Source organism: Physella acuta, unplaced genomic scaffold (genome assembly GCF_028476545.2).
Source record: "Physella acuta isolate Inbredline_101_S28 unplaced genomic scaffold, ASM2847654v3 ptg000419l, whole genome shotgun sequence".
In the NCBI taxonomy this organism is placed as follows: domain Eukaryota; kingdom Metazoa; phylum Mollusca; class Gastropoda; family Physidae; genus Physella; species Physella acuta.
In genome coordinates this window covers 1-55626 of record NW_026731938.1, presented here as the reverse complement: position 1 = coordinate 55626, position 55626 = coordinate 1, and the positions used below count along the sequence as shown (strand labels likewise).

General features: G+C 40.2%; 3 protein-coding genes across 5 annotated transcripts; 1 reads left to right on the top strand and 2 right to left on the bottom strand.

Moving 5' to 3' along the window:
• The first annotated feature begins 310 nt into the window (after window positions 1-310).
• On the top strand, window positions 311-18763 carry LOC131942691 (calexcitin-2). Its single transcript, XM_059302595.1, has 6 exons — window positions 311-503; window positions 15068-15120; window positions 16602-16712; window positions 17144-17276; window positions 17574-17671; window positions 17974-18763. The coding sequence occupies exons 1-6, from the start codon at window positions 443-445 to the stop codon at window positions 18088-18090; spliced, it is 573 nt and encodes a 190-aa protein (XP_059158578.1). The 5' UTR covers window positions 311-442; the 3' UTR covers window positions 18091-18763.
• A 2370-nt stretch (window positions 18764-21133) lies between these two features.
• LOC131942685 (uncharacterized) lies at window positions 21134-26911 on the bottom strand. Its single transcript, XM_059302588.1, has 5 exons — window positions 26645-26911; window positions 25594-25832; window positions 24340-24476; window positions 22388-22476; window positions 21134-21706 (listed from the first exon to the last, which is right to left on the bottom strand). Exons 1-5 carry the CDS (start codon window positions 26852-26854, stop codon window positions 21134-21136), a joined length of 1248 nt encoding a protein of 415 aa, XP_059158571.1. The 5' UTR covers window positions 26855-26911.
• A 13592-nt stretch (window positions 26912-40503) lies between these two features.
• LOC131942688 (dymeclin) lies at window positions 40504-55186 on the bottom strand. 3 transcript variants are annotated; one of them, XM_059302593.1, is made up of 16 exons: window positions 55032-55186; window positions 51009-51187; window positions 50696-50842; window positions 50154-50281; window positions 49691-49781; window positions 49275-49400; window positions 48919-49052; window positions 48283-48471; window positions 46398-46579; window positions 45607-45732; window positions 45372-45485; window positions 44402-44496; window positions 43803-43923; window positions 43001-43177; window positions 42052-42165; window positions 40504-41906 (listed from the first exon to the last, which is right to left on the bottom strand). In XM_059302593.1, exons 2-16 carry the CDS (start codon window positions 51146-51148, stop codon window positions 41742-41744), a joined length of 2049 nt encoding a protein of 682 aa, XP_059158576.1. In that variant the 5' UTR covers window positions 51149-51187; window positions 55032-55186; the 3' UTR covers window positions 40504-41741. The 3 variants fall into 3 exon arrangements, with proteins under 3 accessions (XP_059158576.1, XP_059158574.1, XP_059158575.1); XM_059302591.1 differs by having other exon boundaries at window positions 40505-41906; window positions 43001-43183; XM_059302592.1 differs by having other exon boundaries at window positions 40505-41906; window positions 43001-43183; window positions 51009-51169.
• Between the last annotated feature and the right edge of the window lie 440 nt (window positions 55187-55626).

The following is a 55626-nucleotide window of genomic DNA, read 5'->3' as shown; positions in this document are numbered from 1 at the left end:
GGAAGTGAGGTGGGAGTGAGGTGGGAGTGAGGTGGGAGTGAGGCGGGAGTGAGGTGGGAGTGAGGCGGGAGTGAGGTGGGAGTGAGGTGGGAGTGAGGTGGGAGTGAGGTGGGAGTGAGGCGGGAGTGAGGTGGGAGTGAGGCGGGAGTGAGGTTAGAGTGAGATAGAGGCGCCACGACCGAGGCAAAAAAGGTATGAAGTCAGGTGAACCACCACCACGTGATTAGCTGGCTTATTGCAGTTTTTTTTATAAACAAGCAGGGAATGAGGGAGCGGACGGTCATCACGTGACGAGCAGTGAGAGACATTGTCTGTGGCACCAGTCACAGACCGCGAGAAGAACGAGTGCCATCCCAGCCGCCTCGTGCCAGCTCGCTCAGGACAAAATCAATTGACATCAACAACTGAGCCCAGACCCGTTCCTGTTCCACTGACGAGCACCATGGCTTCACTTACAGAGTTCCAGAGGAAGAAGATCTTAAACTTGTTTGAGAACCTTTATGGTAAGTCTGTGTGTGCTTGCTCAATCTTAAACTTGTTTGAGAACCTTTATGGTAAGTCTGTGTGTGCTTGCTCAATCTTAAACTTGTTTGAGAACCTTTATGGTAAGTCTGTGTGTGCTTGCTAGTCTGTCTCTTCAAGTCTTCTCCACGCAGGTCTTTTTCTAGTAATGTCTGTCTAAAGGCAAGTAATTGTCTTTCTATTTAAAGTCTGTCTGCAAGAACAAAATTCTGTCTACTGAGACTCTGATTTGTGTATACAATTTCCAATCCTCCGGTATGGAAGTTTTAAAGCATGTTTAGTTTTCTATTTAGTTCTAACTAAACGAACTAAAAATGTTTTAGTTTTCTCTTCAGTTCTAACAAAAAGAACTAAAATGTTTTAGTTTTCTATTTAATTCTAACTAAAAGAACTAAAATGTTTTAGTTTTCTATTTAGTACTAACTAAACACAGCAGTCTGATAAAAAGATCCTCACAACTTAATTTCCTACTGTAGACGGTGGTCAAATCAATTGGTTTAATCCTACTTTAATTGTGCCAGTCTGGCCTTTAGTGATGCTGTATTTTGTTTCAATGGTCAACAAAACTCCTGGCCAATTTGTTTTTGTCAAACAGACGTTTTTTTTTTTACTAATCTCTCAATTGAAAGATTTTATAAGATTACACATGTAGGTAAATGTCATGACATATATGCACTATGCAGGTAAAAATTGCCCCTGCCTGTTCCTACATGACCTTGAGGTTGACCTTAGCTTGAACATCACAGTTTTATAAAGTGTCATTTCATGACAGAATGTCATTTCTCAATAGAATATCATGCCTCATTGAATGGCATTTCTTAATAGAATGCGATAGATTGCAAGTCCCTATTAAATTACAATAGCGAACTAACTTAAAATATATTTAATTATCTCATGTGTTCATCTTGCGTTGTATTTAATCCGAATATTTTATACATGTTTTTTGTATGCTTGATTATACCATGTTTGTATGAACGACACGACCCCATCAATTAGGAAGTTCCCTGGAACAGGGGCTGGATCCCGGTTTGGGGTCATTTATACTCGCCCATCAGTAATATTTGATATAACACACTATACATCACATCATTTGATGTATAGTGTAGCCCATCATTAAGTTATAATATTGTACATCAGTGTCCTTGATATATAACACATTACATCATTACATCATTTGACAAGTGAAGAACAGTTCTGATATAATACCACAGTATTTGTTTTATAACACAACAGGCAATAGTAGACTTATAACATCGTATATCACAGTATTTGTTATATAACACAACAGACCATATTAGCCTTATAACATCGTATATCACAGTATTTGTTATATGACACAACAGACCATATTAGCCTTATAACATCGTATATCACAGTATTTGTTGTATCGCACATCACATCATTACATCAACTGATGTAAAAAAATGGTTTGATATTTGAATGTAGACATGTGCTTATCCGTACAATTCCCGTAGGTTGCTAGGCAACAGCGTAGCGTCGAGAACGTCTCCGCTAGTAGAGAATCAAGTGACAAATGACAACCCTGAGGCACGGTGGGTGGGTATGGGGAGTTGGGGGGCATTCAGATTTTAATTCGTCCACTAAATCCATCCTGTCTCATACAACAATTTTATCATGGATTTAATTTATCTAATTTGCTAGCTGACATATACAACTTTGGATTCAATATTGGCAAGATCATTAACAGAGACAATAAATAAATAAATAAATATATATATAAACGTGTAAATAATAAAGAAAAAAAATTAAAAATAAAATTAAAAAAAAAATAAATTTAAAAAAATATTTAAAAAAAAAAATAAATAAATAAATAAATAAATAAATAAATAAATAAATAAATAAATAAATAAATAAATAAATAAATAAATAAATAAATAAATAAATAAATAAATAAATAAATAAATAAATAAATAAATAAATAAATAAATAAATAAATAAATAAATAAATAAATAAATAAAAATAATTTTAAAAAATGAATGAATGAATAAATAAATAAATAAATAAATAAATAAATAAATAAATAAATATATATATATATATATATATATATATATATATATATATATATATATATATATATATATATATATATATACTCTATGCAAACTATAAATTTTATATTGAATAAAATATATTTACAAACTACAAACTCTATATTAAAATGTCCCCTCACTACACAATAATTTGTGACCGGTCAAAGTGTATTAGATCAAATAAAAACAACGTATTGTTCTATTGTGGAAGACGAGACCAAAACTGCATCGAGTAGACCTTGTATAACCTACACCATAGTGTTAGCACAGCCCCACCCCCACCCCGCCCTACAGAACGCCACTAAGAATTTGTAGTCTCAGCTTACGATAGATCCTGTTGTCTCTCCCCCCCCCCCCCCCCCACTCCCCCCACCTCGAGTCTGAGGACAACTACGTTGTTTAGAGAGCAGTAGTGCCATTGATTTTTGAAAACTAAAACTGTTATTGCGCCATCTTCATGCCATCAGTCCGGTCCTTGCATCAAGATTTCAATTTCAATTGACATGGTTTTTTTTTGCCATAGCACAACTCGTTTGTTGGTCTGTTTGTTTAAGGCGGACAGACGAGGTGGGCTTTTGTCTTAGTTTTCTCCACTGGTTTTCTAATAACCGGCAAGGGGAGTTATCTTGGTGGTGTTTTGTCTTAGTTTTCTCCCCTGGTTTTCTAATAACATCACTGTGGGTTTTCTAAAAACCATCTAGTGGAGTTATCTTGGTGGTGTTTTGTCTCAGTTCTCCCCCCTCATTGTGGGTTTTCTAAAAACCATCAAGTAGAGTTATCTTGGTGGTGTTTTGTCTTAGTTCTCTCCCTTGGTTTTCTAAAAACCATCAAGTGGAGTTATCTTGGTGGTGTTTTGTCTCAGTTCTCTCCCCTCACTGTGGGTTTTCTAAAAACCATCTAGTGGAGTTATCTTGGTGGTGTTTTGTCTTAATTCTCTCCCCTGGTTTTCTAAAAACATCTAGTGGAGTTATCTTGGTGGTATTTTGTCTTAGTTCTCTCCCCTACTGTGGGTTTTCTAAAACCATCCGGTGGAGTTATCTTGGTGGTGTTTTGTGTCAGTTCTCTCCCCTCATTGTGGGTTTTCTAAAAACCATCCGGTGGAGTTATCTTGGTGGTGTTTTGTCTCAGTTCTCTCCCCTACTGTGGGTTTTCTAAAACCATCTAGTGGAGTTATCTTGGTGGTGTTTTGTCTCAGTTCTCTCCCCTACTGTGGGTTTTCTAAAACCATCTAGTGGAGTTATCTTGGTGGTGTTTTGTCTTAGTTCTCTCCCCTTACTATGTGGGTTTTCTCCCTTTGGTCTGGTAACGAACTTGTCCTTAGGTCCCCAGGTCTCCAGGGTGTGTCACGTGATCTTGTTACTCCATCAAGCTGATGACGTGGCTGTCATCCCGGCCCCCGAGGTCCGAGTTTAAAAGTTAACAGCAGACCCTCAACTGTGTCATATGACATATGGTACCTCCTCCTTGCTGTCATATGACATTTGGAGGTTGTTGGAATCTGAGGGTTGAAGGCCGGGGTAGACGGTACCAGAGAAATGTTTTAGTGTCTGACAGTGTGACGGCGTCTTGGTTGGACGTTTTATGTTACTGTGTGTTTGTGTGTGTATGGGGGGGGGGGGTATTTATCGGTTGGTGTTTGTGTATGTGCGCACGTGTGGATGTGTGAGTTTGTCCTCTGTATGTGCGAATGATTCTGTCTATCTCAATGTATATTTGCGAGTGAGTGTGTATAAGAGTGATTATGTGAGAGTGGGTGTTTCAATTGATATTTGTGTGTGTGTGTGTGTGTGTGTGTGTAAAAGTGTGTGTGAGAGAGAGAGAGAGAGAGAGAGATTGTGTGTGTGTCTATGTTTGACATTGACAATCATTCACATAAAGAATGTAACCCTTGAATTCCATCGGATCAGAAGGACATGTAACACAAATGTTGATTTTCTAGTCAAGTCAGCCATTTTGTGTTCTTGCAAATCATGGTCGTTCTCAGAAGAAACAATCTTTAACTGACCACAAGACCACATGCCCAAACCAAACAATCTTTAACTGACCACAAGACCACAGGACCACATCCCCAAACCAAACAATCTTTAACTGACCACTTGACCACAGACCACATCCCCAAACTAAACAATCTTTAACTGACCACAAGACTACTACATCTACTGCCTCCGTTAACCTTACACTTTTGTAGACTTTTCCCTGTATGTAAGACCGCGTGTGGACATTATACATGCATATCCTGTTTCCATAAAGTATCCTTCATAAGCCGCCATTGTTGTCTATATGCGATCTATTCAGCGTGTTGTGGAAATGTTCGATCTTTTGGTTATAAAACCAAACGTCCCAAACCGTTTTCCGTCCGTCTGATCTTTGTGATCATCTTTAGACATGCGCAGACGTCATGCTGTCTAGAGTAGCGCGTTTTTTAAAGGTTTAATGGTGTCGAGATTTTCATGTCTTTAACCGTCCATGCATTTTACTGTCCCTATCTTTGATCGCCCATGCATTTTACTGTCCATATCTTTAACCGTCCATGCATTTTACTGTCCATATCTTTGACCGTCCATGCATTTTACTGTCCATATATTGACCGTCTATGCCTTTTACCGTCCATGTCCTAAAATATCCACGTCAGAAACCGCTAATGGTGTCCTCCATACCCAAACCGTCCATGTCTTTTACCGTCTGTTTATCGTATCAGAATGTGTCTCAGACAAAAATGGCGGCCATGTTATGAGGGGGTGGGATTTGGCGGGGAGGGACGTATTTCAGACATTTTATGTCGAGACATTTAAACCTGAGTCCATTATAGATTTCGATGTCTCTCGCCTTTAGTCAATGTGGCATGACAATCTGGCCTGTTTGATGTCGAGACATTTAAACCTGAGTCCATTATAGATTTCGATGTCTCTCGCCTTTAGTCAAGGTGGCATGACAATCTGGCCTGTTTGATGAGAAAAATCTGGCAATGTGGCGGCTAGACGCCGTAGTGCAGGCTGTAGACGTCTGTTAATGGAACCTGTCAGTGTGTGAGTTTAGTGGAGCTGAGATTAAGGAACAACAGCAGGCCAGACTTTAAGGCGGGAACATTTTCATGTCTGGTGTAGGTCTATGGGGACAATTTGAATGACGTCTGTGTGTTTGTGTCTAGGTTTGTGAAGAAGTGGGGTTGGGGGAAGCTGTTGTAATGTTTATGTGTGTGTTTGTATGTCACAAGGGAAATTGTCATTAAGGGAACTATTTTCATGTGTGTGTGTGTGTGTGTGTGCGTGTGCAAATACATTACAACCATCTTCTATATGGCCAACGTATTCTATATGTCCAACATATCCTATATGGCCAACATCTTCTAAATGGCCAACATCTTCTATATGGCCAACATCTTCTATATGGCCAAAGTATTCTAAATGGACAACATTTTCTATATGGCCAACATCTTCTATATGGCCAACATCTTCTATATGGCCAACATCTTCTATATGGCCAACATCTTCTATATGGCCAACATCTTCTATATGGCCAACATCTTCTATATGGCCAACATCTTCTATATGGCCAACATCTTCTATATGGCCAACAACATACAGGGATAACATACTTTATTGTCAACATTAACAAATAACTAAAAAAAAACTTTTAGTTAACACATCTAACATATACGTACACAAATCAATCATATACCCCCCCCCCCCACACACACACACGAAGGTAAACCCTGCCCCCTAATCTAATGTTAGTATTGACCCAAGCCTCAGGTGATAAACTAGCTTGATTAATACGCGTACAGTCTGTGTGGCATTGCAAGGTTATGCCAGTGTCAGGTTATGTCAGTGTCAATGCCAGTGTCCGACTATACCAGTGTCAGGTTATGTATTTTTTTTATTCCAACACAATCACGTACACGTACTAAACAATCATGTGTATTCATCACACAATCTCATACGTACTAGAAAAAGTACTCACACACTTTCTTTACTCAAGTACCCACACATTTCCTCACCAAAGTACCCACACTAAAGTACCTACACGTATTAAAACATTCCCCCACACATGCACACACAATTACCCACCTAACTTACACACACATTACTGCAAGGCTTCAGAACGTCCTTAACAGGAAAAAAAAAGCTAATGTCAACTCAATCTCTCAAATGATTGGCTGTCACCAAGCCACGTGGCTCTCTATTAAAATATACAGCAACAATCTACAACGCCACTTAACATTCGATCTGGCTCGCTAGATACTCCCTCCACCAACAATCCACCAACAACCCTCCACCAACAATCCACCAGCAACTCTCCACCAACAATTCACCAACAACCCTCAACCAACAATCCACCAGCTACCCTCCACCAACAATTCACCAGCTACCCTCCACCAACAATTCACCAACAACCCTCAACCAACAATCCACCACCAACCCTCCACCAACAATTCACCAACAACCCTCCACCAACAATCCACCAGCTACCCTCCACCAACAATCCACCACCAACCCTCCACCAACGATCCACCAACGATCCACCACCAACCCTCCACCAACAATTCACCAACAACCCTCCACCAACAATCCACCACCAACCCTCCACCAACAATCCACCACCAACCCTCCACCAACAATCCACCACCAACCCTCCACCAACAATTCACCAACAACCCTCAACCAACAATCCACCAGCTACCCTCCACCAACAATTCACCAACAACCCTCTATCAACAATCCACCACCAACCCTTCACCAACAATCCACCACCAACCCTCCACCAACGATCCACCAACGATCTACCAGCAACCCTCCACCAACAATCCACCACCAACCCTCCACCAACAATCCACCACCAACCCTCCACCAACGATCCACCAACGATCCACCACCAATCCTCCACTGCTGTCAATCACAGTCCTGGACTGTCTCCCCCCACCCCGCCCTAACATGCTGGTATACTTTCGAATGAAAAGGAGGCGGCCAATCGATATCATCCATTATTAAACTTCCATTAGATTCCAAAGAAACACGAGTTTAGGTCAAGGTTAAAAGCCAGAGAATTTTTTTTTTATTAATGAGGCGACGTTCAGAACTTATTATCGTTAAACTGATGGTTTATGTGAGGTGGGGGCAGGAGGTGGAGAATGGAGGGAGGTTTATGTGAGGTGGGGGGATGGAGGGAGGTGCCTGTCACGTGACTTGGCCTTATGATGGCATGAAATGAGAGGGATCGTGTCATAGAATGAAGGGGAATAAAACACAGAGCCCGGGTATTAAACTCCAGCAATTGGACCGTTTTACGCTGATATGAGGGTGGGCCACAGCAAGGGAGGCTAGACATACTGGTTAGGGGAGACAATTGAAAGTTGGTAGCAGCGGAGTTTAGTCAGTAGCGGGCCTTTATTTACAGTAGTTGGGATAGGGTTGCTGCTTTTTATGATCATTCTAGTAGAGCTATTTTTATGACTCTTACAGTACTCTTTTGACTGATCGTTGTAATGTGAACATATACCGTCAAGAGTAGAAAGTTTAAATTAATTGTGCGATATCATTAGCTAACTTGCTGTGGTATCATTTGGTTGTGTCATGGTTTGATGTCTAACACAAAAATGTATGTGTCTGCGTAAGAAAAAAGCAAAACAAAGTCCCCTACCCCATTCAAAAATATATTCAACATATTTCACTGAACAACACACTATCGACAAAATCACGACCACAACATCCACACATCACAAGAACACAAACACAACACCACAACATTCACACAACACCACAACTTTCACACATCACCACAACATCCACACATCAAAACAACATCCACACATCACCACAACATCCACACATCACCACAACATCCACACATCACCACACATCCACATATCACAAGAACACCCACACATCCCCACAACATTCACACAACACCACAACATTCACACAACACCACAACATTCACAAAACACCACAGCATTCACACAACACTATAACATTCACACAACACCACAACTTCCACACATCACCACAACATCCACACATCAAAACAACATACATACATCACCACAATATCCACACATCACCACACATCCACACATCACAAGAACACCCACACATCCCCACAATATTCACACAACACCACAACATTCAGACAACACCACAACATTCACAAAACACCACAGCATTCACACAACACTACAACACTCACACAACACCACAACATTCACACAACATCCACACACCAACACACCATCCTTCTACAAACAAAACCTCACCACGGAACCACAACATCCACAGACTATCAATAGACAACAGCACACATATACTGCAGATGTAGAGTCTTACCTGCAACATTCAGATATAGTCTTACCTGCAACATTCAGGTGTAGAGTCTTACCTGCAACATTCAGGTGTAGAGTCTTACCTGCAACATTCAGGTGTAGTCTTACCTGCAACATTCAGGTGTAGAGTCTTACCTGCAACATTCAGGTGTAGAGTCTTACCTGCAACATTCAGGTGTAGAGTCTTACCTGCAACATTCAGGTGTAGAGTCTTACCTGCAACATTCAGGTGTAGAGTCTTACCTGCAACATTCAGGTGTAGAGTCTTACATGCAACATTCAGGTGTAGAGTCTTACCTGCAACATTCAGGTGTAGAGTCTTACCTGCAACATTCAGGTGTAGAGTCTTACCTGCAACATTCAGGTGTAGAGTCTTACCTGCAACATTCAGGTGTAGAGTCTTACCTGCAACATTCAGGTGTAGAGTCTTACCTGCAACATTCAGGTGTAGTCATACATGGCAACATCGCGAGTCAGCGAACAATTAGCGTGTTGTTCTACATAAGTGGATCGGTAACCTCGGCATGTTTCGTCTTAAGACTGTAGATGGGGTTGGATGGGATGGTGAGGGTGCACATCGTTCGCTGGGGGTGGGGGGGGGGGGGGAAAGGGGTGGATGAGGTGCAATATAACATTGGTGTGGGGTAGGGGTAAAAGGTAGGGGTGTGGGCACATGGAATAATGGAATTAATGTTGCTGAAGATGTGGTTATAGCGAAGGAAAAAAAACCGTGTATAGAATCTATTGTAATTAAAAATGGCGGATGGAAAGACATAACTAACGGTAGTGAAGTGGTTGTGTAGTTTATTGACGGTGCGTGGATGATTGTTGGTGTATATACCTGATGGCAGTGTTGTTGTGTAGGCAACGATAGGCAAGTAGACAACTCAAGGAGGCGATACCACAGAACAATGTAGGATTTGTAGACGTGTCATTTTTATAGAGAATGTATTCTCCTGTGTAGGGGTGGTGGTGCTCCTGTGTAGGGGTGGGTGTGCTCCTGTGTAGGGGTGGGTGTGCTCCAGTGTAGGGGTGGGTGTGCTCCTGTGTAGGGGTGGGTGTGCTCCAGTGTAGGGTTGGGGGTGCTCCTGTGTAGGGGTGTGTGTGCTCCTGTGTAGGGGTGGGGGTGCTCCTGTGTAGGGGTGGGGGTGCTCCTGTGTAGGGGTGGTGGTGCTCCTGTGTAGGGGTGGGTGTGCTCCAGTGTAGGGTTGGGTGTGCTCCTGTGTAGGGGTGGTGGTGCTCCAGTGTAGGGTTGGTGGTGCTCCAGTGTAGGGGTGGTGGTGCTCCTGTATAGGGGTGGGGGTGCTCCTGTATAGGGGTGGGGGTGCTCCTGTATAGGGGTGGGGGTGCTCCTGTATAGGGGTGGTGGTGCTCCTGTATAGGGGTGGGGGTGCTCCTGTATAGGGGTGGGGGTGCTCCTGTATAGGGGTGGGGGTGCTCCTGTGTAGGGGTGGGTGTGCTCCAGTGTAGGGTTGGGGGTGTTTCTGTGTAGGGGTGTGTGTGCTCCAGTGTAGGGGTGGGTGTGCTCCAGTGTAGGGTTGGGGGTGTTTCTGTGTAGGGGTGTGTGTGCTCCAGTGTAGGGGTGGGTGTGCTCCTGTGTAGGGGTGGGTGTGCTCCAGTGTAGGGTTGGGGGTGTTTCTGTGTAGGGGTGTGTGTGCTCCAGTGTAGGGGTGGGTGTGCTCCTGTGTAGGGGTGGGTGTGCTCCAGTGTAGGGTTGGGGGTGTTTCTGTGTAGGGGTGTGTGTGCTCCAGTGTAGGGGTGGGTGTGCTCCAGTGTAGGGTTGGGGGTGCTCCTGTGTAGGGGTGGGTGTGCTCCAGTGTAGGGGTGGGTGTGCTCCTGTGTAGGGGTGTGTGTGCTCCAGTGTAGGGGTGGGTGTGCTCCTGTGTAGGGGTGGGTGTGCTCCAGTGTAGGGTTGGGGGTGTTTCTGTGTAGGGGTGTGTGTGCTCCTGTGTAGGGGTGGGTGTGCTCCAGTGTAGGGTTGGGGGTGCTCCAGTGTAGGGTTGGGGGTGCTCCTGTGTAGGGTTGGGGGTGCTCCTGTGTAGGGGTGTGTGTGCTCCAGTGTAGGGGTGGGTGTGCTCCAGTGTAGGGTTGGGTGTGCTCCTGTGTAGGGTTGGGGGTGCTCCTGTGTAGGGGTGTGTGTGCTCCAGTGTAGGGGTGTGTGTGTTCCAGTGTAGGGTTGGGTGTGCTCCTGTGTAGGGTTGGGGGTGCTCCTGTGTAGGGGTGTGTGTGTTCCAGTGTAGGGGTGGGTGTGCTCCAGTGTAGGGGTGGGTGTGCTCCAGTGTAGGGTTGGGTGTGCTCCTGTGTAGGGTTGGGGGTGCTCCTGTGTAGGGGTGTGTGTGCTCCAGTGTAGGGGTGGGTGTGCTCCTGTGTAGGGTTGGGGGTGCTCCTGTGTAGGGGTGTGTGTGTTCCAGTGTAGGGGTGGGGGTAATACTAAAGTGCACCAACCAGATTGACTCCACAAGTCGGTTAATTAGCGCTTTAATAGTGCTGGGCTTGCCAGGTTACGCTACTCTCATCGGTTGTCTCTGTTGTAATCCTGTTGCCATGGTAACAATGTATAGGCTAATCTACACATTGAAACTGTGGTTATATCATTTTAACGGTCTGTATAGTTTGGTGGGTCACAAAGCTGATTGAAGAGATCAATACTCGATCATCTATCGCGGAGATCACGCTGAGTTCATCCGTCCTGGGGAGCGAGCTGTGACGTCACGACTCTCGTGCGCTAATTGGTAAAACACTTAATGATAACAGGTAACGATGGCGGTGTGAATTAATGAGGGAATCTGTGGGGTGAGCCAAGTCTTCAGGCAGGTGAGGGCACTTTCACACGCTCCATTTGGGGCGAACACGTTTTCTCTTGGTACTGGCGGCGGGGGGGGGGGGGGGGGGGGGGGGGGGGGGGTAACAAGTCTTGGATCATCCACGTCACATACATCATGGGTGGGGGTGAGTTGTGGGGGGGGGGGGGGGTAGGCCTGCAACCAGATACCTATCAAATATTGTTGTACCATGCCTGGCCAGGTACACGAACTATTGTTACACGATTAGCAAGCTGGCAACATACTTGCTTGTGCTGACGTATCACGATTTACCTCGAATATTTAGATTCATGTCGTGCATGCGTTGCATATGTTGGTTCTGCTGCACCAACCTCTGTTTGATGGATGTCGTGCATGCTATCTCACATATGTTGGTTCTGCTGCACCAACCTCTGTTTGATGGATGTCGTGCATGCTATCTCACATATGTTGGTTCTGCTGCACCAACCTCTGTTTGATGGATGTCGTGCATGCTATCTCACATATGTTGGTTCTGCTGCACCAACCTTTGCTTGATGGTTAGCGTACATGGCGGATCATAGCTCATGATTGTTTTTTTTTTTTTATACCCATATGTAATTCGCACGAGTCGTACAAGTAGGTTGACTTGTTTACAGATTAGTTTCAGATATCTGATGTAACATCTCGCTCTACTTTAAAGGAAATTTAAGGATATATGTAAATAGCGAAGTAGGTTGGTGATACAAGATTCGAATAGCTCTGTAATATAAACAAAATATAAACAAAATATAAACAAAATGTAAACAAACTATAAACAAAATATAGACAGTCATTACAAAAATGTCTCGCTGTTGACAACAGAAAACAAAAGCTACAATGTATTGTAGTCATTGATTGTTGCATGCATAATATAAGCATCACATCCACTTGATAGTCCCAGCGGCTATGTAAGTAGGCGGGGCTTTTAGATTCCCTGCCATCTACATATATGGGACGTAACTCAACCATTTAGTTAAGTCTCTACATATATGGGAAGTAACTCAACCCTTTAGTTAAGTCTCTACATAGACTATATGGGACGTATTTCAACCATCTAGATGAGCAGAGTTTCTTCCAGGCATCTGTTCGGGGGGGGGGGCAAAGCCCCCCCCCCCCCCGAAATTTTTTTTACCGCCCACCCCCCCCCCCCCAAACGAAATGAAATTTAAATAATTTATTTAGAAAATATATACTTTTAACAGTGTCCACCTCCCCCCCCCCCCCCCCGAAGAAAGTCTACCACCACCCCCCCCCCCCACGAAATTTCAAATTTCGAAATTACAATCTATAAATAGATTTAGCTATTTGTTATTTAATCTCCTTAATTTAAACAAAATAGCCCAGCTATTTGGTGTATTTAAGATCCACTGTAATCTTTACAAAAATAACCCAGCTATCTCTTGTAATTGAGAACCGCTGTAATCTATACAAAATAACCCAGCTATCTATTGTAATTGAGAACCGCTGTAGGTAAAAGTGTGTCAGCCTGCAGGTATACCTATGACAGCCGCTGATCCGGGTAATCCCCACAGAAAACAATGCCACCTATTCGCTGCTGAGAGCCACTCTGACTCTCTGATGCTGCGGAATTTTCCTACGCTTTTATGGCTAGAGATTTACACGGTAATAAGCAGAGCATTTTTATCTGTGATTTATATCTGCTGATTCACCGTGTTTAGACATACATCTCTATCCCCTTCATTCTCTTTCTTATTCTACAACATCTACTCCCCAGTGCATATGTTGGCCTCTAAAGTTGGCTTATATATGTAGGCCGTTAAATATTATAATATATATATATATATATATATATATATATATATATATATATATATATATATATATATATATATATATGTATATCTGTGCCCGAGTATAATTGATATAGATCTATGTGCTGTAAAATGTCGTTCTTTGAATAATGAAGCGCGTCTTGTATGAAAATATTAAAATTTTTGTTGACAACAGTTCCTGACATTTGTCATCTTCGTATGTGTGTGTGTGTGTTTGGTGTGTGTGGGTGTGTGTTCAGATTTTTCTAAAAATTTTCTTTCGCAATCCTTGTGTCTTGTGAAATAGGCTGGTTTTTCTCAAGAAAGGGAGTGGGTGGGGGGGGGGGTAGAGTAAGGAAATATTTAAGTCGAGGATGGAGAGTGGTGAAGAAATATGAGAGATAATGTGGGGAGGGGCGGTGAGGGAATGTGTGTGTGTATGTGTGGGGGGGGGGTGGAGGTGTAACTATGAAAGTGTGATGGAATGCGATGCTGACGTAAAAATATTTCTGCCTTCAAGTTGCAGCGATCATCTAAGTTAGAATTAAACGTTCGTTAAACTGTAACAAAACCCAGCACTGAACTGGGGATGCTTTGATCTACACGACTTGACTGCTTGCCGTATAATGTGCTGGCGTAAAACTCTTGACATGACATGATTTTAAAACGATTGGTTAAAGGGAGAAAATGCCAGGATACATAAAAGATAATTACAATCTTTATAGTAGGTTAACTCCCCTACTTGGGTCGACTGAGAAGTGTTGTATGTTTAGTGCAGATGGTGACATCTTAGTACAGGTCCATAGTGGTGTATGGATACAACTCAATAATCTGTAGGCACTAGTCGATAATGTTATACAACACACCTGTAGGCACAAGTCGATAATGTTATACAACACATCTTTAGGCACAACTACATAAAGTTATACAGCACACCTGTAGGCACAAGTCGATAATGTTATACAACACACCTGTAAGAGTCGAGGCACAAGTCGATAATGTTATACAACACACCTGTAGGCACAAGTCGATAATGTTATACAACACACCTGTACGAGTCGAGGCACAAGTCGATAATGTTATACAACACACCTGTAGGCACAAGTCGATAATGTTATACAACACACCTGTACGAGTCGAGGCACAAGTCGATAATGTTATACAACACACCTGTAGGCACAAGTCGATAATGTTATACAACACACCTGTACGAGTCGAGGCACAAGTCGATAATGTTATACAACACACCTGTAGGCACAAGTCGATAATGTTATACAACACACCTGTACGAGTCGAGGCACAAGTCGATAATCTCAAGACAATGTTTCTAGAACAACAGCTGCCTGGCGATCTATTGACATTTCTCGGGTCATTCGAGATGTAGGGCAACCGTTATATCTTATACAGGCGAGGTTGTTCGGATCATGGCCAGTAGTAATTGTTGCCCACGATACTAAAGTTGTACTAATGTCGTACTAATGTTGTACTAATGTTGTACTAATGTCGTACTAATGTTGTACTAATGTTGTACTAATGTTGTACTAATGTTGAATTAATATTGCTTTTTCTTTTAACCACAGACACCAACAAAGACGGAGTCATAGAGAAATGTGACTTTGATGCTGCACTTGAGGTGAGATTCACAGACACACACACTGACACACACACACAACCCGTCTCACACAGACACACAGACACACCGACACTCACAGACACCGACACACAGACAGACACATACGCACACACAGACAACGCAAACACAGACACACACACTGACACACACATACACACAGACACAGACATACACAGAGACACCGACATACAGACATTTAGCGCTGAGATTTACACTATAGGCTACCATCTGAGTGCTGACATTTAAATCCATAAACATGGTGTAGTCAGACTTACAAGCCTGATGGCCATTGGTCGAATTTCTGCCAATGACAACCAACCTTGCTCGCCTCTTTATTGACAATTTTTACATTAAAACATGGAAGAAATGGGGATTCCCCCTAATTAATGCATTCTTCCTTAATTAATTAACCACTGTGTTGGTGACTACAAAGACTGGAGCGAAGGTCACTTTTACTTTAAGCCCAACAATGGGCCGCTGGTTGAATGGATAATGTTTATGTTGACTAAGATCGCACACATTAGGCGGGTTTCGTTCTTAGCTTTGCACTTAGCAAGTTCTCTTTAAATAGTAAGCCAGTAATTTTATTTTTGGAAACCACGTGATGTTTTCGATCAACAAAGTACTTTAAGTTGTGAGTGCAGGCACAGCACGTTACAGTAACAAATCCCCCAACAAGTAGACTATACAAATCTCATAACAAATAGACTCAACAAATCCCACAAAAATGAGACTATACAAATCCCACAACAAGTAGACTAAACAAATCCCCCAATAAGTTGAATAAACAAATCCTTAAAAAAATTGGCTAAACAAATCCGCCAACAAATTGACTAAACAAATCCCACAAGTAGATTAAACAAATCCCCCACCAAGTAGAATACACAAATCCCCCAACAAGTAGACTAAACAAATCTCCCAACAAGTAGACTGGACAAATCTCCCAACAAGTAGACTGAACAAATCCCGCAACAATAAGACTAATCAAATGCCATAATAAGTAAACTAAACAAATCTCCTCAACAAGTTGACGATACAAATCCCCCAACAAGTAGACTAAACAATCCCACAACAAGTAGACTAAACAAATCCCCCTACAAGTAGACTAAACAAATCCCACAACAAGTAGACTAAACAAATCCCCCAACAATTAGACTAAACAAATCCCCCAACAAGTAGACTAAACAAATCCCCCAACAAGTTGACTAAACAAATCCCCCAATAAGTAGACTAAACAAATCCCCCAACAAGTAGACTAAACAAATCCCCCAACAAGTAGACTAAACAAATCCCACAACAAGTAGACTAAACAAATCCCACAACAAGTAGACTAAACAAATCCCACAACAAGTAGACTAAACAAATCCCACAACAAGTAGACTAAACAAATCCCCCAACAAGTAGACTAAACAAATTCCCCAACAAGTAGACTAAACAAATCCCCCAACAAGTAGACTAAACAAATCCCATATGTTGCACAGAAAATCTCCACCCTCCACCACTGGAAGACAAACGACGAGGCCTTCAAGAAAGCTCAGGACACAGTCAGCGCAATATGGGAGGGTCTCAGGAAGAGGGCGGATAAAAATAAGGTAGGTCTCATGCTCTGAATAGCTCAATTTTGTGCTGGCAGGAGGCTGTCAATGTCTGAATAGCTGACTTTATGTGCTGCCAGGAGTCGGTCCATCTCCGAGTAGCTGACCTTCTGAGCTAGAGTGTCAGTCGATCTCTGATTAGCTGTTTTTCGCTCTACCAGGAGTCAGTCGATCGCTGAGTAGCTCACCTTTTGTGAGAAATTCATCCTTAGCGTCTCATGCTAAAACTACAGAAATACAGAAAAATTGATATCACAAATAGGAGAAGTTATTTTGTTCGAATCTTACAAGTTACATGTAACAATTCATTTCACAAAGTTCTACATACTAGTAACTGTCTGCTAACTACATAGGAATTGTAAAGTTTTGAGGTAAATCTAACAAAAATTTGACGCGAAGAAGCGTACAATCTGCTTGTGTTATTTTAGGATGGTAGGATAACCAAAGAGGAGTGGACAAAGATGTGGGAGGAGTGTATCAAAGATGTGGTCGAGGGTCGCTCATTCCCTGAGTGGCAGCAGGAGTACATGGAGTTTATGTTTTACGCTAACGACACATCAGGTGGGTTATAGGGGTGGGGCGTTTGGTACAGGGGGTGGGGCGTTTGCTGCAGGGGGTGGGGCGTTTGGTACAGTGAAGGAACATTAGGTATAGTGGGGGGTATTTGGTACAGGTGGTGGGTCATTTAGTTACAGGGATGGGTCATTTTGTACAGGGGTTGGCTAATTAGATACATTAGTTGAGTCATTAGGAAAACTGGGAGGGTCAATTAGTACATAGAATGGGTCATTTAGTGCAGTGTTTAATTGTCCTTGTATCGGTCAAGCTGACCCTCACGTCCAACCCATCCTACTGCAGGTGACGGCTTTATTGACAGGGGAGAGTACACAGCCATCTACGAGCTCTTCGGCTTTTCAAATGATGACGTCAACAAATGTTTTGACAAAATTTCAGAGGTGAGGCGTGTTTGTTTCACTACAGGGTGGTACGAGGGGTTAAATACAGCACCTAGCTAAACAATCGTTGAAAAACGCTTTAGATCCATATAATTTTAAACCAAATTTAAGCTCAAGTTGTATATACCATTATTCTCAAGCTATTTTTTACCCTATTTAAGCTCATGTTAAAGCTTATCACCTACTTTAGCTCAAGAAATGTGTTACCCTAATTAAACACAAGCCAAACTTTGTACAAAATTTAAACGTATCCAGTCTACTGTTGCCCCCACTAACGCCCGTCCCCTGCCTTGTGTCCCCAGGGTCTACCCAACAACATGCTTTCAAAGAGCGACTTTGAAGCCTTATGGCGGGACTACTTTGTTGCTGAAAACGACGATGCAAAGGGCAACTTTTTGTTCGGTCAACAAAAACATTAACTGACTTACTTCCCTTTATTTTTATTTATTTTTATTATTCTTACAAAATGTGAACAGAACTCACGTCATCTAATTAACCAGTGTACAGACCGTGCGACAGTAGGGCTAGATCACATCTCAGCCAAAGCAACTCATTTTATCCAGTTTTTCTCTGCGGAGACCTGACCGGCGTACCATCGCTGCCGGATGTGACGTTCAAGGTCATGAGGTCACTACCAAAGAAAGATCCGACCAGGGGGTAGGTGACGGGATCACTCCAACCCCTCGGGTGTGTTTGAGCCCTCAGCGCTATCTGTAACTCTCGGTTAAATGGTATCGCATGTCAACATTTGTTAACACGACTGCCAGCAACAGCTAACCATGTCAGCCATTGTTGGCATAAATGTCAACAACTGCTAACTGTTCTGTCATTTCCTCTCCTCGTCTGTCAGAAGTCCCGTGAAAATGTCAATACATTCATTCGATGTTTTTTAAAATATATTTTTGTAAAAATTTCCTGTCAGCCATCCCATAATTTTACCAGTCTAAAACAAATCCAGCGAGACCAGTAAGAGTGAATTGTGTGACGTCATACTCCCAGACTTCTCATGTTTTGTGTACGCACGTCGTACACATGTTGTACGCGTGTTGTACACAGCAAAGAGCGCGACAAAATAAAAGAAATAAAACAAAATTTCGTGGCGTTTCTTTTTCTTTACACTCACTAGTATTATTTTAATTTGGTATCGTTTATTTGTATTTTTTTTTCTATTTTGTCCGGAGAAAGGTGGGGTGGGGGGGGGCGTGCCCCGGAGAGATGAGTTGCTACACTCTAGATTTTTCTGTCCTTATGCTGATAATGTATCACACTTTATCCTATCTTTGTGTAAGGGGAGCATAAGCCCCTTCAGCACACCCTAGTTACGCCTTTGAACCCCAACCTACACTATGGCCGTGTAGTTTAATGACACATTTATCGCTGGAAATTATTTATTTTTTAACAATAACAAATGAAGAAAAAAACAGCTAGATAAAGTAAAACTTTAATCATCAATTAATTAAAACATGTGTAATTAAACTTGAAGTAAACTGCAGCAACCACATTGAGCATTTGATTGAGAAGAAAACTAAGTACACCAGACGTGGACCAAAATGTTGACAGCACGCCAGGCTAGTGACGTAGGCCAGTTGTTGACTGGGCTTTTAGCGCCAGTACTCAGTCACGTGACCTGAGCTGACCAATGGGGCCAGCTGAGCATCAAATGTCGTCTGAAAGCCGCGCTATTTTCGTCCTTTTTTTTTCGTTTTGTTCCCTTGTGTGCGTCACTTCGAACTGTTGTCTAATGCAGAAATAATCCAGCCAATCAAACAAAAGATGACAACAGGAGTTAGGCCTGTCATTGTAGACAGGAGTGAGAGCATCAATCAGACTTGTGGGAGCGCCGAACTCGTGAAAGACATTTCTAAATACCGAAACGTTACCATAGAGCATCTCTAAAGAAATGTACCGCATACACTCCACAAGATATACAATCGAGACATTTTTTTTTTTTTACAAGCGAGCAAAATGAAATAAATACAATCGGGCAAAATGGTTTTGGATTTGTGAAAACAACTTCAACAAGAATGAAAATATGAAAATAGCGTCAACAGTAATAAGAAAAATTTGTGGAAACTTCATTAAGATATGTGAACACAATTTCATTAAAAATATGCTGAAGTGACTTCATTAGTAAATAATTGGAGAACAGCTTCAGTAATAAATATGGGAAAACAAATACATAAAAATATGCGAAAACAAATTCATTAAAAATATTACAAAACAAATTCATAAAAAAAACATTTGGAACAACTTCATTAATAAATATGAGAAAACAAATTAATAAAAAAAAACATTTGGAACAACTTCATTAATAAATATGAGAAAACAAATTATTAAAAAAAAAACACATTTGGAAACAACTTCATTAATAAATATGAGAAAACAAATTCATTAAAAAAATATGTGAAAACAAATTCAACAATAAGGTTTGGGTTACAATTGAGCACACTCAGCAGTTATAAGTCCTGTAATAAACTGTAGTCATACTGTCATATTCTATTACCCAGCCAATAAACACATCAATTAGTTAAATACGGAACTACTTAACCCAAACCAATTTTACAAACAGCACTTGCTGCTAATAAGTTAAAGAGACAGATATACTTATAAATACGACAACATCAGGTGTAACATTTTCAATAAATAGATCAACAATTACACGTTAATAAATTAATTTCAAATTGAACTGGGATGGTCATTTGAGAATAAATATATCATAGGCTTTAATGTTATTACACATTCATAAAGAGATCAAAATATTATTGTGTATAAACTTAACGAATATATGATACAAATTTACTGACTGCAGCTGTTATTGTATAATTGCTGCAGCTGTTGGGATAATATCGCTACAGCTGCCGAGACCAGCTCCACTGAAGCCGTGAACACGTGACCACTGCTTCCAACTTTCTTCACAAAACTTGATCTTCTGTTAAAATTTCAAACTTATTCCCAGAACACATGTAGCCTACATCTTGTAAGTAAAATATGACATTCTTTAAAATTGTATTTTCCATTATACATAGCAAAAAAATGATCACATTTGATTGGCACATGAGAAAAATTATCAGATGATTGCCAAATGAGAAAAATGATCACTTTTGTTTTCCGAATGAGAAAAATGATCGCATGATTGCCGCATGATACAAATGATCACATTTGAATGCCGTACGAAAAAAAAAACTATCACATTTAAATGTCACATGAGAAAAATGATCACACTTGAATGTCACGTGAGAAAAATGATCACATTTGAATGTCACATGAGAAAAATGATGACACTTGAATGTCACGTGGGAAAAATGATCACATTTGAATGTCACGTGAGAAAAATGATCACATTTGTATGCCTACAAAAATAAGCGTATTTGAACATCATATCCAAGAAAAACATGGATTGAGCAGTGGATTGGGTTGTGGATTGAAAGGATAATGTCAAGGTTATGTGAAGCTGTAGAGATCTCAAGGACAAACTTGTAGTGAGCACATGTCCTCACACCACTCACTGGGACAGTTGTAAGAGCACCAGCCGTTCAGCCCGGGGGTTTTACTCCACAGGGGCGTGGCCTTGTAGCACAAGTGTTTGCTGGACATGGGGGTCATGCTGGGTACTGCCGCGGCTGAGGACGGATGTTTGAGCGAGGCGATGTAGTCGAAGGCCGCTGGCTCGATGTAAATCTTGTAGGTCGGGTACTTGCAGTAGCAGGAGCAGAAGTCGGCCCGGCACCGTCCGGACTGGCAGGTTCTCAGGCACCAGGTGTCCATCTCTGCGATCAGTTTGTGGATGCCGCGGGGCTCGCAGACGACGTGGGGCGCCATGGGGCTGCACGACGCGGGGCTGTCTGGCGCCCGGGTGGTTGTCTTGGGGGTGGAGGCTGGTCGGGTCAGCTGTGAGGTCGTTGACCTGGGAGTTGTGGTGCTGGCTGCAGGCCGTCTGGTGGTGCTGATGGTGGTGGTGGTGGTGGTCGTGATGATGGGGCGAGCTGGGGGCACACTCTCTGGGTCAGTGACTGATGTGGCGCCCTCACGGAGGATCTGGGAGAAGAAGAACAGAGTCATCAGCAACACAATCATCAGCAACACAATCATCAGCTGCACAATCATCAGCAACACAATCATCAACAACACAATCATCAACAACACAATCATCAACAACACAATCATCAGCAACACAATCATCAATAACACAATCATCAACAACACAATCATCAACAACACAATAATCGACAACACAATCATCAACAACACAATCATCAACAACAACACCATCATCAACAACACAATCATCAGCAGCACAATCATCAGCAACACAATCATCAACAAAACATTAATCAACAACACAATCATCAAGAACACAATCATCAACAGCACAATCATCAGCAACACAATTATCAACAGCACAATCATCAACAACACAATCATCAGCAACACAATCATCAACAACACAATCATCAACAACACAATCATCAATAACACAATCATCAACAACACAATCATCAACAACACGATCATCAACAACACACTCCTCATCAACAATATAATCATTAACATTCCACCGTCAACCATCTACTGATCTTCAAATGAATAAAACAATACGTTTTGTTTGCAATAAGAGGCATTTAAAAAAAACGTATTAGCCCAAATCAAAAGAAGACATGAGAAGAGTTTAAACGATGCCGTAATGGCTGAAGAGCAGATGTTAAAAGATGGACTGACCGATATATCAGCACAGTTGACGTAGGTCTCCTGGGGCCCACAGCCTAGACACGCCTCACAGTTGGGCTTGGGGCTGTGTTCTCTGTACCCTGGGGAAGAGGACAGTCTTACATTTATGCCTACAGATGATTGGTTAAAATTATGCACGTGAGGGGAGGTGATTTGTTAAAAATAGCTAGAGCGCGTGAGAACAGGTAATTGGTTAAAACTGTGCACGTGAGGACGACTGGTTTAAATTGTTGTATCTTGATTTTTGCCAATTAGTGGTCCTCCTGTTCACTTGCCCAGATTTTGAAGAAAATAAATAAATAACTGACGACTTAATTTTAAATAAATAACTGACGACTAAATGTAAGGCGATGAGTTGAACTTAACCTGGGCGTATATTTTGTTTTCTAACACTAGTGTTGATGCTTGTACGAGGCTAATCGACATGTACCTACATGTAGCTATTCGCCGTGTACCTAAATCTGGCTAATCGCCATGGACCTAGACCTGGACTAATCTAATGAACTCAAGGCCACGGTGTTGTTGACCATGCACTGTTGCGTCATTGTTTCCCCACGAGCCAGCACTTTACCAGCAGGGTAATGAGACAACCGGATCACGTGACCGCCGATTTGTAACGACGACACATGGAACCTGGTCTAGCGGGGAAACCGTTTGTCCTGGATCTGTGTCACACTCGGCCACTCGACACAGTTGTATTGTTTACATCAACTTTACATCAACTTTACATCAACTTTACATCAACTTTACATCAACTTTACATCAACTTTACATCAACTTTACATCAACTTTACATCAACTTTACATCAACTTTACATCAACTTTACACCAGTCAGTTGTATTGTTTCATCAACTTTACATCAACTTTACACCAACTTTACACCAACTTTACACCAGTCAGTTGTATTGTTTCATCAACTTTACATCAACTTTACACCAGTCAGTCGTATTGTTTACATCAACTTTACATCAACTTTACATCAACTTTACATCAACTTTACATCAACTTTACATCAACTTTACATCAACTTTACATCAACTTTACATCAACTTTACATCAACTTTACATCAACTTTACATCAACTTTACATCAACTTTACATCAACTTTACATCAGTTTTACATCAACTTTACATCAACTTTACACCAGTCAGTTGTATTGTTTACATCAACTTTACATCAACTTTACACCAGTCAGTTGTATTGTTTACATCAACTTTACATCAACTTTACATCAACTTTACATCAACTTTACACCAGTTTTAGACACGTATTCTACCGGCTCACCAGATGATATACATCAACTTTACATCAACTTTACATTAACTTTACATAAACTTTACATCAACTTTACATCAACTTTACACCAGTCAGTTGTATTGTTTACATCAACTTTACATCAACTTTACACCAGTTTTAGACACGTATTCTACCGGCTCACCAGATGATATACATCAACTTTACCATCAGTCACATGATCATAGAATATTAGTATCGGCACAATTGATGAAAGACAGAGTGGAATAAGGAAAATAAAAACTATCTTTAAATGTGAACATCCGATGCAGGTGATAGTGAGAAGGGAGGGGTTGGGGGTGGGGGCGGAGGGTCGAGGGTCGAGGGACTTAGATAGGCCTATTTAAATGTAAACAAAATCAAGTAGTTTGTCAAGTTTATGTGCTATTAGAGTATAAACAAGTAAGTCGAACACAATCTAATTAAAAATAGCTGTCTCATCTACAAACGTAGGGATTGTGTACAGTACACTTAATGTTTCTCATCTAGAAACATAGAGATTGTGTACAGTACACTTTGTGTTTGATGTTGTCATTGTTTTTTTTAATAATCTATGGACTGTCAAAGCACGATATTGAGATGAGAATAAGCCAGGAGTTAGCGATATTTGACTCAACCATAAACATAGGTCCGTGTATGTGAGCCTACCTGTGACGTATGTCCACTGTAGTATACACTGGTCACAGTCTGTCTTGGGTAGGATGACGTGGAGGTCGTGGAAACCTTTCTTACTTCCTGGGTAGTATCTGTCTGTCTTTGTTTCTTTGATAATCAGTGGGTTCATTCTGCTCAATGGCAAGTAGATATATCAATATATATATATATATATATATATATATATATATATATATATATATATATATATATATATATATAATTAAAGTACACATTTTATTTACATAGATATTTCTTTCCTCTATGATATGAAAATATACACAGGTATAAAACATTGGACAACTCTAGAACGTGCCTAACAGGTTAGACAACTCATGACCTACCCAATTAAACAATCAGAATAGACAACTCTACTTAGTAAAACTATCAGGTTAGACAATCTATGACCTACCTAATTAAACTATAAGGTTAGACAACTCATAACGTACCTAGTGAAACTATAAAGGTTAGACAATCTATGACCTACCTAATTAAACTATAAGGTTAGACAACTCTGTAACGTACCTAGTGAAACTATAAAGTTAGACAACTCATGACCTACCCAATTAAACTATAAGGTTAGACAACTCATAACGTACCTTGTGAAACTATCAGGTTAGACAACTCTACCTAGTAAAACTATAAAGTTAGACAACTCATAACGTACCTAGTGAAACTATCAGGTTAGACAACTCTACCTAGTAAAACTATAAAGTTAGACAACTCATAACGTACCTAGTGAAACTATCAGGTTAGGTTAGACAACTCTATAACGTACCAAGTGAAACTATCAGGTTAGACAACTCTACCTAGTGAAACTATAAAGTTAGACAACTCATAACGTACCTAGTGAAACTAACAAGTTAGGTTAGACAACTCTATAACCTACCTAGTGAAACCATCAAGTTAGACAACTCTATAACCTACCTGGTGAAACTAACAAGTTAGGTTAGACAACTCATAACCTACCTAGTAAAACTATCAAGCTAGACAACTCATGACGTACCCAGTGAAACTATCAGGTTAGACAACTCTATGGCCTACCTAATGAAACTATCAAGTTAGACAACTCAATACGTATCTAGTAGACAACTCATAACGTACCTAGTGAAACTATCAGGTTAGACAACTCTATAACGTACCTAGTAAAACATTCAAGTTAGACTACTCTACCTAAAGAAACTATCAGGTTAGACAACTCATAACGTACCTAGTGAAACTATCAGGTTAGACAACTCTATAACGTACCTAGTGAAACATTCGTTGAGGTCGAGCAGATGTGGCCCGTCCCTGCTTGTACACAGACGAAAGACGAAGTAGCCCAGCATGTTGGCGTTGGTGTAGACGGTGACGTTCATCTCGCCGCCGCTGGTGTAGACCCTCTGGGGCGGCACCATCGAGTACTTGCCCGGGTACTCGTTCTCCAGGAACCCGTCAAAGCGGTCCCCACAGGCCCCACACTTGCCCTTTCCCCGGGTCCACTGGTACTGTAGGTACACAAGATTGATGAATTAAAGCTAGGCACCACAGATACAAAAAAAAAATATAATTAGCATATTTTATGATTTTTAAGAAATAGTCAATAGATTATATTTCAAGTTGTCATAAGCAGTTCTGGTTGCCATGGGGAACCACGAAAAAGATGTAAAAATTAGCACATTTTCAAATGTCGTGTTCATGGACTATAGCTGGGATAGTTGTGTTTGGGGACTATAGCTGGGATAGTCGTGTTTTTGGACTGTCTATAACTAGTTTGTCGTTGATGGGCTATCTATAGCTAGGTTAGTCATTTTCATAGACTGTCTATAGCTGGGATAGTCGTATACATAGACTGCCTACATTTCGCATAGAAATGACCATTGTTTAGCGTGTGTTCAGAGAGTCAGCCTCCACTTTTCTGTACCGAGATCTTTCCGTCAGGACAGTAGGCTATAGCCTTACAGGCTGCAGGTAATTTACCGGAAACTTCGTGCCGGTCTGGTCCCAAAATAGTCTTCTGCAAGACCCAGCTAGTGACGTCACATTCCAAAACTCACGGGATCATAAATCTAACAGTTATTTTACCAAGTACTTTTAGCACCTGCTTAGCACATTTTTAGCACCTTCTTAGCACAGTTTTAACTGTTTTTTGACACTACCTGCCGCAGGTACAAGAGAAAGAATGTGCATATAGCTGTTACTATTAGATAGTGGCTTTTGAAACCAGCTAATATATGTCACAAAAAGTACACCAATCGTGAGAATAGCAGGTGATTCTCGAGCTGGTATAGACAATAAAAATGTGAAGCTAGCAACTGACCTCATACCCGCCACAGTTGAGCAGTTCGTCGTGTGAGTTGACGGCAGCCTCCGGCACGCCCTCCCGCCAGTAGCTGGATCTCATTGGCGGCTCGATCAGCCTGGCTCGCGCTGTGACGTCATGGAGGAGCAGGGACGCGGTCAGCGCCAGTGCCAGACACGCGTTGCTATAGAAACGTGTGGAGCTTTTCTTCAGGAAGAGAAACTTCATGTCTGTTGTGTCGGGGAGATGATCAAGTTCCAGCTAATCCTAATCCTAATCCTAATGTTAATCCTGACTTGGTTTGGGAGATTAGTTTTTTGTTTTTGTTTTTTTTTTGTCAGGCTATCTGCAACAACACAACAATAAAAAGTTCACAAAAACCTTACAGAATGTTCATGTTCATTTCAATAAAATAAATTCCTGACGACAATGTAAATAAAAATAAACAAGAAATTCGTCATTACTGAAACAATCCGTTACAGAATACGTTCCTAAGGAAACTATCCCATGGATTCACTCGGCCGTAACTGTAACAGATTCAGTCAGCCGTTAATTTAACCAACCGCCACACGACCTAGTAAGTAGGTAAGTGTGACGTTGTTCTAATGAATCTATAAATAGCTACTTACTTTAAAAAAATATACACACGTTTTAATTTTATTTTTAAACACCGCGCTTGCAGATTCCGCATTGTAAGTTTGCTACGTGAAATGGTAGGGTAAAAAATCTGATCTTTTAAACTGATTTAGTATCAAGATGGTTATCATGTGGTATCAGGATGGGGTGATGTGGTTTGAGGATGGGGTGATGTGGTTTGAGGATGGTATGATGTGGTTTCAGGATGGTATGAGGTGGTTTCATGATGGTGTGATGTAGAATAGCCCGCTATTTTTTTTTTAATTTGTTGTTTTGCCAAGTTTCGACTCCATTTTTACCGTTTACTTACATCTTACGCATATTATTTGATTAGCTGTTTAATTACAGTAACATGCATAACTTCATTAGCTATTCAATTACACTTGGCGTGTGATATTTAAGTAGCCATGTCTTTATTTACATTGTTTACTTGTCATTTAAATAATTTCTTTAATTATATCTCACATGAATGATCTAATTAGCTATCTATTATTCGTTGTAGTCAATAAGTCAGAATTAAATAAAAGCCGACTTTTTAAGCAGATAGCAGGTACACTTGAAGACCCATAATAAGATTAATTAGATTCAATAAAGTGCACATCATTGTTTACTGATATATTTTAAGTAATACATGCACGAGTTTAGTCTGGTACAGCGATGCTACTGTATACAATAATTAATATGACAGCATAGTGTAGCAGGTTGACATGTATTCTAGAGAGGTGTTATCTACACAACGGAGGTGGGGTGAATTTTTTAATGCTAGAACCTAAGGATGGGGACAATGTCACTCTATACGGCTGTATTGTAGAGGGTTATATGCTTGAACAGTGACCTTGACACAAAAGGTTAATGATCGTGTAGAGTGTAGACGTTAAAGGTTAATTAGTTCATTGAAGTAGATGCATATTTTACAGTAAACATTAGCATCCCTAGGCTTGTGGTATGAAATTCAAATTGATATGAACAACACGTGTTTGAAGCCACGTTGTAAATAAACGCTCTACTTTCTTGAAACCAGTCATTTTGAATATTGTAAATAATTTTTTTTCGATAACATTTCAAGATTTTAACTCAAAGTAAATTATGTGTAAGGTTTTAAGCTATAGTCGATAAATTCAACAACAAAGATCATAATTTTGTTCCAAAATATTTTTTCTATGATTTTTCACACTTGATAAAAATAATGTTAATTGATTACTAAGCTTAAGTTTATAAAATACCCTAAAATGATCAGTAAATCTTTAAACAAGAAAAAATAATGATAAAGTATTACCTTTAAAGTTATGACCGAACCAATCGCACAATGGTCGAGTGTATCCCTAACGACGTGCTAAACGGTCGAATCATCTATCCCTAACGACAGTCAGACAAGCTTTGGTATCCACGTTTCCAGCCCCCTTATTTTGTACACAAAGTCCGGTAACTCTTCCGCTACTACTAATCAAAATGCCATCTTAGGGGAGACGAGCCGCGAGATAAAAATAAGTAGGAAACTCGCGAGGAAAACAGGTCGTATCTCTTTCACCTGTCAGGTGCCATTAGGGAAATCTATAAAAGTTGCACTGAACAAATTGACAGCTACGTTTATTATCTGACACTTCTCTACTGCTGACAACTCTTCGAAATTCTGGGGAGATGTTGTCTTTCTGATATGGTAATACAGGGAGGTGACTTGTGACAGTGTAATGTAAGGGGGAGGGTGACTTGTGACAGTGTAATGTAAGGGGGAGGGTGACTTGTGACAGTGTAAAGTAAGGGGGTGGGAGAAGTATCACAACATCAGCTTAGAGATGCCGTGGTTCATTTATCGTAATGTGTTATATTGCATTGGTGTGGTATAGAGAAGTGTTATGTAACACTTCCGATATTTTATTACTATTTCGTTTTCTTAATTTCTCTTATATTATCCTATATTTTATTTACCATTTGGTTTCCTCTATTTCTCTTATATTATCCTATATATTATTAACCATTTGGTTTTCTATATTTCTCTTATATTATCCTATATTTTTTTACCATTTGGTTTTCTATATTATATTATCTTATATTTTATTTACCATTTGGGTTTCTATATTTCTCTTATATTATCTTATATTTTATTTACCATTTGGTTTTCTATATTTCTCTTATATTATCCTATATTTTATTTACCATTTGGTTTTCTATATTTCTCTTATATTATCCTATATTTTATTTACCATTTGGTTTTCTATATTTCTCTTATATTATCCTATATTTTATTTACCATTTGGTTTTCTATATTTCTCTTATATTATCCTATATTTTATTTACCATTTGGTTTTCTATATTTCTCTTATATTATACTATATTTTGTTTACCAGTTACTTTTCTATATTTCTGGTATTTAGAAACGTTTGTTCAAATAGGATTGCAGAAGTGGTCTACACATTCATGGAGTCAACCGAAAGTGTAACAACGTTTTCTTACGAGACTCTTACATGCGACTTTCTCTTGAATGATGTGATTTTAAAATGTATGAATTTTTGTGTTGGTGAGTGTGTACGTGTGTGTTCATGCGCCCACGCGTGTGTGTATGTGTATGTGTTGTGTGTGTGTGCATGCGTGCGTGCGTGCTCGCGTATGCTTGCGTGTATAATTTCTATTACAAAATCCTAGCTATGACACTGTAGCAAGGCACGTGATTTATAAAAAAAAAATGTTTCCTAAGTTTCAAATGAATTCATAAATAAAGCAATCTAGTATTAAATAATTTGTGTTTATAAATTTATAATCACGGCACACGGCGTCAAATGACGTCAATTGTGAAATTAATTATTTGACAAGAAAAACTGACATATTGATTGTTGTGTTGGCTAGCAGGAAATGCTCTACATTTGTTTAGGTCACGTGATGTCCCAATGACCTACAAACCTAGAACTTTCACAAGTTTTTACCAATGTTTACTTTTGCCTAGTTGACGTGTACCTACAGACGTGTGGGCAGTGGTGAAGATTTGCTTGCTGACCCATTACGTCACCAGATGACCAACAAACGTCTGCTACCTGCTCAGATATCATGTCTAGTAATGTCCGTTAAATGTTTATACCCCTACTGTACCAAGAGTCAACTGTCTTTCTATTGGCGTGTGAAAAATGTAAGCCCAGATTGAGTTGACCTCCCCGCTTTACACAAGTCGTCAGTTATTTATTATTTGCTTCAAAATCTGGGGAAGTCGACATGAGTTTTAGTTCTTTATTGCGCCACTGTGCGCACAGTTGTACTATACGTACCAGTTGGAGATATGGCTTGTTTCATAATGTTAGAGAATTCGGCTAATTTTATACTGCTAGGTCCTACAGATTATTTATACTATTAGAACCTACAGATTATTTTATACTGTAAGGTCCTACAGATTATTTTATATTGCTAGAGCCTACAGATTATTTTATATTGCTAGAGCCTACAGATTATTTTATACTGCAAGGTCGAACAGATTATTTTATACTGCTAAAACCTACAGATTATTTTATACTGCTAGAACCTACAGATTATTTTTATACTGCTAGAACCTACAGATTATTTTATACTGCTAGGTTCTACTACTTGTTTTATACTGCTAGAACCTACAGCTTATTTTATACTGCTAGAACCTAAAGATTATTTTATACTGCTAGGTTCTACTACTTGTTTTATACTGTTAGAAAATAGAGCTTATTTTATACTGCTAAGCCCTACAGCTTATTTTATACTGCTAGAACCTACAGATTATTTTATTCTTTTAGAAACCATTGATGGTTGGTTATTTTTTAAAACAAATTGTATCACAAATTGAACATTGTTTTATGTGTTACTATTTGTTTGCAAAATGTTGAACACGTCTTTAACTCTAGAGAGATTTTGTTTTTGTAAAGAAAACTTCCATTATCTTCCTGTGTAATTTTTACGGGTATTGTTTGTCTGCTGTATGTTGTTTTAACCAGTTGGTTAGGCGTCTACTGAAGAAGGTTGACATCAGGGGTCAAAGGTTAATGAGTACAGTGCAATAGTTAGGTGGGGAATAGGGTGGTAGACAACATCATAGCGCAACACATTTATTGCTTAAGCTAGGACATTGATGATGGTGTAATGTCCTGTAGTGTAGGACATTACAACAACATCTACAAAGTGTTGTATCATTCACAGCCATAAAGTACTTCAAAGGTGACATGGCTAAACAATGTCAAGGTTAAGGTCGGTGCCTAAAAAGTATACATAAATTTTGCTTACAAGTTTTACATTTTTTTCCCAAGTTACTGCATAAGCAAATTTTTGTTAGGAACCAAGTTCTTTTTTTTCCAGTGTATTTAAAAGCTTACTATTATAATAATTATACATGTTTTTATATTTGATTTATCTTAATTTAATGCATATAAAAGTTTGTTATTATATACTGTTTTACACTTCTTTTATTGCCTTTATTATTTACATGTGTAGTCTTGTAATTGTACTTCTACAAAATTCCCCCCCCCCCCCCCCCCCGCGCCGGTTGGCAGTCCCCGCGCCACGAGTTGTCTCCCAGTAAAACCGCCAGAGTTGTCAACGTCGTTTGGTCACCCGTCCATCACTTTGACGCGGCAACCAATGAAAGATTGCTCTCCGGCACATACGAGCACATTTGTTCGCAACTTTCCTTCTCTACTAAACAATTATCGTCTTTTCCCGATCTATTTTAAACATGTTTGATAACATCTTTTTTCCGTAAATAAACGAAACGCATCTGATTTATGCTAATGAGCCGGAAGCATCTTAAAAACTAACCTTTTAGCGAAACTAAATTTAGCAACGGAGATTTCAAGTTGATAAAACCTAATCACGCAGGTCTGAATGGAAAGTTGTAAAGGTTAAAAATAGATTTAAGGACGAAACGGCAGTGATAGAGACTGGACAAGTAACACGGTTGAATGAGTTGGTCGGGTCACTGAGTGGGGAGTAGAACTGACATTTGTGGCGACTTGAGTTCAAAGGTCGTAGTTTAGGGAGATGACGACTTCATGAACTCGGACAGGAGCGGTCACATAGGCAGGAAAGTACATGATATTTGAAAACCAAAAATTGAAAAGTGGCTATCTGAAAAATGCTGAAATAACGGGATTACTTTGCTGCTAGACTCTTGTATTTAAAAAAATAGAAAAAATATATACACATCATGTAAATAGTCTGGCGCTGAGGACAAACTAAATGTGTAGCTTACATGATTCTGGTCTTTAAACATAATTAATGAGCTAGTGATTACTTGACAGATGAGAGGTCTAAACTTGTTACCTTTAACTTTCTCGTATACGTAGTCTATTACTTTCTCTAATACTTAGTATAGAGAAAGCATTGTAATCGTGCAAAAAAATAAATAAAGATTTTCTAAGATCTCGACATTTTACACCTCCCTGCGTCGGAAAAAGATAGTTTTGCAACTTTGTCCGTATGTCTGTGTGTGTGTGTGTGTGTGTGTGTGTGTACGTGTATCTGTGAACACGATAACTTGAGTACCGTTACAGCTAGGCTGATGAAATTTCATATTTATATATTATATCAGATATGTGGCTCTGTATCAAAGTTTGAGCAATTTCCGTTGACCGGAAGTAGTAATTTCCGATTCCTCAAAAAAAAAACGCTATAAATTTATAAAATACTAGTAATATTCCGCACTATTATACACTTTTGTTTGGCGTTACCTCGGTGCGCGATTTTTTTTTCTACAAGATTCTATTCTATTTTTAAAAGTTTAAGTTGTTAAAAATGGATTAAAAGTTATGTCTATATCCCTAGTTGCCATCCCCCGTTGTTATATATTATTATGAATATTCGAGAATGTTTAGGTGAGATCACTCCCGGTCTACTTAAAATATAGCCAGCTATAGGTGAGAGGAGCAACTAATATATATATATATATATATATATATATATATATATATATATATATATATATATATATATATATATATATATATATATATTTATATATATATATATATATATATATATATATATATATATATATATATATATATATATTTATATATATGTATTATATAAATATATATATTATTTATACAGCGCTTTTTTGTGAAAATATGCACCGGTACGGCGTACCGGCACCTTTATCAAGATGGGGGAAAATTATTACTTTTTTTTTAATTTCACGTTTATTATTAATTTAAAAGTTAAGTTGAGTACCGGCACCTATTTTTTTTTTTTTTTTTTTTTTTACAAAAAAGACTTATATTACATCACTTTACTGTAGACCATTTTCACTGGAATGCTTATTGGTCTTAATAATTGAGTCCGGGTAGTGGGTCGTAGGATCATATATTAGTCAATGCCCAGTATTATTTTGATTATTTGTAGTTAGTAGATTGTTAGTTAGTAGATTGTGGGCGTAATGGACATCCTTAGGCTATACTCGTGTATTTAGAGAATTTGTTTAGTTCAAAAGCTGAATTTCCAACGTCCAATTGCATTTGTCAATGTTCTATCCCTGATGGATTGGCGTATATTTATTTATCTGAACCTGGAATCTAGAAGCTAGTTTAACCTATGCAGGTAAAGTTGGTAAGAATGAAACTGCTGATCCATATATCTTTCTATTCGAAATGCGCAGCCATTTATTTACGTCACGGACCGGATTATCTCCCTTCAACTACGTCGTTAGATCCGACGGTTGCCAGTCCTGTAGGACCTTCCGACATGAGAATTAAATGTGGGGCCTGTCAAACAGCAGTGTCACGTTCAAGATGAAAAGATGTGCATGTTTTAGTGAGATAGACGGCATAAAAAGATGTGCATGTTTTAGTGAGATAGACGGCATAAAAAGATGTGCATGTTTTAGTGAGATAGACGGCATAAAAAGATGTGCATGTTTTAGTGAGGTAGACGGCATAAAAAGATGTGCATGTTTTAGTAAGATAGACGGCGTAAAAAGATGTGCATGTTTTAGTGAGATAGACGGCATAAAAAGATGTGCATGTTTTAGTGAGATAGACGGCATCTTATGCTAACTTTAGACGTCGATCAATAATTATTAGTCACTTTTTAGTCATTGGTCAATCCGTGCTCACGTTTAGTCATTAGTCTCATATTTAATCATTAGTTACATGTTTGGTCATTAGTCATTAGTCACCCCATACTAATGTTCATTCATTAGTCACACATTTAGTCATTAGTCATTTGTCACCCCATGCTAATGTTTAGACATTAGTTTATTTTCATGTTTAATCACTATTCACATGTTTGGTCATTAGTCACTCTATGCTCACGTTTAATCATTATTCACCTCATACTAATGTTTAGTCATTAGTCATCCCCTGCTAATGTTTAGTCATTAGTCGCCCCCTACTAATGTTTAGTCATTAGTCGCCCAATGCTAATGTTTAGTCATTAGTAATCCCCTGCTAATGTTTAGTCATTATTCACCTCATACTAGTGTTCAGTCATTAGTCACCCCATGCTATTATTTAGTCATTAGTTACCCAATGCTAATGTTTAGTCATTAGTCACCCCACGCTAATGTTTAGTCATGATTAGTCAATAGTCACCATATTTTCATGTTTAATCATTATTCACATGTTTAGTCATTAGTCACTCTATGCTTACGTTTAATCATTATTTACCTCATACTAATGTTTAGTCATTAGTCATCCCCTGCTAATGTTTAGTCATTAGTCGCCCCCTACTAATGTTTAGTCATTAGTCGCCCAATGCTAATGTTTAGTCATTAGAGATCCCCTGCTAATGTTTAGTCATTATTCACCTCATACTAGTGTTCAGTCATTAGTCACCCCATGCTATTATTTAGTCATTAGTTACCCAATGCTAATGTTTAGTCATTAGTCACCCCACGCTAATGATTAGTCATGATTAGTCAATAGTCACTATATTTTCATTTTTAATCATTAGTCACAAGTTTAGTCATTAGTCACCCCATGCTAATGTTTAGTCATTAGTCGTCCCATGCTAATGTTTAGTCATTAGTCGTCCCATGCTAATGTTTAGTCATTAGTCTCCCATGCTAATGTTTAGTCATTAGTCTCCCATGCTAATGTTTTGTCATTAGTCAACCCATGCTAATGTTTAGTCATTAGTCCACCCATGCCAGTAGCGTAGCGAGGGGGGGGGGGGGGAGACATCCTACTTGGCGCCGACCTTAGGGGGCGCCAAAATGGGTTGGAAAGATAAATTGAAAGGTTGAGGGGGGTGCAAATCGAAAGTTTGAGGGGGGGGGGGGGTGCAAATGGAAATCTCAAGGGGGGGGGGGGGGGGGTGCAAATCGAAAAGTTTGTCCCCGGGCGCCGGGAAGGGTCGCTACGCCTCTGACCCATGCTAATCTTTAGTCATTAGCCCACCCATGCTAATGTTTAGTCTTTAGTCACTTCCTGCTAATGTTTAGTCATTAGTCACTCCCTGCTAACGTTTAGTCATTAGTCGCTTCACTTCTCTCACAGGCTAAGGTGTTTTAAACTCGGAGCTAAATGCTGAGCTGAGCAGGGAGCTAAATGCTGAGCTGAGCAGGGAGCTAAATGCTGAGCTGAGCAGGGAGCTAAATGCTGAGCTGAGCAGGGAGCTAAATGCTGAGCTGAGCAGGGAGCTAAATGCTGAGCTGAGCAGGGAGCTAAATGCTGAGCTCAGCAGGGAGCTAAATGCTGAGCTGAGCAGGGAACTAAATGCTGAGCTGAGCAGGGAGCTAAATGCTGATCTGAGTTCAGATACAATATCGTACAGATTTATATACCGAATCACAAGGACAAACTAGCTCTGAGCTAAATTTCGAGTCGTACTCGTTAACCCTAAGTTAACTTATGCTGAACTCCGAGTTCAACGCCCGCAATAACTGAGTTAAACTCAGCGTTGATCGCCCCCCCCCCCCCCAGTTGTGGGCTGTAACTCACAAGCCAGCAGACGACACATGTGGTGGTGTCAGTTGCATGTCAGGTCTGCTGTATAATAACCGTTGAATTTTGCATTGCGAATTAATTGGAAGGGATATTTGACGTCATACAGGGGACTGGCGAGAGATTACAACCTGTCTGTGTGCATGACGTCACACGTGTTAACCAACTGTTTGTTCCAGTGATGTAGTGCAGCAGTATAAAAAATCAGTAAACCGTTGGTGGTGAGACGACCTCACGGCTGGTGGTGAGAAGAGGTGGTGAGACGACTTCACGTGGTGAGACGACCTCACGGCTGGTGGTGAGACGACCTCAAGGCTGGTGGTGAGACGACCTCACGGCCGGTGGTGAGACAACCTCACGGCTGGTGGTGAGACGACCTCACGGCTGGTGGTGAGACGAGGTAGTGAGACGACCTCACGTGATGAGACGACCTCACGGCTGGTGGTGAGACGACCTCACGGCTGGTGGTGAGACGACCTCAAGGCTGGTGGTGAGACGACCTCACGCCTGGTGGTGAGACGAGGTGGTGAGACGACCTCACGGCTGGTGGTGAGACGACCTCACGGCCGGTGGTGAGACGACCTCACGGCCGGTGGTGAGACGACCTCACGGCTGGTGGTGAGACGACCTCACGGCTGGTGGTGAGACGAGGTAGTGAGACGACCTCACGTGATGAGACAACCTCACGGCTGGTGGTGAGACGAGGTGGTGAGACGACCTCACGGCTGGTGGTGAGACGACCTCACGGTTGGTGGTGAGACGAGGTGGTGAGACGACCTCACGGCTGGTGGTGAGACGACCTCACGGCCGGTGGTGAGACGACCTCACGGCTGGTGGTGAGACGACCTCACGGCTGGTGGTGAGACGAGGTAGTGAGACGACCTCACGTGATGAGACGACCTCACGGCTGGTGGTGAGACGAGGTGGTGAGACGACCTCACGGCTGGTGGTGAGACGACCTCACAGCTGGTGGTGAGACGACCTCACGGCCGGTGGTGAGACGACCTCACGGCTGGTGGTGAGACGACCTCACGGCCGGTGGTGAGACGACCTCACGACCGGTGGTGAGACGACCTCACGGCTGGTGGTGAGACGACCTCACGGCTGGTGGTGAGACGAGGTAGTGAGACGACCTCACGTGATGAGACAACCTCACGGCTGGTGGTGAGACGAGGTGGTGAGACGACCTCACGGCTGGTGGTGAGACGACCTCACGGTTGGTGGTGAGACGAGGTGGTGAGACGACCTCACGGCTGGTGGTGAGACGACCTCACGGCCGGTGGTGAGACGACCTCACGGCTGGTGGTGAGACGACCTCACGGCTGGTGGTGAGACGAGGTAGTGAGACGACCTCACGTGATGAGACGACCTCACGGCTGGTGGTGAGACGAGGTGGTGAGACGACCTCACGGCTGGTGGTGAGACGACCTCACAGCTGGTGGTGAGACGACCTCACGGCCGGTGGTGAGACGACCTCACGGCTGGTGGTGAGACGAGGTAGTGAGACGACCTCACGGCCGGTGGTGAGACGAGGTAGTGAGACGACCTCACGGTCGGTGGTGAGACGACCTCACGGCTGGTGGTGAGACGACCTCAAGGCTGGTGGTGAGACGACCTCACGCCTGGTGGTGAGACGAGGTGGTGAGACGACCTCACGGCTGGTGGTGAGACGACCTCACGGCCGGTGGTGAGACGACCTCACGACCGGTGGTGAGACGACCTCACGGCTGGTGGTGAGACGACCTCACGGCTGGTGGTGAGACGAGGTAGTGAGACGACCTCACGTGATGAGACAACCTCACGGCTGGTGGTGAGACGAGGTGGTGAGACGACCTCACGGCTGGTGGTGAGACGACCTCACGGTTGGTGGTGAGACGAGGTGGTGAGACGACCTCACGGCTGGTGGTGAGACGACCTCACGGCCGGTGGTGAGACGACCTCACGGCTGGTGGTGAGACGACCTCACGGCTGGTGGTGAGACGAGGTAGTGAGACGACCTCACGTGATGAGACGACCTCACGGCTGGTGGTGAGACGAGGTGGTGAGACGACCTCACGGCTGGTGGTGAGACGACCTCACAGCTGGTGGTGAGACGACCTCACGGCCGGTGGTGAGACGACCTCACGGCTGGTGGTGAGACGAGGTAGTGAGACGACCTCACGGCCGGTGGTGAGACGAGGTAGTGAGACGACCTCACGGTCGGTGGTGAGACGACCTCACGGCTGGTAGTGAGACCACCTCACGTCTGGTGGTGAGACGAGGTGGTGAGACGACCTCACGGCCGGTGGTGAGACGACCTCACGGCTGGTGGTGAGACGACCTCACGGCTGGTAGTGAGACGACCTCACGGCTGGTGGTGAGACGACCTCACGGCTAGTGGTGAGACGACCTCACGTGGTGAGACGACCTCACGGCTGGTGGTGAGACGACCTCACGGCCGGTGGTGAGACGACCTCACAGCCGGTGGTTAGACGACCTCACGGCTGGTGGTGAGACGACCTCACGGCTGGTGGTGAGACGACCTCACAGCTGGTGGTGAGACGATCTCACGGCTGGTGGTGAGACGACCTCACGTGGTGAGACGACCTCACGGCTGGTGGTGAGACGACCTCACGGCTGGTGGTGAGACGACCTCACGGCTGGTGGTGAGACGACCTCACGTGGTGAGACGACCTCACGGCTGGAGGTGAGACGACCTCACGGCTGGAGGTGAGACGACCTCACAGCTGGTGGTGAGACGATCTCACGGCTGGTGGTGAGATGACCTCACGGCTGGTGGTGAGATGACCTCACGGCTGGTGGTGAGACGACCTCACGTGGTGAGACGACCTCACGGCTGGTGGTGAGACGACCTCACGGCCGGTAGTGAGACGACCTCACGGCTGGTAGTGAGACGACCTCACGGCTGGTGGTGAGACGACCTCACGGCTGGTGGTGAGACGACCTCACGGCTGGTGGTGAGACGACCTCACGGCTGGTAGTGAGACGACCTCACGGCCGGTGGTGAGACGACCTCACGGCTGGTGGTGAGACGACCTCACGGCTAGTGGTGAGACGACCTCACGTGGTGAGACGACCTCAAGGCTGGTGGTGAGACGACCTTACGGCTGGTGGTGAGACGACCTTAAGGCTGGTGGTGAGACGACCTCACGTGGTGAGACGACCTCACGGCTGGTGGTGAGACGACCTCACGGCTGGTGGTGAGACGACCTCACGGCTGGTGGTGAGATGACCAGGTCGGCAGAATGAATTACGTGACGAGAAATGGGACCTGGATTTTGTAGGACACAGAGGTCTGTAGGACATTCCTGGATTCTGTAGGACATTCCTGGATTCTGTAGGACATTCCTGGATTATGTAGGACATACCTGGATTATGTAGGACAAAACAGGATGAATCACAAAGTGCTGGCCACATAATCACCACGTCATCTGCAAACCAGGTCATTCACTCTACATCACCTACCCCACACAGTGTCATTTATTGTGGTTTCTCTTTCATACTACAGGCCTGTATGAGTTTCTAATGATTTTATGGCATTTAAACGGTGCTGCAGGTGTTTGCGACAATTTCTTATTGCGTACTTTTTATTCCTGCATTTTTCTTTGTACGCAGTTGTCTGTGTGCGCATTTTTCTGTGTATTTTTCTTTGTACGCATTTTTCTTTGTTTGCTGTTTTCTGTGTGTGCATTTTTCGTTGTACGCATTTTTCTGTGTGTGTATTTTTCTTTGTATGCAGTTCTCTTTTTCTTTGGTCGCAGTTTTCTGTGTTGTTAGCATTTTTTCAAAGCTAGGCAACATGGCTAGTATGTACATAATACATTCAGAATAAAGAAAAAGAAAACCCAGAATGCAATAGAAATATGTGTATTTTAATATGATAATCTTGATCACACAGGAATCAAATTCCTACAAAAAAGATACAAAGAAAAGAAAAAAGTTTCCTTTATTATAAAGTATTTACAGTTTCATCCCACTTTTTACATCACAAAAAAAAAAGTTACCTCCCTTACAAGCATTTGTTTTATAAATGCAGATTCTAGTTGGACTTTGACCCTAACTGGGGTAGCAGCAGCCCTATCACGTGCCCATTGGTCAGTTCAGGACATGTGATTATCACTGACATCAAATAAATATCAACATATACATTACAATAAATAAAACTCAAAGGCCTTTAAACCAAGCACACCATTCTTTAAAATATAAACAGCTTAAAACAGCACAAGCTAAATTCATCAAGGGGGAAAATGAAAAGGCTTAGGATATTTATATATATATATATATATATATATATATATATATATATATATATATATACCTATATATTTATAAATATATATATATATATATATATATATATATATATATAAAGGTTGTTAAGGTTAAGGTTTAAACATCATTTTCCCAGTCCCACAAACAACCCTTCACATTTGTTTAGCTCTGTCGCTAGAGCTTAGATGAAAACCCCAGGTTGTCTGTGTGGAATTGTGTACTTCTGTCAACCACTTCCATACTACGAGCTATGTAAAAACACCCTGAATATTACTGTATTATGCTACTAGAATTTCATTGATTTCTTTAAGCTAAAGCGTCATTGGTGAATGATGTCACATACTTAGAGAGGAGGGGTTCTTAGAGAAGGGTGTCCCCACCTTCATCACAGGGATGATGTTAAGGGAATGTCACCCAACACACACTGGGTATTACTTACAATACTAAGTAAGTAAGGCAGCTCATTTTTTTTTGGTTGCCTTTAGGGGGTGGGAATGCTGATGTGTTCTTTTAATGGGGAGAAAAGGGGTCAAAATTTTATTCAACTGGTTTGATGCAATTTATAGGCAATACATTTATGGTTAATCTACTTAAGTCACAGATCATCCTATTTAAGTTTAGTTCCCAGATTATTTTTTATCTTGAGTAAAGACTTAAACAATTTCTTACTTGAGAACAAATATCCAACATTTACATCATAACAAAAGTCAGACACATTTTTCTCACCAGCATATTGGATCTCAAATCTAGAGCGAAGTTAAGACATACCCTCCTAATGTATCCTTGTACAAAATGTTACATTGTATGTACACAGTTCTATAGAGCCAAGTCAGACCACATCCAACCAAGAGCCTAAACATTACAAAAGTCATGTGACAAGTCAGACCACATCCAACCAAGAGCCTAAACATTAGAAAAGTCATGTGCCAAGTCAGACCACATCCAACCAAGAGCCTAAACATTAGAAAAGTCATGTGCCAAGTCAGACCACATCCAACCAAGAGCCTAAACATTAGAAAAGTCATGTGCCAAGTCAGACCACATCCAAACAAGAGCCTAAACATTATAAAAGTCATGTGCCAAGTCAGACCACATCCAACCAAGAGCCTAAACATTACAAAAGTCATGTACCAAGTCAGACCAAACAAGAGCCTAAACATTAAAAAAGTCATGTGCCAAGTCACACCAAACAAGAGCCTTTACAAAAGTCATGAAATGATCAACCCCAAACTTGATTACAGCAGACTTAGGCTGGTGTTTGACGTCTCCTACATCACTGACCCCCCTCAGCACTGCCAGATGACAGCTGACATCTATGACAGTTAAATGTACTTGACATCTGAGTCAGTGTTGAGAGAAAACAGCAGGATGCGGTTGGCATTAAAGAACATGTTAGACGAGTGGTAGACCAGGGACCAGACGTAGGGAATGAAGAATTCTTCCGGACTCTCTTCTTCAACATATTTAAACTTCAATTCTGGAAATTTCTGCACAGAAAGGTTTGAAATTGTACATTAAGAGGAAGTTAACTAAAAATATTAAAATAACGAGAATCACACAAATATTTAGAATAAATTAAATTCAATTTTGAACATGAAGCACGAAGTGTTAACACAGTGATGTTTCAGGTACCTTGAGTTTTTCTTTCTTGAAGGTGAGGCTTCCATCTTTGATTGTCTGTAAGACATGGCTGGGGGAGGGGTTGGGGCCCAGGTGCTCTAGCCTGGCGGAGAAGTAGGCCAGGACCTGAAATATGTGAGAGATACGTTTATTAGATGTCAACAACATAGTGGGAACCTTAAACTACAGCACATGGTTCAATAGAAATTTTAAAAACCTTGTTTTGCATGTCTTGACATCTCAACTTACAATATCAATGTTCTATAAACCTTGATAGCCAAACTTACTTTGTCTATGTTCTATAAACCCTGACAACTTACTGTGTCAATCTATATATATAATTCTCTTCTTGGAGACGCTAGAAAACAAGCTGTAAGCGTGATCTCTACCACCCCCACCCCACGTGGTCTGGTTAGCTGTGGTTCAAGCTAAATGTTTACAATTGTAGAGCCGGGTTTAGTGACGGCTATTAGGGGCAGATAATTTAGTTTGAAACAATTTTAAAATTAGGGGAGGGGAACTAGGAGGAGGCTGCTTTCACAGGGGGGGGGGGTGTAGGGTAGGAGTTGGGGGAAAGGAGGGTGGGGGTAGTATCGTTCTTAACGACCTACTGATAGTGTTTTAAAGCAAATATTTTCAGTGGCAGCATTGGTACTGTCGAATTCACAAATTATGAATTACTGAAAAGTAGAAAATTAAAGAACTAAATAGTGGCATATGATACGCCGCGGGTCGGCTCGTGTTCTATAAACCCTAACAACTTAGTGTCTATGTTCTATAAACCTTGACAACTTACTGTGTCAATGTTCTATAAACCTTGACAACTTACTGTGTCAATGTTCTATAAACCTTGACAACTTACTGTGTCAATGTTCTATAAACCTTGACAACTTACTGTGTCTATGTTCTATAAATCCTGACAACTTACTGTGTCTATGTTCTGCAAACCCTGACAACTTACTGTGTCAATGTTCTGAATGATGTCCTGGAAGGTTGGGTGGCCCCTGAAGGCAGTGAAGAGAGACCTCTGGTAGAGCAGGGAGTAGATGAGATGAGGGTTGTGTTGTAGGCTGGAGCTCAGGCAGGAGTTGATGATCTCTAGCACCATTCTCAGGACTTCCTCCAGCACTGACAGGTCCTGTAGCTAGACAAGCATTTGTTACAGGAGTCAGGGAACTTTAGTTTAAATAGTGCTGAGTCATAATTTAAGCTCAACCGTTGTGTGACAGAATTTTCAAGTACATTTACATAAGGACAAAACAGGTTATTGAATATTCTAAGGGACAAAATGGCAGGATGATGCTGAAAACCTGAAAAGTCTCAATTTCAGATACAGTGTTCTAGTCTGTACAACAACCCTGGGTTCACTGAACTCTAGTCAGTAAGTGACTTTAGTTAGGGAAACCAAGTCAGCTGGGAATAGTGTTAACAACACAGTTGAACTCTTCTTCAGCTGCCCATGTGTCCTGGGCATGAAAGGGATATATGATGCTGATTCTTATTGAGGTGCTGATTTTAAAACATAAGGAAGTAGATAAGTACTTAAATAGATAAATATCTTTCATTTTTTTTTCATACTAAATGTTCACAAATTACTACATGTAAAATAAATTATTAGTTTTGTTTTGTTTTTTTACATGTAGTAATTTGTGAACATTTAGTAGGAAAACAAAAATGATGAAAGATATTTATCTTTTCTGGGTAAAGGCTGAGTGAAACAAAAGACACCCTTAAGTTTAGCTGTAGAAAATGTGGAGACTTACATAGTCCTGCTGCTCTATGTCTGTTTGTTCATCTGTCTGTTCGCTAGACTGACTCTTCATGGCTGACTCGCGGATGTCATTGACAAGCCGGGTGTGGCGTTTACAGAGTTGGGAAAACAGGCTGGGGAGAACATCACAGTAGACTGGTTAAATGGTTAAACATCATCACAGTAGACTGGCTAATTAGTTAAAGGACCTTCTAGAATACTGGCTAGATGCATACTACTTAAAAAATAAACAAATAAACCAAAAAAATCATAATGTAAAAAAATATTTCAGATGTGACCATCAAAGAGCAGTTAATTTATCTGTGGTAAGCACACATACTATGATGGGTGTTGCCAGTATCTTGATTTAGATCTGTAGTAATCACACATATGATGGGTGTTGCCAGAATCTTGACTTAGTGCTATATCTACCAAGGCACATACAACAGATATTGATGCTCTACTTCTCAACCACACAATCCCAAAAACAATTGGATTGTGATTCACATGATAAAACCCTAATTAATTCAAAAGTCCAATTCACAAGCTATAAAGTATTTAAGTGAGAGTTGACATGATAGAAACAATACTCAAACAAGAGAAAAAACTGACTTGATAATTTTCTGTGCAACAAAAGAGTTGAGGTGTGTAAACTGTGCGGACATGTTGGCTAGGGCAGCCAGACAGTTGGTGTGGAGATACTTGTCCTGGAGGAGAGAGAACAGCATCACGTTACCATGGTAACATTACAAAACAAAAGAGTTGAGGTGTGTAAACTGTGCGGACATGTTGGCTAGGGCAGCCAGACAGTTGGTGTGGAGATACTTGTCCTAGGGGAGAGAGAACAGCATCATGTTACCATGGTAACATTACAAAACAAAAGAGTTGAGGTGTGTAAACTGTGCGGACATGTTGGCTAGGGCAGCCAGACAGTTGGTGTGGAGATACTTGTCCTGGGGGAGAGAGAGAACAGCATCACGTTACCATGGTAACATTACAAAACAAAAGAGTTGAGGTGTGTAAACTGTGCGGACATGTTGGCTAGGGCAGCCAGACAGTTGGTGTGGAGATACTTGTCCTGGGGGAGAGAGAGAGAACAGCATCACGTTACCATGGTAACATTACAAAACAAAAGAGTTCCGACAGTTGGTGTGGAGGGAGGGGGGGGGGGGGTGATCACAGAAGAACACCATAGAAACATTGTTACTTTTTTCTTAGCTGAGGAAGTTGTGATGTTAATTATAAAAGACTGCAGTAATCTAGATGAACATCAATCTCTGTCATTTTAAATTTTATTTTTTTTAAATCTTTAATTATTAAGTACATTTTGTTAAAATGTATTATGAACTTTATAAAATGAAATTATGTTGATTAGGATTTACCCCCATCTTTTGTAAAATAAAAGTATATTGATTAGACAGTATCCCCAACTTTTGTAAAATACACGTTTATGTTGATTTCTCTTAGAAAATAGAACCCAGCTTCACCTTATAACACTAACAGAATACTGCACTACCCCTATAATCACATTGATGTTATAATATGAGCCCAGTCCCTTATACAGTAAAATTTGTGAGCCTACCCTCATCCTTGTCATGTTGTACTGGATTGTGCGTATGACAACCAAGATCAGCAACCCACCAATTGATATTTCTGAGAGTTGTCTTTCCTTGTACCATGGGACATTCTTGACAGTCTGTAGGCCACACGTTAAAACAGAAGTTATCATTTAGTCAAGCATGGAATAGGAACATTATTTGTATTGATTATAACATTACAACATTTTAGAGAATGTAAGAAAGCATGAAGCAACTAACAATTTCGTGGACAGCTTTGTTGAAGACTTCATCCTCACTGAGCACCAGGAGAATGATGAGCCCCATGTAGATGTGGTGTGAGCTCCTCTCTTGGGTGTGGTACAGGATCTGGAGCAGTGGCATCACCTGCAGACATCACACAAACTTCATTCAAGGGTTGTCAAACGGGAACATATCTAGGTACCACTTGAACGTACGGACAGGTCAATTTTTTACCTTGAACTTACAAGATGTCAATGTTTGTCCAAGTCAGGAGGTTGGCTTTGAACTTCCAAACATGTCCACATTTGACCTTGAACTTACCAACATGTGAATGTTTGACCTTGAACTTACCCACCTGTCCATGTTTGACCTTGAACTTACCAACATGTCAATGTTTGTCCGAGACAGGATGTAGGCCTTGAACTTACCACTATGTCCATGGTTGACCTTGAACTTACCAACATGTCAATGTTTGTCCGAGACAGGATGTAGGCCTTGAACTTACCACTATGTCAATGTTTGACCTTGAACTTACCAACATGTCAATGTTTGTCCGAGACAGGATGTAGGCCTTGAACTTACCACTATGTCCATGTTTGACCTTGAACTTACCAACATGTCAATGTTTGTCCGAGACAGGAAGTAGGCCTTGAACTTACCACTATGTCAATGTTTGACCTTGAACTTACCACTATGTCAATGTTTGACCTTGAACTTACCACTATGTCAATGTTTGACCTTGAACTTACCAACATGTCAATGTTTGACCTTGAACTTACCAGCATGTCAATGTTTGACCTTGACCTTACCAGCATGTCAATGTTTGTCCGAGACAGGATGTAGGCCTTCATGTTAGGGTTCTGGTGGAGCAGCAGATAGAGCAGGAGGGTGGTCTGGTCATCATGGAGGGTCTGACACAGCACGTTGTACACCTTGCTCATGTCCAGCTTGAAGGTCGAGGCTATGTGGGTGGGGGTAGTGCTCGATACATCTGGGGGACAGGTTTAAAGAAATAACATCTTCAGGTGAGGGAAGATGACACAACATTCATTCCGTAACTCCAATATAAACATATTCTTTCAATTAAAGGGTAGATCCTTTAGATAATAAAACATGTCTCAACTCAGTTATGATATGATTCTTTACAACAATTACAACAGTTTTTAGCTGAAAGATTTGCTAATAAATGGGCTGTTCTTATGGATGTGTCCATGGGTTTATAAAAGCTATTAATGACATGTGGGGATGTTGTTTACTCTTTTAGTCCGTAAATAATTTTATATGTTTTACCAGGATTATTTTTTTTCACTCAATTTTTTTCAGTATCCCTGAGGCTAAACGACTCATATCTTTTTACCAGCTGATTAAAAACCCACATATTACTGACACAAATTAATTGTAATTGATTGTACTACATACTAATATAAATTTTAAGCAATTATTTATTTATTGAAGAAAGATAAATACTTAGTTTTAAAGAAGAACAAATAAAGAGTTGATTTTTTTGGGCAACAAATACTCTTCTGTCTGGGAAAATTAATAAGAATTACTTAACATGAGTTCTTATTCATAGAAAACGAAAGTATGTCCAGTTTGAAAAAAAAAACAAATTAAATAGAGAAAATATTATCTGACGCTGGGAGCGTTGTTACTGTCTTAAAGAGTTAAAGAATTTAGCACAGGACTTAAAACCAACAAAAATGAGACGAGGTCGGCTAGAGCTAAGAACAACACTCGTAGTTGGCACAGTGACAGCAACTCTAGGAAACACTAATAATCTAGTAATATAAACCTGCTTGATGTCAGGCACCGTAATACTTTTATTATATAAACCTTACATTTTTTATGAAAACCAGAGAAGCTTGTACAAACAGATTGTACAACATTTAATTATGATGAAAATATCATGATGGATATTGGATAGACAAATTTTAGGCAAACAACAATAGGCAAAAAAGCAATGATGGAATAAATACACATGGTGGGCCAGCTAACAGTCATGTGACAGTGACTCAGAGAGACAAGTTTCACCACTGTTAAATAAAAAGGGACAGGTACATCAATATATATAAACAACAATCTAATAATGTTTAACTTAAACAATATAGCACAGAGAAAATAAGGGTCTTTGATGTTACCCCCAGACCCAGTCAATACTGCAGATAAATTACCCACCTCTAGAGAATACATACTATACTAATATACATATTACATAACCTACTACAATTTTACCTTATTTTTAATAAATCTTTCTTGTAGTAAATAAGATGATTTAAAAAAAAACAATAGCAAAACTGTACAAATAAAAGAAAACAATAAAAATCATAGAAATATAGTTTCTAAGCATAATTTCTAGCACATGATAATCACATTTGCATAAATAAAGCAGACCAATCAGCAGACTACCCAAAAATCTTACCATCATACCCTGATGAGTGGAAAGGTAATTCAAACAACTGTCAGTTACATTCCACAATTAGAAACATTTGAAGTAAATAAAGTAAGGTTTTGTTTTGTTGTAAATTAGCTCTAGCACTACAGAGGTTTATTTTTAAAATAAACTAGAAATTAAGTAAAACTAATCTAATAGAATACATAATTGGTAAAAAACATGTTTAAAACTGTTGCATGTACACATTTCTCTTTATAAAACTAGTTAGTTGACAAAACATTGAGCCACGAATGAAGAATTACCTTGTGAATCAGTGAAAGAAAACAAGGCCTGTCTGTAAGGATTGGGAACACTTTTGTCACAGGTACAATGATTGGTCAGCACAAGAATGAAAAGCAGGCTCTGGTTGGCTAAGAGTGTATCTGATTGGTCCACTTCTGCCTTCTTGCCTTTGCTGGCCATGCCCAGTGTAACAACAGACCAGAGGCTTGCTGGGGACAGATAACAATGACATATGGGGATGACATTTGACATCACATAGTGACATATGACATCAAATAGTGACATATGACATTACTTAGTGAAAAGACATACAACATCACAACAAACCCCACACCCTGTCGCCAGATCTCCCCAACCCAACCCCCCCCCCCCCCCCAGTATAATCTACACTAACAAGACTATTTATATTGATGTGGATTTGTCTTTTGAATTGGGTAAATCATATACTTGAAATCAATGAGCATATAAATGAACTGACAGAAATCTTTTAACTGCCATTGAAATACTAAGAAGTAAAATAATTTTTTTCAATACAGAAGCTTAAACTAACATTCCCACACATCTACTGAAATAAAGAGGGCATCAAGTGTTTAATAGGTTAAAATGTTTGAAGTTGTATGACAGAGACAGGCCAGTGCAGGCTGTTGTTAGCTTACATGCTAGTGCTGCTGTGGCATTGTAAATAAAGCTGCCATCTTCTGAATGGCCTTTGTACAGCTCAGGTGGGCACTTCTCTTGGTTCAGGTAGTTCCACATTAGGGCTTTAATTAATAATGGGGCATGGATGGCACTGAAACACATCAGGGCTTTAATTAATAATGGGGCATGGATGGCACTGAAACAAAGGGCATGAACAAATCAACAGGGCACCAGTTAAACTAAATAAGAAATATAATTCCTGCATCAGTACAAGTATTATGTACTAAAAAAGTAAACAGTGGTTGACTAATGTAAATGTTAACAATGTCTCTGTAGTGTCAGTAGGAGAGTGTGAATGCCTTGATGTGTTTACCATTTCCCCTGCATTAAAATCTTGTAGATAACAAACTGGCTGGCAGGTTTAGAGTGGAACATTTGTATAGAGAGCAGAGCCAGCAACGTATTCAAGGTCTCCAGATGGAGGGCATAGGTACAGCTCCTGGAGAGACACACGTTTGAAACTTTTAGATCTGATTACACAGTAGGTACTAGTTTTCATTTAATTTACAAATTAAAAACAAATCTTTATGTGATTTACAAATAACGTAATAAATTTATCTGATTTATAAATTAAGCACAAAGATTAAGGAATATACAAATTTTATTAGAAAAATATTAGAAATCAAGATGGGAAGCGAGAAAATGTGTTTTCTGATGAAATAACTCTACAGTACAAATCTAATTCTATCTTCAAAGATTCATGTCTAGCACTGTGAGCCAATCACTTACAGTATGGGGACATCAACAACAAGCTCTACTAAAGAATTGATGAACTCTTCAACTTGTGAACCAATTTCTGCAGTATCATCAGCTGGGCTGCCTGGTAAAACAGAGCCATGTTTAGTACAGAGGTCAACTTGAGCAGACTGATACAATTTAGACTAAAGATCTTTTCTTTTGCTATATGAAAATTTCGTACTTCTTGCTAATTCAAATTTTTTAATTTATAGGTACATTTTAAAAATTCTGCTCAAGAAAACAGAAAGATAGTTATTTTAACAGTGAAACAATCAAAACAATTAATTCTAAAAATTAATAGTTAATGTTCAAAATGACAAATAAATATTACAAACTGCACTTCTTGTCTGATGTATCTGTTTATTGTAATTCAATTGAAGAAATACATGCCTTATTTTACTACTTTACAAATGTGTAAATAAGAATCATCACAGACATGACAAAACAACATTACCATTTGGTTTAGGTGGAAGACAATCAAACTGATGCAACAGTAGCTCCTCACTCAGGTGTTCCACAAAGTATTTACACAGGCTCCGAATTATAAACAGTGCATTGTAGGTTTGCCATATAAATATGTTGCTAAAATATAATAAACAATTTTACTTTAAGTGTGAAATAAGGGTTTCCATGAAAATGCATTGCTAAGAATATGAAAATTATTTTAGTTTAAAAAGTAGGATGGTAAGTGATGTCTGTTAATGTCCTGCTAGCTCTGATGGGTACCTGACTTATAATAGTGAAACTAGTACAGCTGGGCCTAGTGCTGAATGCACTATCCCTTAATTTTATGCAGACACAACAGAAAAAAGTGTCAGGTTCAAAAAGTAAACTATTTAAAATTATTTCAAAAGTTATAGAAACAAGATCACAGCATTCTTAATACCTTTAAAAGTTTTTTTAACTTAGGTGATTTAAATAAATAGAAGGCGTTGTTTAAAGGAGTTGAAATCTTTAAAGACACTTCTACAGTCCTTATTATGAATAAAGTCTTACTCTTCACATTGAGCTGAAGCCTTTAGCTCTGAAGCTCTAATTAAGAAGTTGTGAATGAGAGCTCGCAAATTGCCAGTGTGGCAGTTGTTGAGGGCAAAGTTTCTAGCAATAACATCAGTTGATTCTTCCAGTAGCTTGGCATCAGAACTAAAACAAAAATTGTGGGAAATTTAAATTTAAAGAGTTAATATGAATAGTTCCCTACAACTTTGCATAAAAGTTATATTTTAAATTAAGTGCATCAGAGAAAAAAGCATTATCTAAGCATTTTATTAAACACACCAAGTAGTTGACTAATGGCAATGTTCAGTACCTGTTTACTGGGATCTGAAAGGAAAATGACAAGAGCTGATTCCAAAAAGGATCCATAGGATCAATCGCTTCTTGACTTGACAGTCGCTTCAGATATTCATTGTTAGGTAGTTCACTCAAACTACTGCTGGTAGCTCCCATTGTAAATTATTTCTTTAAACTCTCATAAATAAAATTCAACTGAAGAAGTTAAAAGAAAAACATTACAAACAGATTGATAAAAATATGACTGAGCAGTTATTTTAATTTCACAAGTTTTCATTTTTAAAGTTTTAAAATCATTTAACTAGACTTACAATAATTAGGCCCCTAAAGGCCTATATAAAAATTTAACCACCATTTAGTGAAATAGAATTTTATTTATTATAATCTATATTTCTAGAAGAGTAATAAAGAAATGGTGCAATGACTTAGTTTAAAAAATTATGTCTCTCAAGAAGATACATGTTTTAAATGGTGCAATGACTTAGTTTAAAAAATTATGTCTCTCAAGAAGATACATGTATTGTTTTGTTCAGAAAATATTGTCTGTAGACTAGACCAGTAGATCTAGACTCTAAATATAATTTTATTGTATTCGTTTTTTAGTAGGTCATGATACAGTTATATGCCATATATAATAATATATATAGATAGGCCAGAGGGGTAGCGATGGGGGGCAGGGGGGGGGGGACATATGTCCCCGGACGCCGACCTTAGGGGGCGCCAAAATGGGTTGTAAAAACAAATTAAACTGTCAATTTAGCTGCATTTTTGCAGTTTGAGGGGGGGGGGGGTGCAAATCGAAAAGTTGAGGGGGGTGTGCAAATTGGAAATAGGAAAGTTTGTCCCCGGGCGCCGGGAAGGGTCGCTACGCCTCTGCAATAGGCCCTAAGTACAGTGTTAACTCATTATACAAGTGCTCAAACATATGAGGTTTTTGAGTAAGCAAGTTACAGGCAAAATATGAGATACGGGGAACTGGATCTTTGGGTTTCACAGTTTATTGAATAGAAAGACCCCGAAAAGTTGCAACTTATTTACATCGCAGCTATTCTACAATTACTAAAATTGGTGACCCGTCAAAAGAGCGCACGACAAAAGAGCGGCGACAAAAGAGCGCCAACATATGAGTGCAGTCAGTTAAAAAAACACATGTTGTACGCTAAACGAATAGGACATGGTTAACACGTCTTTATTTATATATTACGGTTAATATGTTATGAATGCAGTTTGACAATATTTCTAATCCAAGTAACATGGAGAAGATCGAATCACAGAAAGGGAAGGTTATTATATTGGTCGAAGACAGGACAGAGCAAATGGCGATGGAACTTATTTTTTTGTTACATTTCATTTCAGTTTATATTCTCACTTTAGCCTAACATTTAAAATCTTTGTATGTGTTATTAGATTGAGTTTTGAATAATTGGACTTCACGTTGATTGTACCAGTTTTTTAGTTAAAGAAACTGAACAATTAGTTTTTTAATGACACAATAAAGAGTTAACATCAAACGATGCTTTCTGATCTGAGTTAATTTTCTTGTTTTTTTTATCAAATATGACTTTTCGATTTTTAGTTTGCGCTCTTATGTCGGCGCTCTTTTGTCAGGAAATTAGTGTGCTCTTATGTCGGCGCTCTTATGTCGGCGCTCTTTTGTCTGCGCTCTTTTGTCGTGCGCTCTTTTGACGGGGTGCCCTAAAATTACTAGAGTCTAGTGTAGATCTAACTTAACTTAGCAATTAATTCAATTATAATTTATAAATCTACTACAATAACAGTAGGTATATTAATAGGAATAGACCTAGGCCAGGGGCATAGCGAGGGGGGGGGGGCGGGGGGTGCGGACCGCACCGGGTGACACCATTTAGGGGGGTGACACCAAGGCAAAAAATAGCAAAATATATAGAGAAAAACTTGAGGGGGGGTGCAAATCGAAAGTTTGAGGGGGGGGGGGTGCAAATCGAAAACTTGAGGGGGGGGGGGTGCAAATCGAAAGTTCGAGGGGGGGTGCAAATCGAAAATTTGTCCCCGGGAAGGGTCGCTACGCCTCTGGGGGGTGACACCATTAAGTGCCGCACCGGGTGACACCCGACCTCGCTACGCCACTGACCTAGGCCCTACATAAAACAATACCTTATATAAATATTATCCCTAATATCTTCTAGACATTCTAGTCTAGATCTAGATTTTTATTAATAGTAATAGAATAGGCCTATATAATTGAATCATTGATCTTTTTTATTTTTTTCTACATCACGATACTCGATACAATTAATTACAGTTATTTTAGTTTTTATTCCTGAACATGACATCTCAGTCATACACTCATCACACTGTTTACACACACAAAAAAACTACAAGCAAGTGTGCTAAGTAGTAAGTAGGCAAGTACGGTAAACCTCCATTTTAGCGTAATTTATTCTCCGTTGCTTGTTTACCTCCAGTTGAGCGTATTTTATTATAATAACCGAAACACACCAAAACATTAGAAAAATACGATTTATTTTTTGTATTGTATTTCTGTTTTCACAAATGAATAAAATGAATGTTTAAAAAACACGACTTATTTATTTGTATTGTATTTTTGTTTTAACAAATGAATAAAAAACAACAAAGAGACTGACTGAAGTGCTTTGTTGGTTACAAAAATAGAGATGCACACTTTGTACAATTAAGTGTTCCAATTTCAACTAAACTGAATAAAAGTATTAAAAGGCACAATGATGCTGCCGAAAGTTGGCCGAGGGGGGGGGGGTGGAATTTGGTGAGGGATGGCTTGGAGTGTTAGAGAAAGTGTGACAAAAAAAAATGTTAGAGGTCGTCCATAAATGACGTCACACTCGTAGGGGGAGGGGGGGGGGTGATTTTGTGACGGTGTGTGATGAGGGGGGGGGGGGGGGTTCAGATGGTGCTACGTCATTTTGGGGGGGGGTCTTGCTTTTTGTGATGACACGCTTTTTTTACGATTTTTACCTCCCGCCTCCCCTCCGTTACACGTCGTCACAAAAAGTCAGACCCCCCCCCCCCCCCTAAAATGACGTCACACTTCAGCCTACAACCCCCCCCCCCCCTCAAAATTTCTGTTGAATTTTTCTTAAAACATCGGTAATTTTTCCAAAATCTTGTCAGAACTCTGTCAACATAGAGTATTTTGATCAATTCATATTACAATTTATTAAAACCGTTTTCTAAAACGTGAAATAACGGCTAAAACTTGTTTTTTTAACATTGCTTTTTTATAATGCAAAAAAGGGACGTCACACCATCTGAAACCCCACCCCCTCCCCCTCATCACACACCGTCATAAAATTGCTGACCCCCCCTCTCCCTTACGAGTGTGACGTCATTTATGGACGACCCCACATCAATTTTTTTTAAAAGTCAGAAATTTACTCATACAAAAAAGGGAAGGATGGTAGATTTACTATGAATTTAAATAACATACAACTCTATAGTAAAATATTTTTTTCAGTTTTAGCAAAACTGTCAAATTAAAAAACACAGAGTTTGTACATTTATTGCATAAATACAAAACAGAATGATTAACAGCGTATCAGTTTCACCATGAGACAAATGCCTTTTTTTTTTTAAAAAATACAATACAACTAAACAAGTCGTGTTTTTTTAAATATTCATTTTTATTCATTTGCTAAAACAAAAATACAATACAAAAAATAAATCGTGTTTTCCTAATGTTTTGGTGTGTTTCGGTTGTTATAATAAAATACGCTCAACTGGAGGTAAACAAGCAACGGAGAATAAAATACGCTGAAATGGAGTTTTACCGGCAAGTACTATATCTAACTAGATCTATAACCTAAGAAGTCGTCCTAAGATAATGATATAGATCTAGAGTCAGATATAGATCTAGCTAGTGGCTAGGCCTAGCTAGATTTGTAGATTATTCTACCTCTACAACTCAGACAACAGTTACACTATATCACTATAGTTGTGACTATAGTTATTTAGTTAAGAAGTACAGTACACAGTGAAACTAAATTACTAAAAAACAGCTTAATTTCTCTAACCAAGAACTTACATTCTTTGTAACGACATATACTTCATTTATATAGCCTAATGAACTAGTCTGACTTAACATACATCTACAACAAAACAACTATAAATGCTGAAAAAATAAGCATTGATCCTGTTTATAAATCTATCAACAAACTCAACACTCCACGTAAATTTTGATAACTCATAATCTCCCCTGGTAAATGTAAAATTTGTATTTTCTTGTTTAGAGAGCTATTAAGTATTTCTAATTTTACTCTCCCTTTAGAAAAAAAAAACCCCAGGGTTCGTAATGTAAAATATATAAATAGAGATGAGTGGGTTTTAGAGAGGGGAGGTGGGTGAGGGTAAAACTTGTGACGATGAGCCATGTGGGACAAAGAGTAAAGTGTAGGATAAGTGACGTAGTTGTTGAAAAATAAAAAAAATATGTAGGCCTAAATTATAGGTCTCAGCTATATAGGCAGAGTTTCTTTCAGTAAACCCCTCTTCCTCGAAGCAGATATAACCCCCCCCCCCCCACGAACGAAATAAAATTTATATACAAAATATATACTTCAACCAATGTCCACCCCCCCCCCCCCCACACACACACACTTAATAGTTTCAAGCCCCCTCCC

Bases quoted from the DNA above. Each gene is read 5' to 3' on its own strand.
- LOC131942691 (XM_059302595.1), top strand. From the start codon at position 443: ATGGCTTCACTTACAGAGTTCCAGAGGAAGAAGATCTTAAACTTGTTT. The intron at 504-15,067 runs GTAAGTCTGTGT...TTTTAACCACAG, and splicing joins CTTGTTTGAGAACCTTTATG to ACACCAACAAAGACGGAGTC. The intron at 17,672-17,973 runs GTGAGGCGTGTT...TTGTGTCCCCAG, and splicing joins GTTTTGACAAAATTTCAGAG to GGTCTACCCAACAACATGCT.
- LOC131942685 (XM_059302588.1), bottom strand. From the start codon at position 26,854: ATGAAGTTTCTCTTCCTGAAGAAAAGCTCCACACGTTTCTATAGCAAC. The intron at 25,833-26,644 runs GTCAGTTGCTAG...GTGTACCTACAG, and splicing joins TCAACTGTGGCGGGTATGAG to TACCAGTGGACCCGGGGAAA. The intron at 22,477-24,339 runs GTAGGCTCACAT...CCTCTTCCCCAG, and splicing joins ACAGTGGACATACGTCACAG to GGTACAGAGAACACAGCCCC.
- LOC131942688 (XM_059302591.1), bottom strand. From the start codon at position 51,148: ATGGGAGCTACCAGCAGTAGTTTGAGTGAACTACCTAACAATGAATAT. The intron at 45,486-45,606 runs GTTAGTTGCTTC...TGTGGCCTACAG, and splicing joins ACAAAGCTGTCCACGAAATT to ACTGTCAAGAATGTCCCATG. The intron at 43,184-43,802 runs GTAAGTCTCCAC...ATGCTTGTCTAG, and splicing joins ACATAGAGCAGCAGGACTAT to CTACAGGACCTGTCAGTGCT.